Below are 68,817 nucleotides of genomic sequence, written 5' to 3' on the forward strand. Positions count from 1 at the left end.
GGATCCTGCCTGCAGTGGCTGTGGAGCCCGGCAGCTGCTTTCTCTGGGCAGGGAGGATGCCCATGTGCCTAGGACAGCCTCGGTGCCCCTTCAGCATCCAAGGGGGCCACCGTGGCCTCAGCCAGTGCATTACCTAAATACCTCAAAATGGATATTTTCCTGATCAGATTTAAAATATGTCTAACAGCTTGGGTGCAGTGGCTCACGCCTGTAATCCCAGCACTTTGGGAGGCCGAGGTGGGAGGATCGCTTGAGCCCAGGACAACATGCCAGCCTGGGCAACATAGAGACCCTGTCTCTACAAAACAATAAAACACATAGCCAGGCACGGTGGCATGAACCTGTGGTTCTAGCTACTCAAGAGGCTGAGATGGGAGAATCGCTTGAGCCCAGGAGTTCAGGGCTACAGTGAGCTGTGATCACGCCACTGCACTCCAGTCTGGGTGACAGAGGGAGACCCTTTCTCTAAAAAAAAAAAAAAAAAAAAAAAAAAAAAAAAAAAAAAAAAAAAAAAAAAAAAAAAAAGAGAGAGAGAGACAGATTAAAAAACAAATGAAAAACCATGTATTACAGACCCTGTTAACCTGAGTGAGGGAGCATGGAGGTTTGGGCTCAGATGCCTGTAAAAGAGGCCCAGCTGGCATTCCGTCTCTTGCCCCCTCTGTGCAAGTAAGTGGCTCCTGCTCTGTGAGCCTGAGTGTGGTGAGAATCAATGTGCTCAGGCCTCCCGCATGCCCTCCCTAGGTCTGGAGGGAGGCAGGGGCTGGTCTGGGAGGAGAGGGAGCCCCCTCCCTCTCCCTTGGGCTGTGGCCCCCTCGTTGCTGCCCTGGTTTTTGGGAGGAAACAGAAACCCCAAGAGAGTCCGGCAGCTGATGTCACGGACCTGTCACTTGGCCACTTTTCTGCGGACTCGTTTGTCACAAGGTTTATGGAAAAAAAATAAGACAGAAGACTCTGGTTTGACTTAATAGCTTGAGCCAGTGTACCTGGGACCCAGGGCCCTTCGCCCTCGCCTGCACCAGGCAGGACGGCGTCTCACCCCCCACTGGCCAGTACAGAGCCCTTTCACCCTGAATGACAAAGAAGGGCTCTGGTCAGACCCTGCGGTGCAGGAGGTATCGTCCAGCCAGACTGACAGGGTTCAAACCTGAGCACACTCCCTCGGGTGAGTCACTGAGCCTGTCTGAGAGCATCTGTCTGCTTCTCTGCAAAATGGGGAAATAATTCAGGCCCACAACCCAAGACACTCTGAAACCCAGGACCTCGGCATCAAAATTCATTTGTCAGCAAATGCAGCAGGCTGGGCATGGTGGCTCATGCTTGTAATCCCAGCACCTTGGAAGGCTGAGGTGGGAGGATTGCTTGAGCCCAGGAACTGGAAACCAGCCTGGGCAACATAGCAAAACCCCATATCTACAAAAAGTAGAAAAAGTAGCAGGGGGTGGTGGCGCATGCCTGTAGTCTTAGCTATTCAGGAGGCTGAGGCGGGAGGACTGCTTGAGCTTGGGAGGTGGAGGCTGCAGTGAGCTGTGATCTTGCCACTGCACTATAGCCTGGGCAACAGAGCAAGACCCTGTCTCAAAAAAAAAAAAAAAAAGGCCAGTGTCACGTAGGCTCACATATTATTTATGGCCTTCACTCCACTTAGTGGGACTCTTCGTACCTTTCATATAAAGTCAGGGGTGGGTGGTGCTGCCCCAGATGCCACGTGGAATGAAACATGGGCTGGGAGGGGGTCTCCCTAAAACCTGCAAAATTCTCCATTCCACATCACATCTGGCCCCAGGATTTTGGACAAGGAATTGTGGTTCTGTTGTACCCGGTCTGCAGGGTTGCTGTGGGAAGTAAGTGGAATGATGCCTGAGGGGTTTAGCACCCTGCCTGGGATGTTACATTTGAGGAAACTGAGGCCCAGAGTTATGGGTACAGGGGAGTCCCGGCTGGAAGTCACACAGCCAGCAGGTGCAGAAGCTGGGCCTGAAGATGGGTCTCTGGATTGCAAGGGCTTTTCCTGTGACAACTCTGCTGCATGGAGAAAACCAAATGTCAAGAAAGAGAACAAGGTGGCTCACTGTGTGACCTTAGGCAGGTCTCTTGCCCTCTCTGAGTCTTGGTCTCCCCATTCACAGCAAATAAGGTGACGGACTGTGTGATCTCCAAGGGTCCTCCTGACCCTGACACTTTTGGATTCTAATTACAAGCAACTGAAGCATCCACTGGGAGACCATTGCCCTTGTCTGTTTCAGTTTTGAGGACATGAGGTGTGATGTTCGGCCCAGTGCCAGGTTTTCCTTGGATGTGGGGAGGTGGGGGCTCCAGGCAGTGCTGCGAGACCACACATCATGTTCTTTGGCAGGTTGCTCCCTTTGCCTGTTTGTTGTGTAGGTGGGGGGTCTGAGGTGTTCACAGCCAGGGCCAAGCAGGCAGCAGGGGTGAGCTGGGCCAGCACCGCTGGGGCGGATGTGATAACTCAATTCTGTCAATTAGGTATGGCGGGGAGAGGGAGCTCAGGGAGGTCACTAGTCACCTCCCCAGGGAGAGTCTAGACACGGGCTAAGAGCAGGGCCCTGAAATCACACAGAACTGCGTGCGAATCCCACTCTGCCACGTGACCCTGGGCAAGTTATTTCCCTACTCTGGGCCTCAGTTTACTCACCAACAGAATGGGGATAAGCACGGTAATTAGCTCAATGGACTGAAATGATTCACAGGGATAAAGCACACAAAGCACTTAGCACCATGCTGGGCACATAGTAGGTGCTCAGTAAAGGGTTCAAGACCTCCCAAAGCCATGTGGAGGGGCTGGATTCTGAATGACCAGTGTAGAAGACACGGCATTCTGCAGAATGACCGGCTGGGTCTCTTGAGCAAGTCATATCATGGAGAAAAAAAAGTGTGAATATGTGTGTGTGTGTGTGTGTGTGTGTGTGTGCAGGGCTGCTGTGCTAGATTAAAAGAGAAGCCAGGGCTGTAACAGCCAGGTGTGTGGTATTAGACAGGGTGCCGGACACCTGGTCCCATTGGAGGAAATGTGACTATAGCCTGGGCATTAGAGATGAAACATATTGACAGAGAAAGGTGACTGGAAACCAAAACGGTAGGTAACAAAATAGCATGTACAGTATGATCTCACTTTATCGAACAGCATGAACACATACACACACACACACACACACACACACACACACACACACACAGGGAAAGGTGGCAGCTGTTAATGGGGGTAATCTCTGTATGGTAAAAACACAGTGCTTTGATGTGATTTTTGCTAATCTGTATTTTCTTTCTACAGTGTATATACACTGTTTTTGTAATAGTAAAAATATTATAATTTGAGAACTAAAGAGCTCAGACTCTGGAACCAGAGCGCCTGGCCTCAAATCTAGCTCTCTGCCCTTTCCTAGAAGACAGTAGGTGCTAAAAGACAGCCAAAGAACTTGTCCAAAATTAGCTGGAAACCAGGAGGGGCTGGGGAAGGAAGCACCTGCGAGGTATCGGCCCCTGAGCCAGGTGTCTTCCAAAGGGCGCTAGCTGAGGAAACAAGGAGGAAAACAGCCATGGAGGGGAAAGGAGCTGGCTGGGCCAAGCACAAGCGAAGGGCAGGGCCACGCCGCCCCCCCCCCCCCCCCCCCCCCCCCGCCTCCACCCTTGCTGACCTGGAGCCAGCCACCAACACGACTGGCTGCCAGCAGGCCACAGAAACCTTCTTGGTGAGGAAAGACTCCTCACGAGGCCGGGTGTGGTGGCTCACGCCTGTAATCCCACCACTTTGGGAGGCCGAGGTGGGCAGATGATTTGAGGTCAGAAGTTCGAGACCAGCCTGGCCAATGTGGCGGAAACCCTGTCTCTACTAAAAATACAAAAATTAGCCAGGCGTGGTGGCACACGCCTGTAATCCCAGCTACTCGGGAGGCTGAGGCGGGAGAATCACTTGAACCCGGGAGGCAGAGGTTGCAGCAAGCCAAGATGGCGCCACTGCACTCCAGCCTGGGCAACAGAGTGGGACTGTCTAAAAATAAGTAAAAGGACTCCTCACTGACAGAAATGACAGCAGTGCAACCAGAGCAGCTACTCTGTCTGAAAGGAACCACAATATTTCCTGCCTGCCTCCCAAAGTGAGATCCTTGCCAGAACCAGGGAAATTCTCTGAGAACTTCAGGCTGCAGAGGCTGGGAGTGGCTCCAGCTTATGACTTGAAAGGCACTGCTGTTCCCCTCGCAAAGAGGGCGTCGGTGCTACGTGACTGCCTCTGCAGAGGAAGCAGGGAGGTGGGAAAGCCGGTGGGCATTAGGTGTGTTTCTCCAACAGCGACCCAAGGGGTCTCAACCTAGGGGCTTTGGACCATCCGGGCAGGGGGCCTTGAGCCAGCTCTGTGCACCATTCTGAAGTTTTGGGGCTCTGGGAGACACCCTTATCTTTCAGCATAACACAGTTATAATAATGAGTATTTATTGAGCACTTACCATGTGCCACGCACTGTGTCAAGGGCCTTCTGTATATTTTCTCATTGATCCCCATGAAACCTCCATAAGGTGGGTATTAGTGAATCCCACTTTCCCGACGAAGAAGCTGTGGCCTCCAGAGGTAAGCTGTCTTGCCCAAAGTCACATGGCCAGGGGGTGGGCAGGGCTGCAGTGCTCAACCACCACAATGGCGTGCAGAGATGACCTTGGGGTCATCTTGTTCGGTATCTTCCGCCCTGGCTGGATTTTATCATTTTTTAAAAATATTAGTTTTGAGACGGGGTCTCACTCTGTCACCCAGGCTGGAGTGCAGTGGCACCATCATAGCTAACTGCAGCCTCCAACTCCTGCAGGCTCAGGCGATCCTCCTGCCTCAGCGTCCTGAGTAGCTGGGACTACAGGTGTGCAGCACCATGCGATGCTTGGTCACACTTTAGAATCAGCTGGGAGCTTTTAAAAGCTATCTTTTTAAAAAGATACCGCTGAGACAGATTAACTCAGAATATCTGGGGTGGGGTCAGGAATTCGTGGGTCTTTTAGAAGCTCCGCAGGTGATTCCGAGGTGCAGCTCTGAGAGCGAGAACCACTGCAATAGGCAATGAGAAGGGGTGACAGCCGCAAGTGCCAACTGTCTGCAAGGTAGCCAGGAGTGTGACACCAGGCCCACACGGTGGCCGCAGTGGTGGCTGGGTTGAAAGGCTGCTCTGGCCAACGCACACCGGCAGCCGCTTCACTGGAGCAAGAGTGTTGAGCTGGCCCCTGCCCCGGGAGTGACATCCTGTCCCCAGGGAATGAGAGAGAGAGGGCCTCAAGGAGCAGACAGGCTCTGGGGGGTCTCAGCCTCTGTCCCCTGCACCCATCTCACTGCTGCCGCGGACATCTATGGAAGCCTGGGGAGGCTCCCAGGTCCACCTCCTAAAGGCTGGAGGCTGTCAGCCAGCGCCATCACTGAGGGCATAGCAGCCTCTGGCCTGGTTGTTCATTCAAATCGCGTGGGGAGGAAAACATGCAGGCCCGAGCCCCACCCCGGTCAAGTACATGCGAATCCAGAAAAACGAGCCTGGGTACAGAAGGCTAAAAAATCGCAGTGAGCCTGCACACAGAGCCGCACCCAGCAGACACAGGAAGGGGCTAAGAGCAGGCTCTGGAGTCAATTTGAATCCGGCCTCAGATGCTGATGAGCTGTGTGGCCTTGTACCAGTTACTTGATCTCTCTGAACTTAGGTTTCCTGGTCTGTAACGCGGGGATGAGACTAGCAACGACACTGAGGTCGGGGCAGAGATGAGAAGGGGTGATGCATAAACACGCCTAGCCCACAGTGAGCATTCAGTATTAATATTACTGCTTTATGCGTTGTGTTTTGAAGGGAAGGGGCAGGGAACAGCCATCAGTGATCTGGGGCCATTTCTACAAGTTAAGCTGGGGTAGGCGTCCTCCCTTCACTCTCACGTTCCCAGCAGTGACCCCAGGCCGGGCCCAAGGCTGGCGTGGGGGTGGAGCTCGGCTCCTGCTCCTCTCACCCTCCCCATGAAGACAACAGCAGGGAAAGCCGCCAGCTGCCCCCTAGTGGCCAAGGGCAGACGCACACTGAATCGCTTTCACCTCATCCTGAAATCCCTGCGCCAGCCCCCACCTTTCCACTCGGCCTCTTTGCAGGTCCGTGGGTCCCAGAGGTTCTGGCTGGCAAGGCGCCAACTACAAGGGTTTCCTGATGGCTACTGGCATTTCGGAAAGCACCAAGCTGACTGCAATATAAAGTTCAAATAGGGCCAGTGGGGGGTGGGGGTGGGGAGTGCCAGGCACCCGGGCTAGAACGTTTGAGTCTGTTTTCTCTATCCAGCCAGTTCATTTCAGAAAGGAAGGCGCGCCCCAGGAGCGATGGCAGGTTCTGCTTTCCTGTCTTACACAGGTCTGTGCTCTCGTGGGTGCTTGTGATTCTGGAGCTAGGAAGCTCAACTTCTCCCTCCGCAGCAGCAGCCTGGAGTTGTGCTGATGGACTGAGAGCCGTGTCCCAGACCCTCTCCAGCAAGGGCCATCTGGAAAAGCCACCTCATCCCCAAGACACACAACAAAGTGACCCCAAACCCTTATTTCCCCCCATTGCTGAAGAGCTCCACGGAGGAAACAGCTGGAGAGGGGACAGGGACAGAGGAAGGTGCTGGTGGCCTGGAGTCTCTACTGTTGACACAAAATCTTTTTATTCCCATCTTTTCCACAAACCTCTCAGGTACAGATTGGAAGAAACTGCACATGGACCCGGCCTTATTTAACCAGGCCCACTGCCTCCGGGACAGCCCCTGGGGGAGCCCCATCCGCTAGGTAGAAGGGAAAGCCACACCAAGTGCTGAGTGAGCCACCCAGACAGCAGGTGCTCTGGGAGGGAGGGAGGACAAGGGGTAGGGGAAGGCTTCCTGGAGGAGGAGGGAGAGGCCTGGCCCTGAGAGACAGGGGGAGGTCCCTGAAGAGGGAGAGAGAAGGCACACTTCTCCGGGAACCAGGCCCTAGCATCTGAGCATCGGACCCAGGCGGCCAGGGAGAACACAGGCCAAGGCGGGGGCCCGAAGCAGATGGGGCTGTGGGAGCTTTGGGGAAGCAGCCCTTCTCGTCTCAGGTCTGGAGTCTCAGAGGACCCTCCTGGGCCTCCTGCTCGGCTGGCTCCAGAGGATGCAGAGCGCAGACCATGCCTCCCCAGGTCCCACCGCTGGGACTGCAGAGCTCGGCCGGCATCGCCAAGTGGCTGAGGCCTCTCCAGCAGTGTCAGGAGCTAGGTGCCCGCTGGCCAGCACAGAGTCGAACTGCAGCCCCCTGAATAATCCAGAAAGGGGCATCTGGGTGGGGCTGCAGTGTCGTGGGCTCCTCTCAGAGGCCACCCAGGGCTTGCTGGACTCGGCTGTCCAGGGAGGTGGCTGAGTGGATGGAGACGCCAGGGGCACCGATGCTGGTTTCCAAGCAGTCAAAGCCACAGCTGGTCAGGGCCTGCTTCGTGGCCTCCACTTCTGGCTGCTCCAGCCCTGCGGGGAGGGAAGGCAGGTCGCCCTTGACAACTCTCTGCTCCACAGGAGAAGCTCATCATATTCAAGGCAAAAGCCCGGGCCTTCCTGCTGTGCCTTCCTGGCTGTGACCCACCTGAGCCAACAGGCCTAGGGTTACCTGCAGCCCCTCCGTGCACTGGAATGCCCAGCGTTGCACCCCCAGGGGTTTAAGGAGCAAGAGTTAAAAACATGGGCTCTCAAGTCACAGGACTCGGCCTTGCCTTGTACTGGCCGTGTGGCCTCAGACAAGTGACTTCTCCTCTCAGTCTCAGTCTCCTCATCTGGGAATGGGGCTAATGATGCCTCCCCGTGCAGACCTCAGGGAGGCTTAAAGGAAATAATGCAGGTAAAGTGCCTGGCACAACACCTGGCACAGCGGGCACACTCCAGAAATATCAAGTCCCACCATCGTCACGGGCTCTGAACTAGGAACCAACAGTTGGGGTCGGCTGGAGTGAGGATGTGGCCACCTCCTGAGGCCTGGGAGCCATCACGGAGGGTGAGGGGATGCCTGGAGCTTTAAGGGGGCTTAGTGGAAAGCAGAGGGGAAAGGAAGGATGAAGAACAGAGAGGAGGAGATAAAGACGGAAAGAAAAAGAAGGAAGGAAGGAGGGGACAAGGAGCACAGAGGGAAATGGAGGCAGGTGGGAATGGTTAGTGCCTACTGTAGGCCAGGAGGGAGCCTGAGGGAGTTAGGTGTCAGGTGGTTAAACACTAGCGGAAGCCCCTTGCCAGGCCCCCAGGCACCAGCGCAGGGGGCTTCCTAGGCCAAGCCCATTACTCAGTCTTGCTCTTTCCCCAGACCAACGGGAAGGAAACCCTTTCGTTCTGTAGCAAGATCAACCCCATCCTGACCACGTCAAGGGGTACAAGTGCGGCAAAGTGAGGCAGACGTGGAGAGTGACAATGCCCTGGTTACTTCCCAAGCTTGTGGGGACAGCCCCGATGACAGGAGCCCCAGCCACAGCCCAGCCTTGCACCAGGCTCTCTAGGTGCACTTTCCTGCTTGCATCTGGGCAATGATCTTGCAAGCTAGATACTCTCACCCTTATTTTACCAATGAGGAAGCAAAGACCCAGAGAGGTTAATTAACTTGCCCAAGGCCACAGAGCAGAGCTGAGACCTGTTTCCAGGTCTCTTTTTCCTTTCAAGGGAATTCTCCAGGTGGACCCCTCTTAGGAGCCCAGGCTGGCAGCCTGGCCCACCTACCCCCGGGATACCTGGCTTGAGGAGTGTGATGCCACAGCCGCCACCGCCTGCGCCAGTCAGCTTGCTGTGAAGTCCGTGGGCCCTGGTCACCTGGCAGAGCTGGTCCAGAGAGGCGTGGCCCACGCCGAGGGCATTCAGATGGTGCTGGTTCATGTCAATGAGCTCCTAGGGGAGAAGGTTCCATCTGTTCCCACTTGGCCTGCCTGAGGCCAAGGTCCTATGCCCACCCCTGAGCCTGCCTTGTCCATCTGACAGTTGTTGGCAGGAGACAGCCAACGGCTTTGCCTACCTGGCACCCTGGCCCTCTCCACTTGTAAAAGAATCCTTCTGCTCTGCAGCGTTTCTCATAGAGCTTGGGTAGAGCTGAGCATACCTTCACCATAGCAGTGAGCACATATCCTAGGGCTGGTCACAGAAGCCTCTGGCACTGGTGACTGATCAGGGATGGGCATGTGGCCCAAGCTGGGTCAATCACGGCCCTCCCAGGGTTTCCTCTGCCCCTTCCCACTAGAGGTGCTAAAATAATTAACTTCAGACACAAGTCGCCAAGATGACCTATCTTGCCACATGGTCAGATATTACGTGGCAGATGGACAGATTCCCGACACATTGTTTCAGCCCCTGGATCGAGCTATACCTGAAGCCATTTACCTCTGGTCTTCTCAGTTGAGAGCCAATACATTCCCTTTCTACAAAAGTCTGGTTGAAATGGATTTCTGCCATTTGCAAGAGAAAAAGTTTCAAATAATATGCCTCCCTACAGCTGCCTTGGGGACTGGTTTCAGAATAAGAACTAGGTATAACTCCAGCAAGGCCATAAGCAGGGAAACAGCTGTTTGTCTAGGTTTCTTCAGTTATTAGGCAGGATAAACTTCCTGCTCTTTAAGGATCCAACAAGATGCACGTGGATGAAAAAATAAAACTCACAGCTTCCACTGCCCAGGCACCCAGTAGTTAGATTTCATTTACCAAACACCTACAACGTGCTGGGGCTCTAAGGATGCGCGCCCAGCCACGGTCCCAGCCATCAGGAAGTAAAAACCACGGGATTTGGAGTCAAGTAGGCCTGTGTTGCAGTCTCGGCTCTGCACCTTTTTAGTCGTGTGTCCTTGGGCAAGGTCTTCTGCACTGGGTCTGTCTCCTGCTTGTAAACCGGGGTCATAAGAGTATCTGCCTCAGCAGGGTGCGGTGGCTCACGCCTTTAATCCCAGCACTTTGGGAGGTCGAGGCGGGTGGATCACTTGAGGTCAGGAGTTTGAGACCAGCCTGGCCAACATGGCGAAACCCCGTCTCTATACAAAAATCAGCCATGTATGTTGGCGCACGCCTGTAATCCCAGCTACTCAGGAGGCTGCAGCACGAGGATCATTTGAACCTGGGAGGTGGAGGATGCAATGAGCCAAGATTGTGCCACTGCACTCCAGCCTGGATGACAGAGCAAGATGACTCTGTCTCAAAAAAAAAATAATAATAATAATCTGCTTCTTTGCCCTGAGATGAAACAAGCTGAGTTTTCTGTTCAATGCCTGGCATGAGATATGTGCCTTTAGTATTTTTATGGGTACGTTACCATCATCCCCACTTTACAAAAGGGGAAACGGAGGCTCAGAGAAGAAGTGACTTGCCCACGATCACTGAGCTAGTAGGTACCAAGCTGGCACTGGAAGGTGGGTCTGCCTGACATAAAGCTCCTGTCTACCCTGCCTCTGAGAGCACCCCTGGCATTCCTCACTTCTGTGTGAAGCTCTGTTCCGGGGCACCTGGATTGCCTGTATACCAGGAGTTGCCATCACTGAGGCGTCTCTGCGGAGGCTCACCTGGCTCTCCCGCATGGGGACGGCCGGTCCGGCAGGGTTGGGGTGGCCCTCCCCGACAGCCTGCCTCATACCTCGCTCTGCGCCAAGCTCACCATTTTTGACAAATGAGCAGACAGGCATGATGGCCTGGTGGCAGCTCCGGGTGCCTCTCACAAGCCTGATGGGCTGGATGTGAGAGAAGACTTTTGGGGGCTGCTCTCTGCGCCTAAGCACCAGGTGTCACGTTGCCGAGGCAGGTTCCAGACACCTGTCACATTCTGATCCAAAATCTGTCAAGGATCAGATGACAGGTTGTGACACAGGAGAACAGTTCGCTGGTTTGAGTGCAAAGCTGTCCAGGAGCCGAGTTGCACATTTCAGCGGCTGCCACAGCCAAAAATACACACAATGTAGAATCAACGTGCTGTTCTGTGGCATTCTCCAGGGGCTCGACAGGGTGTATTTTAGGCAGTATTCTATCATTATTAATTTCCTACTCGGGAGGACTGTGTTCCCTCCTTTCTACGTGGAAGGAATCGAGAGCTAGGAAGACAAAGACTGAGGGAATGAGGGCAGAAACACAGGAATTCAATGGAGGCTCTGCCCTGGCACACAGTAGGTGCTCATGACAGATCTGTTGAATAATGGGGCAGATCAGTCCATCGGCTGGACCCCTGGCTTGGCCACTCACTAGCTGGATAACCTTGGGGGAAGTCCCTCTTCAGGCCTCAGTTTTTACATCTGTAAAATAGGGATAAGACACCTACTTTACAGGGAGGTGGGTGTGAAGATCAAGTGAAAAGAATCATTTGTAAAAGGCTTGCTTTAGTGGCAGCTCCCACTCAGCACAGGGGCTACAGACTTGAATGCCCACAGGGGGACCGGGAGGCACCAGGCAATGACTACAGAGTGCAGGGCGGGGGGAGGGACTGTGGTGACATGCAGACCGCACACCCCTCGAAGGGGTCTTCTCCTGTACCTTCACTGATGGCTGCTGCACAGCCACGGCAGCTAGGGGCCACCCGATCCTCTCATTCTGCAAGGGCAGCCAGATGGCTAACAGCCCATATTCACCAGGCTAGGTGGACTGTGTCCAGGGGGAGCCTGGGCTCTTTGGTTCCCTAAGCTCATGGCACACCAGACATTGTGCTTGCATGTCACCCATGAGACTCCAAGCATTCTTTTTTTTGTGAGACAAGGTCTCACTCTGTTGCCCAGGCTACAAACTTGACCTCCTAGGCTCAAGTGATCCTGCTGCCTCAGCCTCTCGAGTGGCTGGGACTAATGGCACGTACCACCACGTCTGGCTAACTTTTGTTATTTTTTGTAGAGACAGAGTTTCACCACATTGCCCAGCCTGGTCTTGAACTCCTGGGCTCAAGCAATCCACCTGCCTTGGCCTCCCAAAGTGCTAATACTACAGGTGAACAACTGCACCCGTCTAATCTGAGCATTCTTAAGACACTCTAGCGAGGCCACACGTCCAGCAGAAGTGGAGCTGGGATTCACACACAGGCCTGATCACACCCAAAGTACGAGGTCACAACCTCTACACTAGAATTATGCAAATGGCAGTGGATGGGGTTACGATGATGAAAAAACAATGTTAGGATCTGTCTGACCCAAAGCAGGCAGTTGACAAGTAGTCGTTGAATGCACCCATGAACTTAGCAATAGCAGGAGAGGGACTAAGAAGTCACCCCTGCACCGACAGAGCACTCTGCATCAGCCAGATCCCCATCTACCTACGTGGGCTGGAGCTCCTTAGAAGTGACCCCAAACCTGTTCCATTGCACTTAGCACGAGCCAGGCCCTGGCCTCCCCTGCACTCTCCCAATTACTCAGAATCACCCGGGAAGAGGCCTGAAAATAAGATACGCTTATATGGCATACACAGACCTGGGCCCAGGCCAGGGGCTTCTGAGACAATAGGCCAGAGGCAGGTCCTGGCCTCTATGTGCTGGCTTCCGGGGGATTCTGAGCACAGCCAAATTGCAGAGCCACTGCCTTGGACAGTGGTGTGGACTCAGTAACCCCGGTTCCTGCAGACAGGCTCTTACTTCCAGCACGAGGTACTGCTCCGGGGCTGGGGCTTCCCCCATCTCTCCCAGCACGCGCTCACACTCCAGGGAGATGGCATCCATTGAGGTCAGGAGGGGAGCCACGATCTCTGGGAACTGGAGAAAAAAAGAAGGAATGGCTGGTGAGGCCTGGGGGCAGGCAGATGCAGGACAGCTGCCCCAGCAGTGGGGTGGAGGGAGGAGGTGTTCACACAGCCCGTGCCCATCCTCTGGGGAAACCGCCTCTCTTCTGAGCCTGTTTTTTTGCCTTCCCAGCTGCAAAGTCAGTGTGTCTAACGAGCCCAACCACTATCATTTTCCTGGCCAGGCTACGGGCACGGACGGTACCTTCTTTTCTGCCAAAAGCACCTCCCTAAGGGCCTCCAACACCCACCACACTCCCTATAACCCATCAGCCAGAGGGAGACCTCGAAAATCCAGATGTAATTGTGTCCTGGCCTTCCTGAAACCTGCCCAAGAAAGGAACAAGAGTCACCTTGAGCAGCCTGTTTCTGACGCCAGCCACGAGGGCCCTGGTATTGCGAGGGACTTTGGTGTTGGTCAGCAGGATCTGGAGAGCTGGCGGCCTGCAGGGTGAAGAGGAGGCAGGTCCACACTGAACTCAAGATGGAGGAGCTGGGTCAGGACTGGGAGCAGTCCAGGAAGCTGCCCCACCCTGATACGGAGGAAGAAGGGAGGCACAAGAGGTGACACTGGATTGGGGGAGCATGGGGCTCCTGCTGATGGCCACAGCTGCACCTCCATCCCAGGCCCCGGTTGGGTGGCCATTCTCCCTTGGCTTTTCACTCATTTATTCATTCAACTTCAACTGGGACCTACAACATGCTAGGCACAGCTTGGCCTTGGGGCTGGGGCCAGAGAGGGGATAGGGGAGAAGGTCTGAGAAGGTTTTCCTGGCATGACGTGGACACTGAGAACTGAGGAAGGGTAAGAAGCCACCAAGCAAAGCTAGAAGGGTGAGGATTTCTGGCAGTCGGAGCAGCCTGTGTGAGCCTGGAGGTGGCGGAACCCAGCACAGTCATCCAGTGAGAAATTCAAAGTGGCTATGGCAGAGTACAAGGGGGGGGCGAAGGTTCACTTGTGTGGGTCACCCCCACGAAGCTGGAGTTTTAGAAAGACCAAGCCAACAGGCCCTGAGATGGATCACACAGACGGAAGATGCCCAGACTAGCTGGTGCGGGCAGCGCCACGCACGGGCTCGGTAAATGCGGGGAGGGCAGGGTTGCAGAGAAGGATGGTCCCCAGCACGCTGAGCCCACTCTTGCCCTACCTTGATGGTGCCCAGACGAGCAGCCCTGGTCTAAAACCAGATGTGGTTAGAGTCAGTCATCCCCTTGGCTGCCCCCTGGCACACAGACGTGTCCCAGGCAGCCACGCTGAGCTGACTCTCTAGCATGACCCCGCGGTCCTCACCTGCCCCGGAGGAGCTGCATAAATCCCTCCTAAAGCCACAATCCCAACTGTCCTTGTAGTGGGCCATCTTCGCGGGCTCAAGCTGACATTTCTTGCCATCCAACCTGCCTTTCAGAGGGTGACAGGCCGGGATGGAGGGTGGGGGATTTGGATGAGCTCTGGCCCGAGACAGCTGGAGACAGGCAGAGCCCTTGATACCTTTATTCGCTCTCTTCACAGTTCAAGATTGTAAAATCCAATAGGGCTGGAAAGGGCTGCCAGAAACCTGCTTTATCTCACTGCCCATAAGCCCATGAAATTAATATCGATTCTCAGCCTTGGAAGCTGGCTTTTTTTTTTTTTTAAACTTTACAAAAGATGAACATTCTATTTGGTTTTTCTCTTCCCTTCTAAGACAAGCCATTCCTCAAAAGGGCAGCGTTCTGGGAGGCCGCATCTTGATCCACTTCACAAACAATGCATTTTTTCTTTACAGAGAGGCACCACGCATGGTTGGTGGGGAGAAGCTCCTTAAGCCATCCATGGGATTAACGTGGAGTCCGGCCCCCAGCTTCTCTGCGAAGCCGCCATCTGCTCCTGTGGCACCCCACAGCAGGCAGCAAAGGTTGGTTTGCTCCATGCTCCCATCCAGCCAGGTGGGAGGAGTTTTGGTGTTGTATCTTCATCTTTCTTAGATAAGTCCTCTGCCGACAGGCCTGTCACCAGCCTCACCAGATCCAGGGCTCATACCCATCCAGCGGCCACCACACAGGGGGTAAGCCTGGTAAGCGCTCCTGTGATCCAGGCTTGGCCACTGCCCCAGCCTCTTCTTCTCTCCTCCCTCCCCAGGCTGCTCACTCCACTCAGCCACCCTGACCTCCCAGCTACTGTGTGACACGCCAGGCAGTGTGCTCGTCTCAGGACCTTTGCACCGTGCTTCCTCTGCCAGGGACCAGCCCTGCCCCATAGCGGCGTGACTCATTCAGGTTTCTGCTCAATGTTCCTTCATCAGCAGCCCCCGACCCCCCATCCAATCGGCCCCCTCCTTCCCTTTGTAGCCTCTGACCCTGCCTTGTTTCCTAAAGGTGCTTAAGATTGCCTGATACGCTCTCACAGACAACTGATTTTTTTCTCCTCTCCCAACAAAGTATGAGTTTCACGGAGGCGGGGCTTTGTTTTGTTCCCTGCAGAGGCCCCAGTGCTCAGCACACAGTAGGTGCTTAATGATACTTGTGGAAAGGATGAATGAACTCGGCCAGCAAACAGGTAAGCACTTTAAAGCCACTGCTTCTGATTGTGTGTTCAAGATCCCCTTAAGTAAACGAGGAGCTGGAGGTCTGGGAGAAGTGACTCACCCGAGGGCACCAGCTGGCAGGTGGGAGAGCTGGACTCAAACCTAGGCCTGCGGACCCAGTGCCTCCACCCAGCACACCAGCAACGCCTGGCCATTCCCCTGGCCGTTCGCCTGCCCGCCCCCCTTGGAAAGCCTCCTCATTCACCTCCTGATGCCCCCAGTAGACTGTACTCTCAGTGCCTAGCCCAGATCTTCATCAGTTTTCTAGCTCCAGGGCCTAGTCCAGTGCTTAGGCCACGAGTGGCTCTCAGGAGACATTGAAGGAATGAAATGCCACCACTTCCATGAATGATTCCCCAGGCTCGCAGCCAGATCTATGACACCTGTCACTGTCACCCACAGCAGCTTCACAACCCTTCAGGTGTCCTCTCTCTGACGATTACAGTGACCGCCTTCCCCATCAGACCGTGGGCTCCTGAAGACAGGCTGGGGCCCAGGCATTTGAGACTCTTCCACATGATCTAGCTCTGGTTCCACATGGATCCAGGGCAGTGGCAGACCAGCTTCCACCTGGGCGCCCGAGGCTCTCCTGGCAACGACTGCTGGAGCAACCCAAGGAAGCTGTTCCACACTCCTACTGGCTTCTGCGGAGTGCAGAGGTCGGTGGCAAGAGTGATTCTGCCTTCCAGGGGACACAGCAATGTCTGGAGATGTTTTTGATTGCCACGCTGAGGGTGCTACTGGCATCTAGTGGGTTGGGGCTGGGGATGGCTACAATGCACAGGGCAGCCCCATCACAAAGAATAACCCAGCCCCAAATCTCAATAGTGCCAACGCTGACAACCCTGATGTACAGCCTTGGAAAGGGAGGCGTGGCTGAGCTGGGACAGAAAGATCCTAGAGAACTAGCCGGGGGCCCAGGTGTGGCGCTGTGGCAGGCTAGGTTATTGAGCCACTAATGGAGTGGCCCAGCTGGCGGGGGCTGTAGGCCAGGACCTGCCACTCATCCATGAAGACCGCCCTGAGTAAAGAAGAGAGAGCCCCAGGACCCTTACTGATGCGAAAAGGCCCATGGAGGTGGCAAAGTGCCCTGGGACAAACACCACCCCACAACTTGATCAAGGGCTTAGGGAACAGCCAAAAAGGCACCTGGCTCCCCTCTGCCATGTGTTTCATTCCAGGCACCCGACAATTCCGCCGTGGGTGCAAACAGAACAGAGGATGCTGAAATCGCACGTGCACGTTTGTGATTCCAATGATTCCAGTGGGAGGGACACAGAAACATAAAACAGGCTGAGAGTCTCCAAATGTCACTTCTGCTCCAAGCCCCTCCCAAGCCTCCCTCCGGCTTCCATCCTGCCTCTGCCCTGTGTGCCTCCATCATGGTAACTCTCACATTGTCCGGTGGCGGCTTTTGTGTGTGTGTCTGGTCCCACCCCTCCAAGCAGACTGAGAGCCCTTGGAAACTGTACCCAAGCTTCATCTCTCCATTCCTACGCCCCAGTGAAGCATCATCGGGAACACAGGAAGTAATGGATTCTTGTTTACTAAGCAAATACAGGAATGAATGAATGAGCAGCTAAGGGTCTACGGGCACAGCCATGCATGACTTTCCCTTTCTGATCTCTCTGCAATTTAAGAGCTGAAGGGGAGAAGGAAAGACCCGGTCTTCCCCACCACCCCTGCTTCCTTGCAGCTAGTGGACTGTGAGGGCCACACTGGGGGATGAAGAGCCAGGGACACCTGCCTCCTGTGGTACTTCCCAAAGGTGCAGAGCTCTGCCCCTTGCACACATCGATGCAGCCATGGCTGAATGTGCTGCTCCACCCCCAGGTTACCTCTTTAAGGATGAAATCTTCCCTTGATGGTATCGGAGGGCTCCTCCTAAAGAGAAAAACCAGCGGGTCAGAGCTGTGGGAAAAGCTAACACATCTGTGCACTTGGGAGAGAGGCTGAACCTTGGGTTGGGTTCATTTTGCCCCATTCAGGAAAGAGGCTAAGTAATGAGTCAGCCCAGCTTCAGTTACAAAAGGTGCAGGAGGGCAAAAGGTCCCCGAAGCCCCACCAGGAAGCTTTCGCCAGGCCTTGGATTCTTGGGTCCCCCTCCCTCCAGACTGTCCAGCTTCCCCCGGCAGGCCACATGGTGAAGGTGAGGCCCGGGACACAGCACCTGGGCCCTGTAAGCAAGAGTCCTTGCCAGAGGGGAGGCCACCTGGGTGGTGTGGTGTGCAAACTCCACGGCAACGGCTCTGCATCCTGAACCTACAGCTCCCTTGGGGAGCTCGTGGAAGCTGCAGCTTCCCAGGCCCCAGTCCCACCCCCAGAGATTCTGATTCAGGGGGTGTGAGGCAGGGCCCCAAGACTTCTCCCCATTCCCCCCAAAATAGGAAAATGCTATTTTTTCCAGAATCCGTTGATTTGATTCCTCCCAAACCAGCACAGACTCTTGGGCACCTAACCATTGTAATAAGAATTTTTAAAATAACAAAAATAAAATAAACCCGAGGCCACACCTACCCCAGGTGCTGACAGCATTGTCCACTCCGGAGGGGTTCCCGTGAATCATTCTCTCCCCTTGGAAGGCCCACTTGTTAATTAGCTCCAAATCCTCCTTGGTCCACCTGAAGACACAGATGTTCATCTTTACTGTGGCAGTGAGGAGTGGGGCTGGGGAGGGGTCGCCTGGGGCTGTGCTGGGGAGGCCAAGGGGCATAGGAGCTTGGGCCCTTGAGCTCAGAAAGAACAAGTCCACTCTGAACCTCTCCAGCTACGGAGTGTGCCAAGTGTGCGCCCTTCCCTCTGAAGCCCACCTGGTGCAGTCAAAACAGCCTGGGCTTTGGACTCCCGTGGTCCTACTTTGCCTCTTTTTTTTTTCTTTTTTTTTTTGAGACAGAGTCTCACTCTGTTGCCCAGGCTGGAGTGCAGTGGCGCAATCTCAGCTCACTGTCTCCTGGGTTCAAGTGATTCTCCTGCCTCAGCCTCCTGAGTAGCTGGGATTACAGGCACCTGCCACCACGCCTGGCTAATGTTTGTATTTTTAGTAGAGACGGGTTTTTGCTCTGTTGGCCAGGCTGGTCTCGAACTCCTGACCTGAAGCAATCTGCCCACCTCAGCCTCCCAAAGTGCTGGGATTACAGGTGTGAGCCACCATGCCCAGCCAGTGAGCCCTTTTTGGAGCCCATCCTACCACTGACTCACTGGGCATCTGTGAGCAACTGCTTCATCTCAAACCCTCAGTTTTCTCATCCATAAAACAGGGATAATAGTGTCTATCTCACTGAGGATATTGAGATGGAAAAAACACACAAGTGCTTTGTGTAATGCCCAGGAGATAGGATGTGCTCCCCTCAAAATAGGCTGTCTGGGGTCACAGTGCCTGGGGGCCTGGTTCAATCACTTACTTGCTGTGGAGCCCTGAGCAAGTCAATTACCTGCTTTAAGCCTCTTTCTTCATCTGCCAAATAAGGATTTTTACGGACTTGGCAACTCACATGGTAGCTGTGAGACTATGATTAATAATGAGTTAACATCAGTTAACATACTATTGATTAGCATGTGCCAAACATTGTGCTAAATGCTTTCTCAAATGGACCATTGAGAAATGGTCCATAATCCTCCCAATTGTGCCCTACAGGGAAGGTACAATAATTATCCTGTTTCTTATAGAAATGGAAACTGAGGCTTGGATGGGTCAAACAGCATCCTGGAGATCACAGTGCTACTCACTGGTGGGTCAGGACCACATCTGCTGAGTTGGAGCCCAAGCTCTTAGCTACTAACTTAATGGTGCCAACAAGATACACTCACTTATTCATTCACCATTTATTGAGCAACTGCTATGTGCCTGTGACTAAGCTCCTAGTAGGAAGCAAAACAGACAAGGTCCCTGACTTCTTGGAGCTTAGAGTCTAATGGAGAAAGTGAAGGTCAGTATTCAAATACAAACAAATCCATGACACTGCGATATGTGACTTCAAAGCAGGTGTTTCTGTAAGAGCACTATGGGCTGAATTGCTGGGCGCTGGTGGGGGTTGGTCGTGCTTGAAGGACAAGGGGAGCCAGCTAGGCAAGTGTGTGTGAGGGGTGCATTCCAGACACACCACCTGTGCAGCACTGGAACCACACCAGAGCTGGCTGGCCTTTCCCAGGGACCAAAAGGTGGCAGTGTGCCTGGGAAGAAGTGAGTGATGGAGGTGGGGGAAGGTAACTCAGGCAGCTGACCTGGCCCAGGGCCTGGCCCTCTCAACAAATGTGAGTCTTCTTCCTGCTCTACACAGTTTGTTTTTTAGGGGGCTCAGATTTGAGTCTTCAAAGTAGACTGGGCTCCAGTCCTTTCCGACTCAGAAACACATGATGGGTGGGGTGGGGTGGGGTGGGAGGTCTACTCTCCCTAAGGGTTCTGAGAAGGAATGACTGGCCTTCAGGGGAAGGTGGGAGAAATGGTTAGAAGCAGCATAAGAACACACACACATGCAGGCGCACACACACAGTCACCCTCCACCTTTTGAAAGACAGGGCCAGTCCGCTGGCCCGTGGAGAATCACTTGAACCTGGAGGCAGAGGTTGCAGTGAGCCAAGATCACACCACTGCACTCCAGCCTGGGTGACAGAGCGAGACTCCGTCTCAAAAAACAAACAAACAAACAAAAAAACTAAGCTGAGAAAACAAAACAAAACAAAACAAAACAAAAAACAAGCCCAGGAAGAGGACCCAGCTCTGCATTTGGGGGCCTCATCCACAACTCCTGGTCCTGGGACAAACTGCATAACCTCCGCGCACTGGGTGGTTTCTCAAGGAGCATTCTCCGCATGATAGAAATGGCCTGTGGTCAAGCCTATCTGGACAGGCCTCACTGACTCACGTGGTCAGTAGGAAGGCAGAGAGGTGACACGCCCTCCATGGAGACGGCCCTGTAGGAGGAGAGACGCCCTAGTCTAATGGGCACACCCCCTAATGTGGATTTCTCAGCGCACTGTACTTTCTTTCACAGCCGTGTGGTAAAACTGGACGATCACCCCTAGGGCACTGTCATTACCATACAGAGGAGGACACTGTCCTAGCCTGAGTCCATGCAGAGGTGGGAGGGTTCATCTAACCCGCTGCCCTCTAGATCTGGACTCCAGCTCTTTCTACCATACCATGGGCGCTTGAACCCAACAGAGCCAAGACGGGGGTGAGCAGAGGTGGTGGAGAGCAGGAGAGAAAAGCTCAGACTCTGAGTTCAAATCCCACTCTGCCAGCACTAGCCGTGTGGTCCTGGGCCAGCCATTTGACCTCTCGGGGCTCAGCTTCCTCATCTTAAATATGGCCACTGTGACACCTCTCACCTCACAGGGAGGTGGTGAGGTCTCAGTGAGAGAAGCCACGCCCCCATCCTGCCGTGCGGGAGGGACACTGGCCAGGTAAGGACCATGGTTACCTGTTGGCGCAATCCCCGTCCTTCAGCGGGTTTGGGATCTCCTCGCACACAGTCAGGAGGGCTGCTGCCAGACTCACCGAGTAGGCGGCGCTGGAGCCCAAGCCCGCCCCGGGGGGCAGCTCCGACCACACTACGATATCCAGGCTCGGCAGGGCCCTGAAACACACCAGGGCGCGAAACGTGACTCTCCCGCAGGGCAGTGGGGTGCCAGCACTGAACCAGGGGCCGGGCCCAGGCCTGACTCCAAGCATCTGGTCCAGTTTTCTCAATTGGGGGAGAATTCCCGACCCCAAATGTATCCCTATTGAACATCAGGAACTCATGCTGAATCGGACAACTAGAAAACAGGTACCAGGTTCATTTAAATCCCTGGGTCATCCAACCAGAGCCCTTCCCAGAAGCACCTGGCAAGCCGTCAACCCCTTTCTCCCACCTCCTTCCTGTGCCCACATGCTAGGCTTTTCTGTGGGCCTGCTCTGAGCACAGGCTGGCCCCTCTGCCTGCAATAGCCTTGTACCTCCTTATCCCCCAGAGAAATCCCTACCCATCTTTCAAGGCCTTATCAAATGTCGCTTCCACTGTGATACTTTCCGTAGCTACCCACAAAGACCCTCCTGGCTCCCTTTCTAGGACCCCCTGCCTGCCCTCCCTCCCTCCACCACTGCCTCACCACCGCACACTAGGATTGTGTGTTCACTGGGGCCTCTCCCACCAGATGGTGCTCCCCAACCATGTGTAACACGGGGTCTGCTTTTGATCACCAGAAAGGTCCGAATCGTTACATCTTACATGTATTTCCCCCAAGTGAGAACTGTCAAACTTCGTGTTTGGTAATTTCCATGAAGTGCTTTTCCCATTTCCCAAATATAAAAATTGTAATAATGTGCGTCTTCAAATTCCACATACCCACCCCATCCAGCCTGGAAGATTCTGGAATGCCCCTCACCCACTTAAGGGGACATGCCTCTCTTGTGTTGAAATTCTGCTTCGGACAGCAAGTATCAGGCCGTTTCCGAATGTGTCCTCAGCATAGAGCCTGACTGAACCAGCATCTGCTGCTCAAGGGAAGGGCTGCCCCTTGAGGTTTTCCCTTTGGGTTCTGGACAAAAACAAAAAAACAAAAAAAACAAAAAAAAAACAACAGAGAGGCTGGGGCTGGGTGCAGTCACTCATGCCTCTAATCCCAGCACTTTCAGAGGCCAAGGCAGTTGGATCACATGAGCCCAGGAGTTTGAGACCAGCCTGGACAACACAGTGAGACCCCATCTCTATAAAAATTTAAAAATTAGCCAGGCGTGGTGGTGCGCACCTGTAGTCCCAGCTACTTGGGAGGCTGAGGCAGAAGGATCACTTGAGCCTGGGAGGTCGAGGCTGGAGTCAGCTGAGATCGTACCACTGCGTTCCAGCCTGGGCGACAGAGAGACCCTGTCTCAAAAAACAGGCATGCCATATATACTGTGTCTGGCAGGGTGCCTGGCACATGGTGAGGACAAACAATGGCTGCCGCTCTAGAAGAGAGCATGTGCATTCTCCAGCAGCAATGACAGAAACCCTTCCTTTTTCTCCATGGGAGGCTGAATCTGGACTCCTTCCCCAGACCACGCACACACCTCTGCTTCCGGCAGATGGACAGGTATAAGTAAAGAAAGGCCAGCACAGCCAGGCGCTTGGTGACAGCACAGTCGTCAGGCAAGCCTGCAACCTCCTTTAGCTTCTCCACTTGCTCTGGGGTGGGTGTTGTGACATCACCTTGTTCTGTTCCACAGGCAAACAAGCAAACACAAGTGGGTGAGAGGGACTTTGGTGCTTTATAAACAACAGAATACAGAAAACCGACTAGTCACTGGAATCGGAACATGGATGGACATGAATTTATGGTCTGAACCCCACACTCAAGTCTGTTCATTGGCTTTAGGCAGACTTGGGTTTGAGTCCCAACTGTGCCATTTACTGGCCATGTGACTCAACCTCCCTGAACCTGTTTCCTATCTTGGTAAAACAGGGATAACAACAGTGCCTCTTCATATGGTTGTCATGAAAGTAAAGTTAAATAAGGGGCGTAAACTCTTTAGCACAGCACCTGGCATGTAGTAAGTGCTAATTAACAGTAGTTTTAAGGCTGGGTGCAGGCGCTTATGCCTGTAATCTCAGTACTTTGGGAGGCTGAGGTGGGCAGATCACTTGAGCCTAGGAGTTTGAGACCAGCCTAGGTAACATGGCGAAACCCCAACTCTACAGAAAGTACAAAAACTAGCCAGGCATGGTGGCGCACACCTGTGGTCCTAGCTACTCGGAAAGCTGAGGCAGGAGGATCGCCTGAGCCCAAGAGGTTGAGGAAACCGTGAGCTGTGCTCGCACCACTGCACTCCAGGCTGCATAACAGAGTGAGACTCTGTCTCAAAAAAAAAAAAAAATTGTAGTCTTAAAACAAACACACACAGACACACACAGAGAATGTTGGCTCAATCACACAAGGGCCTAGGTTTCACCTTCCATTGTATAAAACCAAAATCAAAAGAGTATTAAGTTAACCCCCCAAAATATTTCCCTCCTCCAAAAGATAATCGTGAGGAATAGGACAGTGTAAATGCGAGGCGGTACCTGGGCAGAAGGGGAGGGTGAGGCAGGTTGTTCCCAGGGATGTACAGGAACCTGGGCCACTTTCCTCTGAGACACTGAGAAGGCAGAGCCTTTCTGGCCAGCTCACCTTCACAAATCACTCGCTGAGCCTCGGGTCATTCTCAAGGGACTGGGAAATGGAATTGGGTGTGTGTGTGTTAGGAAACTTTGGGCACCGGTTAAGTACTGGGTAAATATATGTTGAATGGATTAATGATATACTCAAATGGCCAAGTCATGACATCATTGAGAACTCAGGTATTTCAGAGCTTTGTAATTGAGATGGAACAGCTGTTAAGAGCCTGGACTTTGGGGCTAGGAGAAACCTGGGTCTGAATCCTTTCAGTGTTACCAACAAGTGTAACCTGAGCCACTTGACCTCTGAACTTTAATTTTCAAATCTGTACAATGGGGATGAATACCACCACCTACTTCCAGGGAATGCTGGCGAATTCTAAGAGTGCTAACATATGTGAACACACTTAGTGCCTGGCACACATAAGTACCCAATAAGTGTTCACTGTAGTAGCAGGGTGCAGTGGTATGTGCCTATATTCCCAGCTACTCGGGAGGCTGAGGCACAAGAACACTTGAGCCCAGGAATTTGAGACCAGCCTGGGCGACATAGTAAGACCCTGCCTCTTAAAAAAAAAAAAAAAAGTTCAATGTTTATTACTATCAGGAGGGAGCAAAAGGACACTGAAAGATGGTAGATCTTTGCAACCTAGAAGATGGTATGTCTCCCAGCGCTCCAAAACTAACAAGCCCTTCCCTGCATAATGCACTCTGTGTCGCACCCCTAGTGCCTGCCTCCAGTGTCGTCAGATCCTCATGGCAGCCCTCAGTCAGGAAACATGTCTCTGCTCCGAGGCCCAGAGGATGAAGTGACCTGCCCCAGGTTCACCGAGGTAGTTGGAGTGGTCTGAGACATGTTCTCCCACACCTGGCTGCTTCCACCCCAAGCTACTGACATACACAAGTTGCAGCTGGTTCTCAGGAGACATTTCTGGTCTGGCTGGGCGGCCCTGTCCACCTTGGAAAGCAAGTTCCATGTGCTCTGGCTGGTTGTTTTCAGATGCACGCTCCAAAGGAGTAGCTTTTAACTGAGGTGTCCCCAGAATCACCCAAGGAACTCCTTTCAAAAACTCCTACCACCACTACCAACTCCCAATAAGAGAGGGGCAGAGCCAGGAGCCCATCCATCTGTATTGGTTAAAACAAAAACAACCACCACCTTCACAAAAAACTCCTGAGTGATTCCAAGATATGAGGAGGTTAAAAAGGGCTGCTCTAAAATGAGGATTTTGGCCGGGCACAGTGGATCTCACCTGAAACCCCAGCACTTTGGGAGCCCAAGGTGGGAAAGTGGAAAACTGCTTGAGGCCAGGAGTTCCAGACCAGACTGGGCAACACAGCGAGACCCCATCTCAACAAGTGAAATGAGAATTTTCAACTCTTCCTCCATCCCCATACGGCGTATGGGAGTGACTGTGGTTTCTCATGGGGAATGGGAAGCAGGTGTCAAGGGTTCAGGTGCAGTCTAAGGAAAAAACCCGAGAAGATTCTCATTTACCCCACTCTGGCTGAGAAACACTGTTCCAAAGAGCAAGACTTCAGCCCAGGGAGCAGACAGTAAACTGACAACAGAGAAAACACACGTCAGCTCTGGGGCAGGTGCAGGGGACTCCACTGATGGAAAAAGCTGGCCTGCTTATGAGTGGATGAAATCTTCACAGTGCTGTCAAAAATCAGCACACACACCTGACACGCAAAGAAAAAATCGGTACTTCTGAATGGTTTATATGGCCTGACCCAATTTTGGTTAAAAAACCAAGATATCTCCCTGTCTCTATCAATCTTTCTATCAATCTACAGAAAATCACCCAGAAGGATTAATGCCTAAATGCTTGGAGTCATTACTGGGGTCAGGGAAAGGAGAAGGGAAATAATAGGTGATTTTTAAAATTACAATGTCCCAGTATTGACTATATTTTCCAATAATAAGCATAGGTAACTTGTACTTATATTAAATTTTTTTTTTTTTTTTTTGAGATGGAGTCTTGCTCTGTCCCCCAGGCTGGAGTGCAATGGCACAATCTCGGCTCACTGCAACCTCTGCCTCCCAGGTTCAAGCGATTCTCCTACCTCAGCCTCCTGAGTAGCTGAGATTACAGGTGTGTGCCACCACACCCAGCTAATTTTTGTATTTTTAGTAGAGACAGGGTTTCGACATGTTGGCCAGGCTGGTCTCAAACTCCTGACCTCAGGTGATCCGCCCGCCTTGGCCTCCCAAAGTGCTGGAATTACAGGCATGAGCCACTGTGCCTGGCCTACTTTTATCAATTTTTAATTATACAGAATGCCAATATATTCTCCTCATTTAAAACATGTGTCACTTTGTCTACTCTCTGGTCCCAGGTCTCTCCCAGGAGAACTAATCACCACTGCCAATCTGATGTCTATGCCCCCGAGACCTTTTCTATCATTTATACACATATTTATACTTAAATACATGTTTGCTGTTTTGCATTTTTTTTACTCAACAACAGGCCTTGATGATCTGTCCACAACAGCCCCCAGAGATCCAATGCATTGTTTTACACTTATAAATTAAAAAAAAAAAAGATAAAATGAGTGAAGCTAATGTTATGAGGTCAGGGTAGAAAACACCCTGGAAATAGCTGGCCCCTGGCTCCCTTGGGGACAGCCCACAATACCTGGCCAGCTGCCCTCTCTGTAGGCTCTTACCACACCTGGTTTCTCCTCCTTGCCCTCACCCAGAAAGCTTGTGTCCAGTGACTGAAGCCTGGCCACATCCCAGGCCCGCTTGATACCAATGTTGGGTAAGCTGAGGTCCACTTTCCCATTGCTGTGGGGTTGAAGCCGGAGGAATGTTCTCAAGTTCAAGGCTACAGCCAGTGCTACCTATAGAATAAAAGACAAAAGCAATAAGCCTGAGGGTGGGTGGCAAAGGGGCCAGGACCCACGTGCTAAGAAGAGAGCAAACATAAGCACAGAGGCCACCCCTAGCCGTGCCCTTGCCAGACACTGCTAATCAACCTTGGCATGCTCTCCCACTAAGCCTGGGCACAGCCACCATCGATCAGCTAAGAATTAACATCCACTTTCCCTCTGCCTGCAAAATTTCAGAGGTTCTCAACACCAAGGAATCATTTCCCAATAATCACCATGTTTTCAATGAGAAATATAAGAACGTAAAGAATAGCAGTGAGAAGCCAGGTGTGGTGGCTCATATCTATAATCCCAGCACTTTGGGAGGCCAAGGCAAGAAGATCACTTGAGCCCAGGAGTTCGAGACCAGCATGGTGTCAGACCACGTCTCTACAGAAAAATAAAAGAAAAAAATTAGTGGGGCATGGTGGTGCACACCTGTGGTCTCAGCTACTTGAGAGGCTGACGTTGGAGGCTGCAGTGAGCCATGATTGCAAGACTGCACTCCAGTGACAGAGCAAGACTCTGTCTCAGGAAAAAAAAAAAAAAATAGCAGAGTTCAGCAGGGGTGGTTTCAGACAGACTTAGGTTCACACTAAGCTCTACCAAAGTATATAGGACTTGGATCAGGTTACCACTTCTCTCCTAAGCCTCAGTTTGCACATTTGTAAAATAGGATAATAAAAGGGTATGCCTTGGGGGTAGTTGTAAGGGTAAAATGAGATAATGGATGTTTCCAACTCCTTTGCTAGATCATCCTTCCAACTTCTAAATGTCTTAGTGCCCCGGAGCTCGAGCCTCTTTCCTTCTGCATCAAAGCTCACTCCTAGGTGAACTCATTCCACTCACAGGGCTTTATATATCATCTTTTTGCTATCATACCGAGCGAGGCCCAAGAATCCCTTCAGTGGGCATAAGAAATCTTTTTCTTGCCTGGCGGGGGAGAAACTGATCTCTCTGATCTGCTCCCAAGCTGTGCCTCAGGGTGTCCTTTTACCTTCTTATGAAATTAGCATCGGGGAGAAGGGGTACCCAATCCTTAAAGGCTCTAACCGCTTTGTACCTTGCCATGTACCACGGCATGTTCTCCATGAAGGATGACTTTCCCCGGAGCAGACACCAGTAGGACTTCTGACAACATGGCTCCTGGGAATCCTAAAAGGGAAAGCCAGTGAGAAGAGCAAAGATCTCTAGGTGTCAGAACCAGCAGAAAGAGATCTTAGAACACCTAGTTCAAGCCCATCATAATAACAAAAAAGGTAACCGTCCAGCACTTGCTATGTGCCAGAAAGGCAATGCAGGATCAACTGGACACATCCAACAGATCTGGGTTCAAATGCCAGCTCCTCCACTCCCCAGTGATGTCATCTTGGTTAACTCACTTAAACGGCTATGAACCTCGGTTTCCCCACACGTTACATGGAGAGAAAACAACCGTACCTACCTCAGTGGATGTTAGGAAGGTTAAATTAACGCAAGGGAAACACTTAGCAGTGTCTGGCACCTACTAATCATTCAATTACTGAGAGCTACTTATTACTGGCTCTGTTCTTCGTTTCAGCTTTTACAACTACTACTATTAAAGGTAGAAATTTACATGAAATCATGGAGCAGAAAGAACTCTTTGCTGGACATTTAGGCTGTTTCCAATGTGTCACAATTTTATAAAGAAGGCTGCAGAAAACACCCAGTACGCCTCGTTGTGCACACTTAAATGAGTATTTCTGCAGGACAGAGTCCTAGAAAGGAGCTTGCAGGGTCTATAGGTGTGTGCAATTTACACTTTTATAAATAACGCAAAATTGCCCTCCGCTTAAGGCTTTACGTAGATTACCTTACGCTAAGATTCAAGTGTATTATGAGCTAAGTACTATCGTGATCCCCATTTCTTAGAAAAACTGAGGCTCAGAGCAGGGAATCCCCTTGCTTGTCAAGCTCAAAATCACGACTGTCGAATTGAGGTCGCCAACCCCTCGGGGCAAGACTCTCAGAGCTGGGGAAACTGAGACACAGAAGCTGGACGCCTGGCTCAGGGTCGTCCTGGGTCTAGGACCTCGCGCCACCCGGCCCCGCGACCCCGGCCTCTCACCTGCCGCCGCCGCCTCCCCGGCCGCCGCCCCTCCGCGCCGGAGCCGGAACAGCTCCCCAACTCCGGCAGCCCAGAGCGCCCGTGCCTCAAGGGGAGGAGGCGCTGCCCTTCAGGCCAGCCAATCAGAGCGCGCGAGCCCGGAGTGCCTTTACCAATAGGCTTGAACATTGGTCAATAGGTGTTGCAGCCAAGCCGACAGGGGTTTTCCCGTCCCGCTTCTTCCGTTAAACCAATGGCAAACAAGTCCCTGGGAGTGTCCCGCCCTGTGGCGAGAACCGCGAACCAATAAAAATTGACAGCTGAGCGGTGGCGCGACCAGCTGTGGGTGGAGTCACCCCGGGGACTGGACGGGAACCTGGCGGGGTCAGCTCCCGTCAAGCAGCCGGGCTCATGGCTGTGTGGGGTCTGGGGAGCCGTCTTGGCCTGCGCGGGTGCTTCGGCGCCGCCAGGGTCCTGTATCCCCGTTTCCAGAGCCGCGGCCCGCAGGGCGTGGAAGACGGGGACAGGTGAGTGGCCGGCGGGAAGGATAACTCGAACACCTGCCGTGAATCGTGGTGTTATCGCCATGGGTATGTCACACCGCCGTGAGGTTACCGCGGCAACCGTCGGGTGACGTCTCCGCGCTGGTCTGACGTCACCATGGCAACGTGGGCCACGTGGGCGCCAGAGACCAGGTAGTCTTTGCCTAAGTCCCAGTGAACCCCGCTATCATCGGGCAGGGAAGGGCATATCCCATGTGGGCCAAGAGGGCTCTCAACTCAGATTGTGACCAATCTCCAAAGCAGTTCATCCCCCAGGTCCCAGATACACCAGCACCTTCTAAAGATGGCTTTCCTCATATTCCTTGAAACTTGCACCCCAACCCAGACCTCAGAACCTCTAGAGTACCGTGGATTAATAATGGATTAATTTAGTTCACAGATCCAGGAAATTAACCTTCGAATGGGCTTGTAATGTCACATTTTAATTTTGAGCTATGTCCTTGAGTTGTTTACATTGTTATTTGAAAATGCCACTTTTTTTTTTGCTGTATTTTGGCAATTCTTCATCTCTGAGTACACTCATAGTATGGAAGTGGCTCAGGTTTCTTTTCCTGCAAGAGGCCCTGAGTTGGTGGAGTATAAGATAGGAATTTGGGTAGGATAGAGTTAAGAGTCCTAGCTACTTGGGAGGCTGAGGCAGAGGGTCACTTGAGCCCAGGAGTTCAAGGCTGCAGTGAGCTATGATCATGCCACTGCACTGCATTCCAGCTTAGGCAACAGAGCAAGACCCTGTCTGTGAACAAAATAATCATAGGCCAGGTACGGTGGCTCACGTCTGTAATCACAACACTTTGGGAGTTTGAGGCAGGCGTATTGCTTGAGCTCGGGAGTTGAAAACCAGCCTGAGCAACATGATGAAACCGGTCTCTACCAAAAACAAAAACAAAAAAAATTAGCCGGGTGTGGTGATATACACCTGTGCTCCCAGCTGCTGGGGAGGCTGAGGTGGGAGGATTGCTTGAGCCCGGGAGGCAGAGGTTGCAGTGAGCCTAGATCGTGCAACTGCATTCCAGCCTGGGCGACAGAGTGAGACCCCATCTCAAAATAATAATAATAATAATAAATAAAGCATTTCGATAGGATAGAAGTTACAGTTTGTGCTCTGGTCTAGGACAGTTTTGGGCATCCCCCTCCTGCCTCTTCTTAGATGACCTAGGAAGGTGAGTCTCATCTGAGCCATAGTTTCCTCCCCAGTAAAATGAAGAGAATAGGTGGTGGCTGCCTCTGGGGTTGTGGAAAGATTCCAGGATAATTCCAGAAGATAATGCCTGTAAACTACTTGGCACAGTACAGGGACAATGGCAAAGGATCAATCAAGTCCTTCAGCAAATATTTATTGAGCATGTATGTTGAGCAAGGCATTACTTCAGCTACTCTACACATCCTGTCATCAAGTTCTGGTCTTGCCCACAAAATGTTTGCTGTTAGAAGGGATCTAGGGGAAAGAAATGAACAAGAGATGACCATCTAAGCACTAAGGGGTAAGTGCTGCCTCTGAGGTTACAAGCAGCAAGCTGGGACCCTCTGAAGGAGCTGATCCTCTGTGTAAGCCATCCCCACTCACCAGATACTGATGTTTATTTCTCATTAGGCCACAGCCTTCCTCGAAGACACCCAGGATCCCCAAGATTTACACCAAAACGGGAGACAAAGGTAGGGTGGGGACAGGTGAAAAATGCAAAGAAATACTCATGGCATACACCATTTTAAAGTTCTTCCAAATTCTTTGCAGCCACTTTAAAGTATAATATGTGACCAGGAGCGGTGGCTCATGCTTGTAATCCCAGCACTTTGGGAGGCCCTGTTGGGCTAATCACCCGAGGCCGGGAATTTGAGACTAGCCTGGCCAACGTAGTGAAACCCCATCTCTACTAAAAATACAAAAATTAACATGGTGAAAACCCATCTCTACTAAAAATACAAAAATTAGCCGGGCATGGTGGTACACGCTTGTAATCCCAGCTACTTGGGAGACTGAGGCACAAGAATCACTTGAACCTGGGAGGCGGAGGTTGCAGTGAGCCAAGGTCACGCCGCTATACTCCAGCCTGGATGACAGAGCGACTGTTCAAAAAAGAGAGAGAAAGTTCTTTAAAATCTTTGAAAGTTAAAAAAAAAAAAAAAACAGCATATCAGGAAAACAGAATCTTAATTTGGGTGGCTAAACATTTTTTTCCACAGGGTTTTCTAGTACCTTCACAGGAGAAAGGAGACCCAAAGACGATCAAGTGTTTGAAGCCGTGGGAACTACAGATGAATTAAGTTCAGCTATTGGGTAAGGGGGACAGGATTGGCCTTGAGGTTGTGTTTGAGTCGAGTATGAGTAAATGTAATGAATATGAAGCTTTCATGCATGCTGGGCAGCAACCTCAGAGGTTGTCAGCCCTTATTGAACTTTCCTGAGCCCCGAAGCACAGGCTGGTCAGCTCCACAAGGCTGCGGGGCTGCAGACTCCTTTCCCTTCTGGCCCTGCCTGTGCCTGCGCTGGCCTCTGGCCAATGCCATGTGAAGCTGCCTCCCTCTCATCCCTCACTTTTCAGGTGAGCCTGTGTGTGCCACTGAGGTTAGTATATTGAGTGAAAGAGGTGAGTTAGTATAATGCGCAGTACATCCAATGTGATCCCTTTTGTGAACGTTGTTTTTTACATAAGTCAAAGTTTAGAAGGTGGACTCAAGGATGGACCAGGTCAGGATGGGCCAGGTCATGCTATGATCACAGACAATCCCAAAATCTCCTGACTTATGACACCAAAGATGGACTTGCTGCTCCCACTTCATGCCCATCACAGGGTGGATATTCTTTGGCTCCATGTGGCCTTCATTCTGAGACACAGGCTGCTAGGACAGCCGCTGCCTGGGGCGATTATCACTCATTGTGGCAGAGGGAAAAGAGGTCATGGTGAAACTCACAGTGGCTCCTGACGCTGCCAGGGGATTGTGCAGTGGCAGTATTGTCACCAATGAGGTTTACCCAAGATGTGTTTATTGCTTATTGAAAACTTTTCCCACTACCCCACCATGATGACTTGAAATATAGTCGACATTGGCAGTTTTTGACAGCCTTTATGAAGACTAAACTTTGTTGGTAAATAAAAGTTGAAAAAAAAATGACTAGGTGCAGCGGCTCACATGTCTAATCCCAGCGCTTTGGGAGGCCGAGGTGGGAGAATCACTTGAGCTCAGGAGTTTGAGACCAGCCTGAGCAACATAGCAAGACTTCATCTCTACTAACAAGAAAAATTTAAAAATTAGCCAGGCGTGGTGGTGTACACCTGTAGTCCCAGCTACTCAGAAAGCTGAGGCAGGAGGATCACTTGAGTCTGGGAGGTTGAGGCTGCAGTGAGCCATGATCGTGCCACTGCACTCCAGTCTGGGCGACGGAGTACGACTCTGCCTCCAAAAGACAAACCTTTCTTGGGAGTGATGCCTTCCATTTATTCACATTTCAGTGGCCAGAGCCTGTCACGTGCACGTGCCTGACTTCAGTAGGGTGGGAGGGGCAGCAAATATTTGCAAGCAGGAGCACAGTCTGCCCAGCATGCCCTACAAGCTGGCGACGGGGGTAGCAGCAACAGTCTCAAGTGCTGGATTCTGAGATCTGACCCCAGGGCCCTGGGGTTATAGGTGCGTGGGAGCCAGACAGACCCAGCTGCAAATTCAGCACCGCTGCTGAGTGTCTCTGGGATGTCAGGTAAATCACGTGGCCTCTGTGAGCCTCAGTTTACTGTTCTGTCAAGTAGTCATCATGATAATTCCCATCTCACTGTGTTCTTGTGGGGCTTAAATGAGATGATTCCATGCATGTTTCACCCTGAGGACAGTGCCTAGCACAAGTAAAAATAATGTTAGCTATTATCATTCTTCTTCTTCTTCTTTTTTTTTTGAGGCAGAGTTTCACTCTTGTTGCCCGGACTGGAGTGCAATGGTGCGATCTCGGCTCACTGCAACCTCTGCCTCCTGGGTTCAAGCGAGTCTCCTCATTATTACTATTCTTAACACTTACCTGTTCCTGGCTACCATTTCTCCATGGCAGGCCTGACTACGTGAGATTTTTGGGAAAGATAATGGGAGGTATAGATAGCCAGCTGGGTAGAGAAGGCAAACAAACCCCTTGGTGTGTGTGGGAGGGGGTCCAGAAGAGGACAGACACAAGACCAAGTGGGCAAAGGGAGAAAAGGCCAGTTCTCGCTTCAGCTATTCTAATGAGCTCTAAATCACGAGCCATCGTCTCTCAGTTGAGGAGGAGCGGGAGGTCGGGGAAACCTCAGTTGTGGATTCTTCCTTGGTCAGATATTGACCAAGCATCTGCAGTGCCAGGCGCTGCTCAACAGAGAACCTCAGCCCCGCCTTCCTGAGCTGCAGAGTGCAGGGAGCAGGCAGCACTCACTGGGCAGCTACGAGGGTGGGAGCAGGCTTGGGGCAAGCGCCCAGGGTGGGGCCTGCCACTGGCCTGGTCACGGGGCATCCCTTGGCAAGCAGATACTTCTGCACGCCTCCTGTGAGGCAGGCATGGGGCATCCGCTATGATGGAGACAGACTGTGTCCCAGCCTGCACAGCCCTCCCTTTGGTCCAGAGGGAAAGACACACCAGGCGGGAATCACATACTGGTGTGTTTCGTTCTAACTGTAAGATGTGCCAGGAAGATGTGCTGGATATTCTCCATTGGCCCTTTCAAATCCCTTCTCTTTATGCGTGGGAGGCTGACCTTCTCACCTGGTGGCTGTGCCACCTCCATTCCTTGGTCTTCTGGCATTCAGGTGGGTCCAGCCAGTGGGATGCACCAGCAGGTGATGGGAGAGTGAGTGCAGAGAGCTCAGGAGTGTGTGTGACCCTGTTCCCCAGTGGTGCATGGCTCTGGTGGCAGCTGGGCTCCCTACCTAACTCCCTCCCTGCTGAGTGACTCCAGAATCCAGCTCCCTCCAGGGTGAGTGGTACCTTCCCCGACCCTTGCCCTTCAGGCTCCTGCATTTCCCTGAAACTCTGCTCACACCTCTGTGAATTGTCCCTTCCCAAAGCCCTCCTCCAGGAATCCCTGCAGCACGCCACTGTCTCCTGCTGGGGCACTGACTGGTGCAGGAGGGAAGTGCAGGGTTCTGAGGGAGGCAGAGCCAGAGTCCTGACCTGTGTCGGGGGCAGTTTGCTTTCCCTGCCTTATGAGGGAAGTCCTCCCCAGCCTTCAAAGTCTCCCCTCCAGCATCACCTCCTCCAGGAAGCCCTCCCTGGCTCTCTAGCCAAGGTCAGATTAGGCTTCTGTTGCTCTTTCCCTCAGAGCACTGATCTCAGTTTGCACCTTCACATTCAGGAGTATGTCTAATCTGATTACCTATCACACTCCTGAATATCACGCTCCTGAACATGAAGGTGTAAGCTTTGCCTGAAGTCCCAGAGACACTCAGCAGCAGTGCACAATTTGCACCTGGGTCTGTCTGGTTCCCACTCACCTATCACCACAGAGCTGCGGGTCAGAGCTCAGGATCCAGCACTTGAGACTGTCGCTGCTCACCCTGTCACCAACTTGCTGGACAGAGCCTGGGTCAGCTTCTGTTCACCACTGACTCTCCTGGGCCTGGCCAGAGTAGCTGTTCAAAAGGAATTCTTGACTGGAAATAATGAGTATCTGAAAAGGCATTTCAAGAAACAAATACCACCGCCCCACCCCAAATGGAAGGCTATAATGTTCTTATTGTTAGCAAGAAAAATAACATGGCTATTATAGCTAAATTAACTAAATGGCCTGCCACCTGAGAATCTATTGTTTACGGCAAGACAGGGCCTAGGGACATTACATTACAGGCAAATTCTTTTTCCTTTTTCTTCATAGGTTTGCTCTGGAATTAGTCACAGAAAAGGGCCACACATTTGCCGAAGAGCTTCAGAAGGTGAGTAACACCATCTCACCCCAAGCTGGGAATCTTCATCCCTGGTGGCCATCACGGGACTCAGCATCCAGCCATCAGTTCCTCTTTGTATCACCTGGGGCTAGTCACTCTCCCTCTGTGAGCTCCATTTCTTCATCTGTAAAATGGGGACAGGCCAGGTATAGTGGCTCACACCTGCAATCTCAGCTACTTGGGAGACTGAGGCAGGAAGATCACTTGAGGCCAGGAGCCTGGGTAACATAATAAGACCCCGACTCTACAGAATATTTGAAAATTAGCCAGGCATGGTGGTGAACGCCTGTAGCCTCAGCTACTCAGGAAACTGAGGTAGGAGGCTCTCTTGAGCCCAGGAGGTCAAGGCTGCAGTGAGCTGTGATCATGCCACTGCACTCCTGCCTGGGCAAGAGATTGAGACCCTGTCTCAGGCCGAGCACCATGGTTCAATCAAGCCTGTAATCCCAGCACTTTAGGAGGCCAAGGTGGGAGCATCACTTCAAGCCAGGAGTTCAAGACCAGCCTAGGCAACTTAGGGAGACCTTGTCTCTACAAAAAAAAATTTTAAAAATTAGCCAAGTATGGTGGCATGCACCCATAGTCCCAGCAACTTACAAGGCTGAGGTAGGAGAATCGCTTGAGTCTTAGAGGTTGAGGCTGCAGTGAGCTGTGATTACACCACTGCACTCTAGCCTGGGCAACAGAGTGGGATCCTGTCTTTAAAAAAAAACAACAACAACTCTGTCTCCAAAACAAACAATTGGAGACATATAATCTTCCTTCACAGGCCAGTGGTGAGGATTGTACTAAATGTGGGAATTTAAAATGCAACGGTTCTCAACCCAGGGCCATTCTGCCCCTCAGGGCCCACTGAGCAATATCTAGAGACATTTTTGGTTGCCACATCTGGGTGTGGGGGGTGTTGCTGGCATGTAAATATCCTGCAATGCAGGGGACAGCCCCTGTCAACAAAGAATGACCCAGCCGTGAATGGCAGTAGCACCGAGGCTGAGAAAGCTGGTGTGAAGTGCCTCGCTCGTGCCCGATGCAGAGGGAACCTGGGAAGCCTAGCTGCAGTGAGCCCTCAGCTGGTGGGACTCACGCGTCACAGTGTCACTGTTCTGTTCCCTAAGAAGGAGGGGGCCTCTGACCCACACAGAGAACTTCAAGCACGGAGACAGGGTCACCACCCCAGAACGCCCAGGGTGCCGCACTTTCCACCTCCACACGGACCCAGGTCCCCAGAAACTGCTCCCTGCAGGGTCAGCCCTTCCCACTTCCGTTCTGAAGCCCAGGCTGGAGCCCACTCAGGCCCCTGGGAGCAGATGGAGGGGAGTAGGTAGGGCTGCCACAGGCTGTGACTGCAGGAGGATGGAAGCCTCAGCTGCCAGAACATTCTGTGTGGTGGAGGAAGGCTTTCAACCTCCTGAGGAGCTGCGGTAGCAGCGGTCATTTCTGTCTGCTGTACGCGTTGGGTCACAGCTGTCACGTCACCTCCTCCAGGGCCCTCCCTGGCTACCTAATCTCCAGCTGGGTTAGGCACCGCTCCTGGATTTCCACATCCTCTAACCACAGGCATCACAAGGGGTGTTAACCTGTTCATCCATCCGCCTCCCACCCAGCCTTGGCAATGTGAGGGCAGGGACAGTGTCTGGTTCACCTGGGAGCCCCGCCTGGCCTGGTAGCTGCTTGCAGGGCCTGTGGATGAAGCCGGGCAGCAATGCCACTGCTCTCCTCATATCACCCATTTCACCCTCACAGACACCCGTGAGGTGGAAGTTAATGTCCACAGTTTATAGGGAGCCAAACTGAGCCTCAGAAAGGCTGACTTGCCCAGCCCCCACAGCCAGGCATCAGTAGAGCTGGAATCTGATGCCCAAACTGGTGCCAGTTTTCCCCAGCCCCGGGGATACACGCTGCACATGGCCAACCAAGTGGGTAGTATTATCACTCCCGCTTTGACTGTGAAAGTGCAGAGACCCCAAGCAAGGAAGCAGCTTGCCCAAGGTCTGCTGGTCAGAAGCCCTAGGAAGGTTCCAGCCCAGTGCTGGATGGGCAGCCTCTGCTCTCACACACCATGGCCTGCTTCTTGAATGCTGTCACAGTGGCCATCTTAGGAGAGGTCAGAAGTCGCAGACCTTCACCCTCCTGGTAGCCCACCATCCAGTTTGAGTGGACCCTGGCTGGGCACAAAGTCAGAGGTGGTACTTGTGGTCTTCACATGCATGGGAGCTGTTGGACATTCGTCATGCAGGGGCCTGGAGTCCTTGCAGCAGACCTTAACAGACCACTTCTGTTCCAAGCAAACCCACTCCCCACCTGGACAGAGCACAGGCCTCACCCAGCCAGGCTGCCTGCTCCCAGAATCCCCACACGCCTTGGCTGACTACATTCTCCAAGCTCCTTGTCCTTTAGAGTTTAGAAAGCACTGTCACATTTGACCTCTTGGCCCAACTGTTACAGGTTAGAAAACCAAAGCTTTCAAATGTTGAGAAAAGAAGAAAACCTCACAGGGCCTAGGCGCACGGGAGACGTGGACAGAGCCCAGACGGTTCCTCTTGACTGTCCCTGGGTGTATGATGCGTGTCATCTGCTTAACCCAGCTGCTGCCCCATGGGAGTCTTTTCCTCCCTCAGACTGCAAAAGAGCCACACCAGGTCCCCCTCAGCAGGGCTGGGTGTCCAACGAAGATGTTGTGCTGAAAGTTCGGAGTTTGCCTTCAAATGTCAGCCAATTCAAGGTCTGACAGCCTGTATTAGTCCGTTCTCACACTGCTATAAAGAACTACCTGAGACCAGATAATTTATAAAGAAAAGAAGTTTCATCTGCACATGGTTTTGCGGGCTGTACAGGCTTCTGCTTCTGGGGAGGCCTCAGGAAACTACAGTCATGGCGGAAGGCAAAGGGGAATCAGGTACATCCTCATATGGCTGATAGGAGAGAGAGAGTGTGAAGAGGGAGGTGCTACACACTTTCAAACAACCACATCTCATGAGAACTCTATCACAAGACAGCACTAGGGGGCTGGTGCTACACCATTCAAAACCACCCCAATGATCTAATCACCTCCCACCAGGCCCCACCTCCAACTCTGGGGATCACAATTTGACATGAGATTTGGATGGGGACACATTGCCAAACCATATCACAGCCCTTCATGAGCTAGCTGGCACAGGCTTTGCCAGCGTGTTAGGTGGTGCCTCTGCACATTGTCTCTGTCCAGCCCATCTCAAATAGATCTTGACTGTCACTTTCTGTTGCCCCCCAGATCCAGTGTACATTGCAGGACGTCGGCTCGGCCCTGGCGACACCACGCTCCTCGGCCCGGGAGGCTCACTTAAGTAATTCTCAACCTCCTGTGGGTGTTCAGAGGGCCCTAGGGTCAGGGGACTCTCCTAGGGGTTACCATCTGGGAGCCCAGGCCCCCAGGGACCCACAGGTGGGCCAGTCAGCCTTGCTCGTAGCTCCTGGGAGGGAAGGTACCTTCTGAGCCAGTGGAAGCAGTCTGCGGGACACCCAGGTGGAAGGGCGGCGGGGGTGGTTCCTGCCATAGTCTGGTAGGTGATGGCCTCATGGCAGTTCCCTCTGCTCCTTGGCTTCTCAGAGTATACCACGTTCGAGGCGGGGCCCGTCCTGGAGCTGGAGCAGTGGATCGACAAGTACACCAGCCAGCTCCCACCACTCACGGCCTTCATCCTGCCTGTAGGTACTGGGCAGGCTTAACCAGGGACAGCTGCAGGCAGGTTCAGTGACAGACACACATGGGCTCTGAATAAATCCCTCTTTTCACAGTGACAGACGCTGTCCTCCAGTTCCCCCAAGTCCCTCCAGGTCCTCACCCGTCCCTCCCAGCCCTGCCCACTCTGGAGCAGTGTGCCCGGTGGGTGTGCCGTGGCAGGGCTCCTGGAGGCAGAACGTTGCCTGGTTTGGGGGGCAGGGCTGGACTTGAGAGGAGCTCCTGTCTGCAATGGGCACACCTTTCCCACCCTGCTCAGGCAATGGCCCTTTCTCCTTTCAGTCGGGAGGCAAGATCAGCTCGGCGCTGCATTTCTGCCGGGCCGTGTGCCGCCGGGCCGAGAGACGGTAAGAGGGCTGGAGAGAGGGAGAGGGCCCAAGGGAGAGGGAGAGGAACAAGGGGGAGGGGGGAGGGAGAGGGAGAGGAGGACCGGGATGGGGAGAGGGAGAGGGGCCTCTGCACAGCGGGCAGGAGGCAGGCACAGCAGGGCCATCTCTGAGCCATCCAGCCACACATCAACAGACCTTGTCTGGGCCCCTCCACTGTGCCATACGGGGACCAGGACAGACCAAGTCCCTGTCCTCAGAGCACCATGTTGTGGAGTGGAGACAGTGACATGTGACCAAATAGACTATCAGACAACACAATTGCACCTTGCTTGTGAGCCCTGTTTTCTGAGAACAGCGGGCAGTTATTGCTGGGTTCTCAGCCTCAGGCATCTTGGGGACAGGGGTAGACATGAAAGGACCCTGCTGGCTGCTGGGTGCATAAGGCTCCTGAAAGGCCTGCATGGCTGTGGGGAACCCAGGTAGACGCTGTCAGCAGACTAGCCACCACCCCCTCCAAAGCTACTGACAGCCTTTTCAAGGAATCTTTAGAAGAAAATGAGCAAAGTCTCTATCTACACCACTCAGAGACCAGGCTGCCAGCCAGCTTTACAGAGAAGAGAAAGCAAGCCCTACTTTGATCCAATGGACCGGCACTTTACGTTCATAATTTCATTTACTCCTTGTTGATAGCCCTGGGAGAGAGAGGGTGGTGGCCTCTGCTTTACAGGAGTCAGGAAGCTGTGGCTCAGAGAAATGACACCATAGCCACGGTCCCCCACATGGTTGATAGCAGAATCCAGATTGGAGTCCACAACTGTCTGGGCCAAGCCTGAGCTCTTTCACAGTCCCACACCACTAAGGTTTTGTTCTTTATGAAAGGCTCTCGGGCCCAGATAGCTCCTAAGAGATCCCAGGTAACAGAAAAAGCTTTGGCTTCGAAAGAAAAAACTGTCACTTGTACAAAGCCATCCATCAGCAGTGCTCATAATAGCAGGAAACTGGAAACAACCCAAAGGCCCAACAAACAGGCATGGCGGAGCAGCTGATAGGTCCTCAATGCAGCAGAGAGTTACGCAGCCATGGCAGTGGCAAGGTGCAGATTGTCCTGAGGTGGGGACACACACCTGGGGCACCTCAGGTGAGGAAGCTCCTCACTGAGCATGCGGTGCCCACTAGAGACAGCCTGGAGCTCTGTGACAGGCCTGGGCGCACACCCTGCTGGGCCGCTAGCCAGGTGCATGGCTTTGGGTGGGGATGAGAACCCTGAGGCTGGGCTTTGGGTAGCTGGCTTGCCAACAAGGGGTGTGCCACAGGGCGATACCTGGGAAAGGCTCGGCAAGGGCCCGCCACCACACTGGTGCCCAGCAGATGGCCGTCCAGTGTCTAACGTATCTACAAATAGACTGGCATGGACCCCAGGAATCCAGAATCCTGCGGAATCAGGAGCTTGGTCTGCCTGGGTCTTTTTCTCCCCTGTGAAGTTGTTCTAAGTCATGATGTACAAGGGGCTTAGAGTTTAGCCCATTGGGAATTAAGGGTCAGGCCCCCACCTCCTTTGAAGGCTAGAGGCCGACCACCCCAACTTCACCCCACCCAGACCCAGGTCCAGTGGTACCAAAGCTGGCTGGCTGGGGTGTGGTGTAGGCCAGGCGGCTCCCTCAACTCACCGGCCATCCTCGATCCCTCCTTGGCCAGGCCCTCCTGCGATGTGCCCGTGGAAAGGGGGCCGATGGCCTGTTTAAACCCACCTGTGATGGATTTGTCATCTCCAGTGCCGGCCGAGCTTGTGCGGGTTCAGGTTGAGCGGTGGCAGGATGTGAAATGCTGCTCAAGGTTTAGGCCCCAGGTCAGAGCCTGTTGAGCCCCATAATGTCACGTGACTGTCTCCTCCCTTTCTAGTGTGGTGCCTCTTGTCCAGATGGGAGAGACTGATGCGAACGTGGCCAAGTTCTTAAACAGGTACTCGCATGGAACCTGGGGGTGCCTCTTTGAAAGCCGAGGCTCATCTGTGGGAAGTAGCAGCGGTGCAGTGGTCCGGGAAGCAGCATGGGGCAGCGTTCCCGCACCCCCTCCTTAATTCCCTTAGTGTTTATGAACGTCTGCTCTGTGCCAGGCACCACGCCGGGCACAGGGGAGGCAGTGGTGAACCAGGTGGGCCCTGTGCCTGTCCCGATAAGATTTAGATCTTATCGGGAGAGGCTACTGTAAAAACCAGGAAGAAAAACCTAAGTGCAAAGTGGCATTGCGGGGGCAAAGGGCGTTCTTAGAGGCTGGGTGCTCAGGGAAGGCCTCTTGGTGGTGACTGACCAGGGAGCCAGGCTTCAGGCCCCCTCTCAGCCGGTTTCCTGTCCCCGAGAGGGCCTGGGGCAGCATGAACCAACAAGAGAGCCAGGCCACGCTGCGCTCAGGGGACCCCATGCAGGCCCCGGTGAGCCAGGCTAGCCCAGGGAGGGCTTCCTCTGCCTCGCGGCCAGCCCATGAGGCTGGAGCCACACCTGGCCCAAAGCCTGCTCTGCTGGCTCCTGCCCCAGCCCTGGCTCCTGTGGCATCAGTGTGGGCAAGGCCAGAGCCTGGGGGCAGGTAAAGAGCTGGGGGAGCGGGTCTGCACCCCAGCAGCTGTCCTGGGTGTCTAGAAAGTGACCTCAGGCCTTGACTGTGGCCACTCCTCCCACAGACATGGCGCTTTGACGGGTCCTGAGCAGCTCCTTTCCTTCTGGGAGGGGGGTTTCGCCGGGAGTGAGGAGCGGGTCTATTTCACCTTCAAAGCAGCAACCCTGCTGTCCCATAGCATTGCATGGGACAGGCCATTTCATCTCCTCAGTGAGGCTTCAACAGAGCCAACAAGCAACAGGCACGCCACTGCCCTCCAGGAGCATGCAGCCCAGGGGTAAAATACCCTGAACAACCTCCCCTTCGCTCTTCCTGAGAGCCAGCCGTGGGGCCCAGGGGGCCTGAGTCAGGGGAGGACTCAGGAGGATGTGGTGTGGAGCTGGCCTCTGAGGGCAAGACTGGGGCAGAGAGAGAGGGAGGAACGTGGTGCCTCATGCTGGGAGTGAAACAGCAAAAGGTGCGGACAGCAGAAGGCAGAAGAGCTGTCAGCGTAAGCGCCTTGTGGGGCCCGTGGCGTTGTCTTCTAGTTCCCTCCACTGCTGCCTCTGCAGAAGGCCTCATGCACAGATGAACATTGCTGTTGGTTCAAAGGAGGAGGCGCGAAAGGGACTGGGCTCTGGTCTCCAGAGTGCTCCAGCCTGTGCTTCTCACCCGGTACCTTTGGCGATGTTTGGAGGCATTACTAGTCGTCACACTGGGTGCAGGGGTGCCACTGGCACCTGGTGGGTGGATACCAAAGGTGCTGTCAGCATCCTACACTGCACAGGATGCACAGGACAGGCCCGAACACAGAATGATCCAGAATGTCAGTAGGGCCTAGTCCAGCAGTGTCAGCATCAGCCAGGGCAGGAACTAGACCTGAGAGCCCCGGGCCTAGCCCAGCCCTCCTGAGTCAGAATCTGCACGTCGCTGAGATCCCCTGGTGATGCCTGTGCACACTCTAGTTTGGGAAACACTCAAACTGATCACACACTTGAGCCCTGATCACTCAAAGGTGCAGAAACCAGCTCAGAAAGGAGTCCAAAGTCATCTGCCCCATGGGGTAGGGCCGGGGCAATGGCCTCATCCTGCAGGAATGGCCCCAGCCTTGACACTGGAGTAGAGTCCTTGGCATTCACAGCAGCTGGCCTCGTGTGCCATCCATCAAGTGCAAGATGGCTGGGCCCCCGCCCTCCCTCCACAATGTGCCCAGAGCGCGTCATTTATATCTCCTCCTTGTAGGCGGATATGGGAAGACCCAGTTAGCGTTGGTCTCTCATTTCAAACCATTCTGTTTGCTTCTCTCTCTCTGTCCCTCCAGACTCAGTGACTATCTCTTCACGCTAGCCAGATATGCAGCCATGAAGGAGGGGAATCAAGAGAAAATATACAAGAAAAATGACCCATTGGCCGAATCTGAGGCACTCTGAAATCACAGAAATGGGAGCTTGGAGGATCCCTCCATGGTGATGGCCGTGGAGAGAGGAGCTTGCCTTTCTGGGGTCCTGGTTCCTAAAGAGCTCACCCAGAGAGGCTTAAAGCAGCCTTTTGTCCCAGCTCAGCTTTGCTGTACACCTCCTGCCACCTTCCTCAAGGGACTGTGACCGTTTGGTGATTCTTTCCCCGACCCTGCTTCCTCAAGCTCTCCTGGGTCTTGGAGGGATGTGGGAATGAATTGGCATTGCAGGAAAGACAGGTAAAGTGATTGCTGCAATAAGAAGGAGCTGTGCGGAAAAAGAATAAAAGTGGGAAAGGCTGGAGCCGCGTGTGTGTGTGTGTGTGTGAGAGAGAGAGAGAGCCCTCCCACTGCCAGCTCAGGTTGTTCACAGATTTGGAATGGGACCAGAGGCCCTTGAAAATGTAATTGTGATTTACCTGTGTCAAAGGGGCTTTAAATGTCACATTTGTAAAGGGGAAGGCGGACAGGATTTGGAAGTTTAGTCACCTCTGAGCCACCCATCACCGCCAAAGTGTGGGGGAAGGATAGCTGCAGATTGACAGGCGAGGCTCAGAAACTCCTGGCTTAGATTGAAGGTGTGTGATGGGGGTGCAGCTTAGAGGACCCACTCTGAAAGGGATGGAGACCCTGGTGAGAACAACACTACCACTTGAAGGTGAACATTCCCTATCTGATTGGACTGAGTCGAGGGTCTGCGGTGCAGCATCTTCAGCTTGAGAAAATGAGGTTGTCAGTTTCCAGCGAGGCTGACGTCCACCAGACTGATTTCTCCGATGTTGCACTTGGCTGGCTTATGCCTCTGAGATCTATGCCACGGCTGTATTTATTTCAGTTGTCACTGCTGCTCCCTCCTGCTATGAAACGACACTGCCAGTGCCAGCAGTGTCCTTGGGAAAGGCGATATTTATGAAGGGCAGAAGAGGCAGCCCCAAGAACCTAAAGACTGCAGGCTGCTAATTGCAGGAAATGACTTTGGAAGGGCAGGCTCTTGTCGAGTGTCAGGGCTGAAATGCCTGGCGAACTCCATTCAGCCGTCACGTATTGACTGAGTGGCTGCTTAGCATGGGCCACCGCGCGAGGCTCGGGACAGCTGGTCTTTCCCGCCATCTTTCTTGCTGGCAAGTCAGCAAACATTACATTCTCAGTCACATGCATATCTTTGCTTTCATTCTTACCACCTTGCCTGCAAAGTTTGCAGGAGGGCCAGGTATATTCATTTGTGTCTTCTGGGTCCTTTCATTGCTGACAGGCTGTGATGGCCTTCTTGAGCCTTGGGCAGGGTGGGTGAGGTGCAGATGAGCAGGAGAGTGTGAATGCCTTCCAGGAGGTGGCTTTGTTCTGTGCCTCCCTGCCCCCATAGTCACTACCAGGTCTGGTATGGAGTCAGTGCTCAGTGTTTGCAAAACAGAGCTGAAAACGGACTTTGGGAGGCTGAGGCAGGCAGATCACCTGAGGTCAGGAGTTTGAGACCAGCCTGGTCAACATGGCAAAACCCCATTTCTGCTAAAAAAAAAAAAAAAATTAGCTGGGCATGGTGGCAGGTGCCTGTAATCCCAGCTATTCAGGAGGCTGAGGCAGGAGAATCACTTGAACCCAGGAGGCAGAGGCTGCAGTGAGCCAAGATCGTGACACGACACTCCACCCTGGGTGATAGAGCGAGACTCCGTCTCAAAAAAACAACAACAACAACAACAACAACAACAAAAACCCTGAAAACGCAATCACTAAGGCTTGGTCAGGGAGTATGTTCAAAGAGCTTTGCAGCCAATCACTCAGTTCTGTCTACACCTCAAAATCTTCCTGCAATATATATATACATATATAAAATAACACAGCAGCCCTGCATGCCTAGCCATGGGAAAGCACAGCCTCCAAGGGATAAGGAAAGCTCTCTGAGTACATACAACACCCTAAAGTGACAATCTTTGAAACAAGGCTGTTCGCCTGTTGCCAAGTCCTGTCCTTCCAGGACCAGGTGTCACAGGCTGGATGTTAACAGTCGTGTTCTCAGACCCCTGCCTCTGTATCTGTGTCCCGGTTCACCAGCAAACACTTCTCTGAGAAACCACCCGGGTGCAGGGCAGATGCCACCACTCAGCAGGTGTTTCTCTCCTGTGCTACCAACCTGGGAAAAATGGAGAAGGCTTGCTTTGGGGGCTGGAAGGATGGAGTGTTTAAAACATTTGCTCTTTTGCAGTGCCTTTCAAAAGCTCTATCAAGAGCCCGAGGCAAAAGAAAAGATGCGCACTCCTCTGTACACTGAGCAAATGTCCTCCCATATTTTGAACCAGTTGGGAAAAGTTAATAAAAGCCCTACAAATCAGGAAACATGACTGCGAAGCCCCCGCTGCCCCAGTGTTTGCCACACCACTGGCAACTCTCAGAAACAATCAGTCCCATTGCATGGAAACACAGGGTTTTGAAACAAACAGCAGCCTGTTTTTATTTAAAAGTCGTGATCCCTTGCTTATCGTAGATTTTTTTCATAATTTGATTTTGGAAAATATTGCACACAAATATTACTCGATCACGGAGTTTGTGGGCACTTCCTTACATTTTGCACCCATGAAAATGCCTCCCTCTCCTCCAGGTCAGGCTCCCTGGAATAGGGTGTTTAGTGTCATTTCCAGAGACTAGCTGGCAGTTGGCTCTTCTGTCAGAGAGAAGCCCACAGTCACAGTGACACCAACCTGCACCATGGAAGGGCTTGCTATGTGCAGTGCCCTGAGCCAAGTGTTCCACAGACATTATCTCATTTGAACCCCATAGCAGCCCTGGAAGGAGGCATTAGGTGGGGAAATGAGTTATCCTGGGGAGTCAGTGCCAAGATGTGGGCCCTGGACGTGGCCTCGTCACTCACGGCCCGGTGTTCCTCAGCTCCCACCCACTGCCGCTTGACAGTCATTTTAATCACTACCTGGGCTGTGGCGAACAATGCCAGGCTCTGATAGATCCTGCTGTCTCATTTCTCAACCTAGTTTCCCTTAACTGATATCTCATGGCTATTGTTAATGTGCGTTTTTCACCGAGTAATTTCCATAGCCCGAACTTGTAACACATCCCAATGACAAACGTCCCAGGTTCGGAAGCCCCCGTCAGCGGCAATGTCACCCTCGCTGCTGCCTCGACACCTTCCGACAGCCCATTCAGTTTTATGATCGCCCTGTCCCAGTGATCACTACTGAACCTTTAAGAATCCAGATGCATTTCAAGTTTAATTGAATAAAATTCTTTGTATAATAAATTCCGCATGAATGCTACATAAATCAGTGCCTGGAAGGATTTGTGGCTCATCCCTCCCCTCTGGCGGGGCCTGGGAATCTTCTGGCAATACTGACACAAGCTGGAATAAATGCATCTTTGCAGTCAGTCCAGCTAGGGGAAGGCAGCACAGTTTTAACTTGCCTTGGTCTGTTGCTTTTCTTCTCTGAGAGTCCTCCTGGAAGATAGTGCTAAAGTCCAACAGAGGCAGGGACAGGCAGGTTGCGGAGACCCAGAAACTCTGGGGACATCCCTTGTGTTCTCCCATTCCACAGAATCAGAAACTTCTCAAGCTGTGGTTTGTCACCTTTGGAATGCACACACACATATTCACAAGTTTGCATCCAGTCAGAGGAAGTCCATGGAACCTCCCGGTAAGAATCCCTTTTCTAAGAGAACCCATGCGACCCTCTTTGGGAGCTAAGTCAGGATTCCCCAGGCTGTCTTCAGCAGCCTGTTTCAGGGTCAGATAGCCCCAGCCTGGAAGGGTGACAAGGTGCACTTGGGGCTGGCTGGGAGAGGCTGCTGGGTGACCTTTGATGCTTGTAGGGTTGTGGGGTGCAGGGAAGGACTGTCAAACAGCTGGCCTGGGCATTGGCCCCATGCAGGCTCAGGTTCAAGGCCAGCTCTGTCACCTCCTACCTTGGTGACTGGGCAAGTCATTCCATCTCTCTTGGTCTTGCTCCTCCAACTATAGAATGGGAATCATAACATCCACCCCATGGGTCACTGGGATTGTTTAACGAGGTAATACTGAAAAGAGTAATATTGCCCCCTGGCAAATGTTAGCTCCTGTTATTACAGTTGTTTGCTATTACTACTATTTGAATTCAGATTCCATCTTTGTCACTTCCAGCATCTCCTTAAGCAAATGGTTTAACCACTCAAAGCCTCTTTATCTTTTATAATGGGATAATAATACCAATTTCCAAGAGTTCAGAAATAAGTCCACAGGCCCCAGACATGATAGCAGCTCCAAAAAATAGCTATTGTTGTTCAATCATATTTGACTCTTTTCAAAGCACGTTCTAAAAGCTCATCCCCAGGTGATGCTGAGGACAGCCGGGCAGCACCTCTGGTCCCTCAGGCTTGCCGAGTGGGCTGGGGAGACAGGTAGCCTCCAGAGGTGGCCAGACACAATCAGATGAGAAGGTGGGGATGAGGCTCCAGCAACACAGGGCCAAAGTGAAAGGGAGAGTGACTTGCAGGACAATGAGAGCTGAACACGGTCTCAGACAGCATTGCTCCCATTTTATAAATGAAACTGAGGCCTGGAGAGAACTTTTTTTTTTTTTTTTGAGATGGAGTCTCACCCTGTCACCCAGGCTGGAGTGCAATGGCATGATCTTGGCTCACTGCAACCTCCACCTCCCGGGTTCAAGTGATTCTCCTGCCTCAGCCTCCTGAGTAGCTGGGATTACAGGCCCATGCTACCACGCCCAGCTAACTTTTTGTATCTTTAGTAGAGATGGGGTTTCACCATGTTAGCCAGGCTGGCCTCAAACTCCTGACCTCAGGTGATCTGCCCGCCTCGGCCTCCCAAAGTGCTGGGATTACAGGTGTGAGCCACAGCGCCCGAGCTTTTTTTTTTTTTTTGAGACCGAGTCTCGCTCTGTCACCCAGGCTGGAGTGCGGTGGCGTGATCACTGCTCAACTGCAACCTCCACCTCCTGGGTTCAAGTGATTCTCCTGCCTCAGCCTCCTGAGTAGCTGGGATTATAGGCATGCATCACGATGCCTGGCTAATTTTTTTTTTTTGTATTTTTAGTAGAGACGGGGTTTCACCATGTTGGCCAGGCTGGTCTCGAACTCCTGACCTCAAGTGATCCACCTGCCTTGGCCTCCCAAAGTGCTGAGATTATAGGCGTGAGCCACCTTGCCCAGCAGAGAGAACTTAATAAGTAAATCTTAATAAGGACCACACATAGAGCACTGATTATGTCCAGGCATCTTGCTAAGAACCTTACATTCAATTATCTCAAGAGCTCATGAAGGTGGAAGTATTAATATTATCACCCCCAACTTACAGATGAGGAAACTGAGGCCCAGAGAGGAGACAGGAGTTTCTCAAGGTCAGACAGCTCTAGGAGGCAGAACCAGGCTTTAAATCAGGGCTCTGTGCCTCCAAGCACCATGACAGGCATTTCCTCAACACCTAGCTCTATGCTCAATTGTACCACAATGCCAGGGTGTTCATGTCTTTCTAGTTCTCAGAACCCTACAAGGTACATACAATTATCCTCCCCCTTTCACAGGTGAGGAAACGGGCTCAAAGGGTGAAGTCACTTGCTCAAAGTCACACAGTGTCCACGGGGGTGACGCTGATTATAATGATATTGTCGACAGCTGACACTGAGCTCTCCTTACCACCAGAGCTTTTTAAACCATCTCAGCATAGCTAACCTTGGAGAGCACCTTCCTTGCATGCTTGGCATGTATTCCCCATAACAACCCCACCAAGTGGATGTTAGTACCTTTGCGTCATAGACTCAGAAACCGAGGCACAGGGAGACGGCACCTTGGCTGGTGTCACGCAGAGAGGAAGAGGTCCAACTTGGATTTGAACTCGGATCTGCCTGTCTCCAGCATGCTCCCTGTGGGCAGCGGCAAAGCCAAGACAAGGACCCTGCTCTTCAGGTCCCCCTGGGGTGGCCACCCTGGCACAGTTGGCAGTGACAGCATGTCTGGCAATCAAGTGGGGCAGGGCTTCTTCTCTGGGGAAGTGAAGGGACTACCAAAAACCTGGAAGGGGCTGGGTGCGGTGGCTCTTGCCTGTAATCCTGACACATCGGGAGGCCTAAGCGGGAGGATCACTTGAGGCCAGGAGTTTGAGATCAGCCTGGGCAACATAGTGAGACCCTGTTTCTTTCTTTCTTTTTTTTTTTTTAAAGCCCAGGATTGATGTGTGCACCTGTAGTCCCAGCTACTCGAGACTGAGGTGAAAAGACTGCTTGAGCCTAGGAGCTTGAAGCCGAGTGAGCTATGATCGTGCCACTGCACTCCAGACCGGGCAACAAAGCGAGACCCTGTCTCAAAAACAAACCCCCAGGAGGAACTTAGTTGCCACAGCTACAAGTGTCCTCTCTGAAGAAGGGTTAAGAAGCAAGTGCCAATTCAAGGCAGCCTGGGGCAAAGGCACCCTGGAGAACAGAGTGCATAAGTGGCATGAAGGTGTCTTACTCAGGACCAGAGCGGGGGGCAAGGTGACCTCTTCCTTCCTCCCCTCACTGCTGAAATGCCTCCCAGTGCAAGCTCCCAAGGCACCGGTCCTTCGGCCCTCATCACTGGCCATCTGCAGTGCCCATGGCCCTCACTGGTCAGCAGGTGCCTTTATTTACAATCACCTTGGAAGGGTCGAGCAGACATATGTTGCTCAGGGTCGTTTATTCTTGTTTATAAAATTTATGGCTTCACCTCGATTACACACTGTCAAAACAGAAAGGATTGGGCCCAAAGTCTCTTGCCGCATGACTGCCTCAGACGTGCGTACATCTGTTAACTCCATGGGAGCTGTAGAGGGAAATAAGGTTCACTATAACTCAAAAGCTTGCTACCCTGCCACGAGGTGTGAGCATCAGGCCTTGAGAAAAGACATCCAGGCTTGCACAGGGAGAGGGAGGAGGTAAGGTCTGTGAGTGGGCATGCCAGGTGGCCTCAGGACCCTGCCCCCGCCTGGCCAGGGACTCTCTCAAGGTGCTTTGACTGGGGAGTGGAAGAGAGAGAACTGTATTTCTATGGCCCTCGGGGGTCCAGCTGCAGGATCCCAGCAGCTGGAAAGAGTTCTGAGCCTATGGCTTTCCACCTGCCAACTTCAGCGGGGAGAGAGAAATGTTGACTCTCTCTCACGGTTGCGGGGAGTGGAGATCAGTATGAACTTTCAGGAGGGCAATTTGGCAATGTGCATCAAAGTCCTAGAGATGTGTGTACCTTATGGTCCTGCAACTCTGTGTCTGAGAATTTTTGTGAAGGAAATAGACACGTTGGTGGAGCTGCAAGAGTTTTTTTTTTTTTTTGGCTTTTTTATTTTTTCAGTGCAGGAAATAGACACACTGGTGAAACTGCAAGGGTTTTTTGTTTTGTTTTTGTTTTTGTTTTTTCCAGTGCAGAAAAGTGCTGCTCATTACAGTGAAAAATTGGAAGCCAATGTCCAACAATAGGGAGCTGGGTAATTAAATAAGTAAAATATTAACAATAAGGGACTGTAAGAAATACCATAAAACCACTGAAAATGATGGTGTCTACATATTTACTACTATGAAAGAGCGTTCACTATTATTAAGTGAAAAAAGAAACCCAAATTACAAAATGTTACATATAGAATGACCCAAATCCTAAAAAGAAACATACATGTGTTTATATACCATAGAAAAATGCATGTGTTACTAATGCGTATCTCTCAGCGGTGGGAAGATGGGTGGTTTTAATGCTCATTTTCATTTTGTCTGGATTTTCTAATTTTTCTACAATGAATTTGGGCTGGATTTGACAAAAGGCTTACTGTGTAATACACATGAATGAAAATAAACTGACAAGTGGTTTCTCTGCCTGTAAATAAATCATCTACCTCCCATGGGGTGGCTGGAGACAAGAGAGAAGCTTCTTGGAGGGTGATACTCCCTGCCACATTCCAGCCCCCTCACGTGGGGAGGGTGCCCTCCAGTAGCCAAAGCCATCAGGGCCCCCAGAATTCTGGAAGCCTGGAGAATGTGCACCATGTTCCCTGTCGGAGGCAGCTGGCTGTGCAGAGTCCAGCCTGCATGTAGAAGCCTGGCTTCCATTCTAGGGCAACAGAGGTGGGAAGAAAAATGAACCTGCCCCCACTGAGCTGCCCCTCGGGGATCACTGTGCTAGCTTTTCCCCACTCTGTTGAGACGATGGCATCTCTCTTCCTCCTCTGTTGGTTGCTGCATCTTTATCTTGTACAGGGGTTGAGAATAGACAACTTTCATGTTTGTGATCTCATAGAGATTTTCATTCTGGATTATCACCGTAACTTTTCCTGGATAAATGGCACCCCAATAGGTAGTGTGATGAGCCCAGTGTGCCAGTCAGCAAGTGGCAAAACCCTCCTCAATCCCAGCCTCTGGTGTCAAAATCCAGTTTCCTTTCTCTTCTGTTCTGCTGAGAGCAGGGAAGAACTTATCCCAGGGGTAGGAAAGAGACGCCAATTCCAAGTGATTGCCTGGCAGGCTTTGCTGGGTCCGGATTCAACAGGGAGGGGTTTGGGAATCCATTACTAATGTCTGCGATGGCCTCTGGGAGAGGTAGCGGGGCGAGTGGCCTCTATTTGACATTTCTGATTCCTAGGGCAGAGCCCTCACAGATTTCAAAGATTTGGGGACTTCAGAGGCAGCTATGGTCTCCAGGCTGCTTGAGAGTGGTCAGGTTGTCCCTCTGAACCAGCCCCCAAAGCAAAAGCAGCTCTCCCAACCCCACCGCTCCCCAAGAGAACTAGCTAGCAGGAAGGGGATTTCTCAGAGCTTTCAGGCGACCCATCAGGGTCATTGATCTCTGAGAACCAAATACTTATAAGTCTGACTAACTAATTAGCCCTGACGAGCTCACCACCATAATTCTGAATCTGTAATTACATTTCACATTAAAGCACGAAAAGTTAAGACTAAAGCCAGTGAGAAATGGTGTGACATCCCGCACCCCCACTCCATCCCCAGTCTAGGGACTGCAGCTCTGGAAACAACTTCCTTTTGATTGCATTGTTCCCTGGGGTGCTGTTCCCAGCTGTGTGACAAACCAGTTCCAGCTCCCCTCCCCTGAGGTGGCTGCAAACATTTTGTACAGGGGACATTTTTTGGATTTAGAGTTTAAAGTGCCCTGCAGCCAAAGATCACCAAGAACACACCTGTAGTCAAACCAAGTCAGATTTATTGTCTTGTTGCAACAAGGAAGCACACGCACCGTGGGGAACCTGGGGTGCCTCAGGAAGAGGGTCTGTGCAAGGACTTATTATAGGGTTTTGGCGTGTGTCGGGGTTTGGAGGAGGGTTCAAGGAAGTGTGGCTTCGCTGTGGGTTGGCTGCTGTCAGGGAGCAGGGCTATTTCTGTGATTGGGTATTTTAATAAATCTTACCTAGAAGGAGGGAGGAATGAATGTGGCTAAAACTATAACTGAATACACCAGAGGGTCAGGCAGGCATAGCCCCCAGCCTCGAAGAGCGGGCATCGGCTTGGATGCCCCACCGTGCATGCATGCATGCATGTGCGTGTGTACGTGTGTGTGTGCGCACATGCACCCAGGACGTGATCGAGTTCTCAGGATGGAATTTGATGATCCCTGCATGTATGACCTCGTTTGATCTCAGCAACCAGGGAAGAGTGATCATCCCCATTTTGCAGGCTTGGAGAGATGAAGTGACTTGCTCCAGGTCGTGATGAGAAAGTGGCTGAGGCTAGATTCGAATTCTAGTCTAGTTCTGGAATCTGAATCCTGATCACTGCCCTGGGGCCAGTATGGGCAAGACGCCTCTTATGGATATTTGCTGTTTGGGGACCCACCATCCAATTGCTTCAATTTCTTTTTGAGGATTTACTTCTTCCCATGGGATACAATCTCCATGGGGCTCTTTATTTGTCTCATTTTCAACACACCAGAAATTATCTTATTGGTTTCTCCTTTGGTGTCTGTCTCTCTCAAAATACACTGAATCCGGCTGGGTGCGGTGGCTCACACCTATAATCCCAGCAGTTTGGGAGGCTGAGGCAGGAGGATCGCTTGAGCCCAGGAGTTCAACACCAGCCTGAGCAACATTACAAAACTCTGTCTTTACAAAAAATACAAAAATTAGCCAGGCGTGGTGGCACGCACCTGTAGTCCCAGCCACTCGGGAGGCTGAGGTGGGAGGATCACCTGAGCCCAGGAGGCAGAAGCTGCAGTGAGCCGAGATCATGCCACGTTGCCAGCTTGGGCAACAGAATGAGACTCAGTCTCAAAAACAACAAAATGAGATTGAATCCCAGTGCCTAGAACAGGCTGTGCACACAGCAGGTGCCCAAAAATATTGAAATGAGTATGAAAGAATGAATGACATCAGTGACTTGCCCAGTCTACTTCAATCCCTGAATTTTCTCTGAATTTCCCTAAAGACCCCTGTGTGAGAGGATTCTATGTGAGGGGCAGTCCTGGAAGGGCCAGAATGACTTCACAATAGCTTCTCTTTCACATGCCCATGGCCTGAAGGCCAAGGACACTGGGTTTCCAGAACACTGAGTTTTTTAAACAACCATGTGCCATTCGGACAAGTGTCTTCCTTTACTCAGTGGCCACTGCCATGGCCCCATAAAAGCCAGATTCAGAGGCATTTGGAGAAGGCAGCCTGACTGGTAACCCCGCACATAGGGGGCCCAGTGTAGTGAGTGGCTCATGCCTGTAATCCCAGAACTTTGGGAGACCAAGGCAGGTGGATTGCTTGAGCCCAGGAGTTCGAGACCAGCCTGGGCAATATGGCAAAACCCTGTTTCTACAAAAAATACAAAATAAACTAACTGGTTGTGGTGATGCACACTTGTGGTCCCAGCTACCTGGGAGGCTGAGGTGGGAGGATTGCTTGAGCCTCGCAGGCGGAGGTTGTAGTGAGCCAAGATTGAGCCACTGCACTCCAGCCTGGGCAACACAGCAAGACCCTATCTCTAAAAAACAAACAAAAACCAAAAATTCCCCACTCAAACCCTGCACATACATCTAGGCAGACTCAGGGCCCGGGGCAGCCAAGGAGCAGAAGCCTTCGGCAGCAGAGTGAACGCCTTCAGCTTCCTCTGCAGGCTCCCAGAGAGGTTTCTCTGTCGTTGCTGGTGGGCTCCAGCAGGCTGGCTCTCTTGGTGGAAGGTCTATAAGCTGACACAGACCCCATCCCAGTAAGCCCAAGCCTTTGAGTCTCCCTACAGCTCAGAAAACACTTGGACTGTCACGGTAAGAAAAGCGTGACAGAACTGCAACTGCTGGTCTCCGGGTGGAGGAGCTGCTGCCCCCCAGTGCGTAATGGAAGCTCGGGAATAGCTGGGGCGTGGGCACACAGGGAGCCTGCACACCAGGGGCTGAGCGAAGCCCAGCAGAGGCTCCTCGGGATGTCCTGTTAATGTCAGCCAAAGCGTCTTGCAAGGAGTTTCAAAAACAAACTCCAGAAGGAATGTCAATTCGATCCCTGGAACAAAATAATGACAGCTATCACAGCCACGAGTCATTGATGGCTCATAGACGGCACAGACTGGGGCTTTTCAGCCCATTTCTCTGTGGTTCACGGCAAGACTGCATGGTGGGTGCTGCTATCCCCGTTTCATGGAAGAGGAAACTGCAGGTCTGAGGGGCCAGGAAACTTTCCACCGGCCTCCCAGCTAGTGGGCGGCAGAGCTGGGGTTTGCACCCAGTGGCAGGATGCTCTGAGGCTCTTGCTCTCTCTAATGCCCTCGTGAGATCTGCACTCAGCTGGGGCTCTGGAGCACCTGCCCTCAACAAGTGTAACAGTTAGGATGACTGCCGTGAAGCAAAGGATGCCATTCTGACCCCACGCTCCAGAGGGTGGTGAGAACTAGGAATGCCGCCTAGGCTGCTGTGCAGTTTTGTTTTTGTGTGTGTTTTTGTTTTTGTTTTGTTTTGTTTTGAGACGGAGTCTCATTCTCTCGCCCAAGCTGGAGCACAGTGGTGTGATCTTGGCTCATTGCAACCTCCGCCTCCTGGGTTCAAGCAATTCTCCAGCTTCAGCCTCCTGAGTAGCTGGGACTACAGGTGTGCGCCACCACACCCAGGTAATTTTTGTATTTTTAGTAGAGACAGGGTTTCGCCGTATTGGCCAGGATGGTCTGGAACTCCTGACCTCAGGGGATCTGCCCACCTCGGCCTCCCAAAGTGTTCGGATTACAGGCATGAGCTACCGAGCCTGGCCATGCAGCTTCTTCTGAATCACAGTCCAAGTGATTGTGTGTGCAGTGTAGGGGGCACAGTGAGGTGCCCTGGGGCCACACGGGCCTGGAAATGCCTTGGCTGGATCCTTCTGGCTGAAAGGCACTTTGCTTCTGTTCTGTGCCACTCGGACGATTCCTCAGAGGCAGCAGTGTGGATGAGGGAATGTGACTTTCCTCCGATCGTGCCTGAGTGCAACAGAAAACTGCTCTCCATCCAGCATCTCCTCACCCTGCTAGGATGTCAGCAGCAGCAGGAGCCACTCTGGAAGCTTAATCCGAGCCTGATCTCCAGGGTCATGAGCAGCCCTGTTTTCTTAAAGTGAAAGGTGAGGAAATGTAGGAAGAGGACTAACGGATGCGTATTTGGTGCCAGGTGCTGTGCTGGGTGCGTTATATGTAACTGCATTTAATCCTCACGTGCTCTGGAGGGGACATCAAGATTCCTGTGTTCCAGATAAGGAACACACAGGGAGGCTGCCCTCCACATGGGGCAGGAAGTGGAGGGTTGGGGTTTGCGCACACGTCTCTGCAATTCCAGAGCCCATGCTCTGCTTCTTGGAAAACAGCACTGAAGGAACCACTTCCACAGTTCTCCGGCCACCCTGGCCAATTTGATAAATTTCCAGGAGATAAGCCTGAGGCCTAAGGGGGTCCTGGATTTACTCGTCAGCCAAGCTTGGTGAGAACCCAGCTGTCCAGACCCTGTGGCTTTCAGCAGTGCCTTGTCTGCTAACAGGCTCTGCTGCTGTCAGAACAGTGGAGGCCAGCACTTCTCAAACTCTGTTCCAGCTAATTATTCTTAGGCACTTGCAAGTTCTGTCAGCATATTACAATTATATTTTCATTTAAATGATTTTAAAAACGCACTTATTTTTCCTGGTTATAAAGACATCCTTTCTCTTTGTAGTGATAACTTGTAAGTAAAAGCCAGAATGTCAGAATAAAGCTTTAGTTTTAGGTGGGTGTGCCTCACACTGGAGGCTGGCGATGTGTGTTTTGGGGAGGTGGGTGGTTACACTGTTTTTTCTTTTAGCTGCATGAATGCTCCTTGTGAGGACGCCTGCGTGCATGAATTCTTCTTAGGTGTTGAGACATCTGACTTCCAGAGAGGCCACAAGCCTCTCGAGGGTTCTTTCCTGACTGGATCCTAACAAGTAAGTTTGTGCTCTGATCCTCAGGGGCTTCCCGGGCCAGGGGAGCAGCGAGAAGCCACTGGGACATCAGAGCTGCCGAGGGTCAGGGCAGAGGCACCAAGGCAGGGCAAACACCTGGCAGGTCTGACCCGGGCTCCCGGTGCAGGGCTTTCCGCCGAGGAGACCTGGCTGGGGAATGCAGTGAGAAGGGCTGCATGTCCTGTGGGGAGACAGCAAGTGCAATCCTCACTAAGGGAACAATGCCCGGCACACCCAGAGGTAGCTGTAAAATTTCACTCCAGACACTTATCTGGGTTTGTTCAACATCTGTTTATCACTTTCGAAAGTTACTACTGGCTGGGCATGGTGGCTCATGCCTATAATCCTAGCACTTTGGGAGGCCAAGGTGGGCGGATCACTTGAGCCCATGAGTTCGAGACTGGTCTGGATGACATGGCAAAACCCCATCTCAAAAAAAAAAAAAAAAAAAAAGAATATTACTGTGTAAAACATGGACTGCAAAGATATACGCCCAACCTATGGTGACAGCTGCCTCTGGGAAGTGGGTGAGAGGGACGGGCCCACAGAGGGTGCTCAACTGAAATGTGTTACTTCTTGAAACACAATTGGAAGCAAATAGGACAGACTGCCAACAACCCTGAACTCTGGCCAGGGAGGCGAGGACATGTGCTCTGCGCCCCTCTGCATCTTCCCTCCATTGTGGAAGCCTACATGCTCCCTAAGCCCAGATACCCAAGCGTGAACGGTCCAAGCATATGGCGGAATGAAATGCAGAACGCAGCCATCATATGCTGAAGTACAAATTTAATAAAGCCTTTGATCACATCTCAATCCATAAGTTAGCTACAAAAACAAAAAATCCTACAACTTTTTAGAGCCATCAAGAGCCATCAAGGTGTCAGTGAACACCAGTTACAAAAGGAGATTCAGTGTTTCAGATAGTGCAATATTTCCAGCTGCTGAAAAGAATTTAAATGAAATTACAAACTACCTCTCCTTGTCAAAAATCCACATGAAGTTGATATTGGTGCTTATAAATCACTCTCTCCCAGTTCCTCACTGGCTTCAACCTTCAGGTTATAAAAATCAGGATGGGATCCATCTTCCCTGTGCAGGCTGACAGTCTGGGGTCCCCACATGCATGCACAAACCCGCCCAGCATGCGCACACACGTTCAGAAGAAATCTTCAAAGGAATCGAGCGTTTGGAGAAGTGGCAAGTCCACAGAATCAGAGGTTACGAACACACCTTCAATAATATTCATACACTCCTGTCTTTAAATTCCTTGCCACGTTTCCATCAAAGTAGAGCACACACTGTTTTCCAGAAGCCCGGGGGCTCGACCTGGGTGGGACACCAGGATGCAGCTGAAACTCTCTGAAGGACTGTGGAGATGGGTGGCCCCTGCTTTGCTGCCACCATGACAGCTCTTGTTGGAAAATGTTTTGCGTCTTTGAGGAGAGCAGAGGAGGGACTGGGCCTTCCTGGCTTTGAATCTGGCATCAATCTTGGTGGTGCAGGTGCAGGAGCATGAGGTGGGAGAGGGTGGGTGGCTGTCAACACAGACCACAAACAGGGCCTCTGCCTCAGTTCCCTGGAGCTAAAGTTCTTACAACAAAGGTAAAGAATGACGGCAGAGGAACATAATGGGTTGGAAGAGAAATGAAGTTTAAAAAAAAAAAAAACAAACAAAACCCAGAGGGTGTGAGCCTCTGTCAGTGCAACGGGCTTCTGGGTTCCCTGTGCTGAGGAAGGATGGGCAGCAAGACCCAAGTTTCCTGGGATTTTGCAGTCTCTGGAGTGAAGTCACTGCCCAGACGGGATGTGTACCTTAGGTTAGTGTTTGTTCCTCATTAGATAACCAGTGAGGCAAACAAGCAGGGTCAAAGGCAGCTGTCCTCCGTGGGACAAGCAGGCTTTGGGTAACAGCCAGCACATTCTGGAAACGGGGCTGCTGCTAAGGGCCAGTGTTTTTCTTCTCCCAAACCAGGATGCCAGTGTGAATGCATAGGACGGGAACAGGTCCGGGAAGGCTCCCTGGCAGCTCAGCCCGCTGAGGACGCAGGAAGCAGAAGGGCTGCGGAGTGGAGCGCGTGGCTTCAAGGCAGGAGCAGCGCCTTGGACTTATGGTGCTCCATAGCGTCCCTAGCAGGCGCCTGCGCTTCCCTGGGCAGCAGATGGGCCTGGCTGTCTGGGAAGAGGCGCGGTGGACAGCATGGAGGCAGAAACTTTGTGGGGTACATAGAGGCTTGGCGAGGCCTTACCTGAGTAAGAGATTTCAGAAACGGAAGGAGAGGATCTCACGCACAGTAGGCTTTGTACACTCAGACCCATGCTGCAAAAGCCACTCTAGACTCTTGGAATTCCTGGGACTTGTTCATACACAGCTCACTCAGAGGGCTAAGGAAAGACAGACTCCCAAAAGATCAAACTAGCTAAAAGAAGCCCCTCTGCCATCACCAGGAAGAATGGACCTGTGTTGATGGAATCTGGAGGTTTATTTTCTGCAGCCCTGTGCCTTGGGCATCATCTGGAGATGCTGTGTAGTGCTGTCGTGGGCGTCTAAAGTTCTTGAGGCCACAAGGAGTCTCATGGCTATAGAGAGGGTCTAGGGGCCAACGTCACCTGGAATGTTGGTCACATTCCCAGGGACCACACTGCCTCTGGGAGCTGAAGGTCCCTGGCAGCCCAGGAACCCTGGAGGCAGGGCCGGGACAGGAGCTAGGAGAGTTCGAAGCCCGTGTTCATGCTGATGGCGTAGCGCAGCTTCTCGCGGAGGACGCTCTTCTTGCTGTAGTTGGGCAGCTTGAGCAGGTTGAAGCAGGTGGAGGAGGTGGGCAGGCGGCCGCCTGGCTCCCGCTTGCGGATGGTGAAGAAGCCCCGAAGGACGCTGCCCAGAGTGTCCCCGGTGTCCTGAAGGCACACATCATGGCCTTGGATTGGGAAGGGCCCAGTTTGGGAGCCCAGGCAGATGCCAAGGCCAGGGAGCCCCGGGAGGGGTTCTGGCCAGCGCCTGGATGCTGGGCAGAGTGCAGGGCGCTGCCCTGGCACCACTACCCGAGATCAAGCCCCAGACACAAGACGACTGGCTTCCAGAGAAGGAACCCCTTCTCCTTAGGGCCTGCACAGAGAATTCCTGCACTAAGTAAGCTTTTGGAAATGGGGCCTTCCGGTTCACAGCGAATTATTGGTTAACCAACTGTCAAAAAGTAGAATGCTGTAAAAACTCTGTTAGGTGCCCAAACATTTCTGAGTGCACTCCTCCCTCCTCACCGGTGCTGTGGCCGGTGGCAGACCATGACTTGGGCCAATTTTCCCTTAAGCATGGAGGCCGAGGACTGTGTAGCTCCCTGTACAAGGCGGCCTCAGGGGCTCAAACTGCATCAAGAGAGGCAGCTACACCCAGAGACGGCCACTGGGTTTTTATGGGGAGTAGGACTCTCATTTGAGCACCCACAGTGGGCCATGCTTGGGACACACAGAGCTCGGTAACCCTGAAGGCATTCCTTCTCCTTTGGCCAATGAGGAAATGAAGCAGCGAGCCTGGACGTGCACAGCCTGCTGGGGTGGGAGTAGCATTCGAGTCTGCGCCTGTCCGCCTCCTGAGCCCACTCTCTCACCTTCTCCCATGCTGCCTCAGATCTGGAGCCCCGGTGAGGCCAGACGCCACTAAAAACAGCACGTACCCATCCTCATTCCAGGTACCCTTCCCTGGGGAAGGAAAGAGAAAGGGGCTGCCGAGAGAGGGCTGAGTCCGTGGGCAGTCTCTCTGGGGCTGGCTGGTTCTCCTGCCGTGAGAACTGTGGGGCCCTCCTCACTTGGCTCTGAGGGGTCCGGCTGCCTGCCTTGCTGAGATGTGGACTAGGTAAGGGCCCTACACAGTGGGCACAGCAGACAACCACCAAGAGGGAAGTCAAGGAACACTGCCCAAGGCCGGCTCTTCCCCACCCACCCCGTGGGGGTACCTGATCGTCCGACACCTCCACGCAGCGGATGGAGAAGGGAGGCTTGAGGTAGGCGAATCCCAGGAGCGGGGGTCTGGAGCAGCTGGTCACGAACTGCAACACAAAGCAGGGTCAGCGGGGACGGGGCAGGCTCCTGCTCTTCCAGGACGGGCCCTTGCAGCTGTGTAGCACGTGTTTGCTCTGTCTGTTACTGTGTTGTAACTGCTGTCTAGCCAGCCGTATGGGGTGGCGGGGTGGATCTGGCCCAAAAACTGGCACACGCCGTATATCTCTCTCAAGGGTGCTGCTCTCGGGGGCTAAGACACATGAAACCCATACCCAACAGGTGCGACTGGCCACTTGTGAGAGCACGTGTGACTGCATAGTAGGAACAGCACAAATGCCCAGCCAGGGCACTGGCGAGGCGTCCCCAGGAGGCAGGTCTCCTGTAGGATTGTTAGAGGAACAGAGCAGTGGCTGACACCTTCCCACAGAGAGACTATGTGACGAGAACATGGGAGACGGTGAGGGCGAGGCGGAGACTGGTGGCACCCACTGCACGTGGCGCGAAGAGGGAGCCCGGGAGACCCGCACTCACTGGCCTTGCACTTGGCATCCTGCCGGCCCCTTACTCATGCAGAGGGGATTGCACAGGTGCAGTTACCTGAGCCCTGGGCTTGCTGATTTAGAGTGGTCTATGTGCTGGGGCCCAGGGGGACCCTCTGCAAGAGACTAATAACCTCTCAGCACACTGACAAAAATGAGGCCCCAGAGCCAGTGAGGCTGCAGAGCAGGCCGAGGTGCTGGCAGCCCAAGTGGGGCCTGTGGGCAGCCAGCCACACTTCCCTGCTACCCCCCGGAACTCCCGGCGTTCTCCAAGCAGAGAATAATGCATTATTCCCGCAAATGTGCTAGCTCGTGCCTGGAGAGAGGCATCTGACCAGCCCGGAAATCTAAGTGATAAACTTGCACAGGAGTGTCCCAAGAAACCATTCACTTTAACTCAACAGTAGCCAAGAATGTTCTCCCTTCTCTAGGGGATACAGGGGCTTGTCACTTACATCATCAAGCTGTCCTCCAAAACTCAGGGGCAAGTTGAGGGTTTGGGTCTGTTATAAATGTTTGTGAGATTCCTGAGACCATCCAAAGACAGTTTATGTGTGTCAGGCATCAAAAAAAGTTTTCAAAAGAGTATTAACAAGATCTATTCCTATTCTAATATGTTTTATTTATAAAAACCATAGCAGCATCAATGCAGGAAGCATTTTTGTGTTTCCACACTGTGACGAGCGTTCCCTGAATGCAACCTCATCCAATCACTCTACGGATGCTGTATGTCGGGGCTGTGGTTAGTCCTGTTTTAAGAATAAGGGGACAGACACAGAAGTATCTGTACATCTCAATTTAGGCTGGCTCAGGTCTGCCCGCTGCAAATTCAGGTGGGTGAAAGGAGGGAGGGAAGCTTTCCCGCTCCTGGGAGCGGGGCGGGGCGGAGGACACAGGAAACCCCTGGATGCTCTGCTTGCTTTACATTTAAGAGAAGCGTGGTCGTGTTCACATCCATTCCTGGGCAAGGGTTACATTTCTTCTGCTTGGCTCTAGGGCCTGTCTGCAGCTGCACAAAAGGGCAGGCACATGGTAGGGAACTGTAGGTTTGGTGACAGGTTATCCAAAGACACAAACACACCTGTTTTGTGGGGCGGCACCTGCACAATGATGAGACACTGGTATTCCTCTCTGTAGGAGGGGCCAGCGTGAGCCGTTTTATAGCTTGGCAGAAACTGCTTTGCCCATGAGGCACTTCTGGGAAAACTGAACTGATTCTCCCAGAATCAACTGGGAGGATGATTCTGTCTGCCTGCCCATCCTAAATCCCCGGAGACCTGTGGGGATGTGGGGCATTTGTGTTATCTGCTGGACTGAGTGAGGGCCTCTTCAACAGGAATAAACTCTCCTCAGAATGACTACCCAGGAGAGAGGAAACCAGCTGTCATTTTAATTGCCAGTGACACTGTCCAGGTTGCCTCAACAGATGAGGCCACGTGAGATTGTTCAAGCCCAAACCTCCAAAAGAAAACATTTCAAGGCACTAAATTTACCCCCAGAACATGGCAAAATGTTCATTGATACTCTGTCAAGTAGGAAGGCTGGTGGGAAATGACATTTTTAGAGAAATATACACATATATAACACATACACAGAGAAGTGTGTGTGCCATCCAGCGTCCTAGAAAATACTTACACACTGCTGATGTCAGTAACAAAAAACAATGCAATGGCATTAGGGGAATATTTTGAACATTTACAACTTTTACAGACACCATAACAGGGGAACCAGTTAACGTGAGCCACTTTATTTGCAAAAATACATCTTGATATCAGCCTAAGCAATTGTGTGTGTTTTATTGGGACACTGTGGGTGTGTATGTGTGTCTTACGCTATTGAGAAAATGGGTATAGAGAGATAGTCCCTGGTGAGTAGGAGTGTAGAGAGTTGACAATTCCATACTGGAGGAACAGCAATTGTTTAAAATTTTGCTTATCTGTATTTTCCTAAGGTAAGGTTCCAAGCAGAGGGTCACTTACTTCTATAATGAAAGGAAATAAAGAAAAAAGATGTTATCAAGGCCAGCATAGGCGAAGGGGTGGACGGAGTGCCGAGCACAACAGGTATGCAGGGGGCCTGTCCTTGCAGCCAGGGACACATAGCAGGCTCGGCTGTGCCCCTCGAGCCCCTCTCTGGTTACTGCTTGGCCTACCGGGAGGCCTGCCTGTGGGAGAGGATGTGCTGACTATCTGAGGTCCTCCTGATAATTTCATTTTCTTCAGCGTAAATTATTACATCAACTGGCCTTCCAGGTTTATGAGAATACATGCATGCATGCATAGGTAATAAATAAAATACCTTCAGAAACATAGCTCTCTCATCCGGCGTGAAGTCGGAGGCCAGAATATCCCAGAGCCAGATGATGACTCTGTGACTTCCGTGGAAACCACCGTAGTAGACTGTGTGCTTCCTGAAAGCAATACAGACCTGGGCTCAGCAACGTGCTAGGGTGGGCACTTATGAACAGGCAGGCAGGTCATGCAGACAGCTGGCACAGTCCACTCTGGCAGGCCTGGGGAACACTACTAATTTCTCTTAAAGCCAGAAGTTCATGCCTCAGTAACTCCATCTCCCTGGGAAGCTAAAAGGGTGGGGGAATTTGAGAGCTGGCCCTGCTGTTCCCAAGCAGAGGCCAACCCCAGATCCTCTGACCCCATCTTCTAGAGCTTCAGAGAACCCCCAGTCCTCAGGCTGGCTTCCACTTCTTATCTCTAGGCAGATAAGTGGTCAAGCTTTTAATCCAAAGCAGTCCAGCCAGTCCAGGGAGGAGAAGGAGATCTGGAGACAGGCTCCTAAAACAACTCTCCAAAAGGAACCCAGCGAGGGAGCAGCTGGCTTTCTGGGAGGCCTAGGAATTTCACCCTTCCCCCCACCCGCCTCTTACTTTAAATCTTCCAGATCAATCTCAGCATTGTCGCCGGAGATGAGACGCTGCAGTTCAGGAGTTGAGAACATTCGGATCCACTCGGGTTTGATAATGGAACGGAATCCGCTAATGAGGGCAGCTGTCTGGTTTTTTATTTGAGTGTGCATTCGAAAATGTGCCATCAGATGGATGTAGCTAATTCTGTTGCCAACAAGGAAGAGAAAACAATGACAATTAACAGGACGGGGAAGGCTGTCACCAATGGGCTGAAAGATGAGTCTAGTCATTTCTGAAAAAAACACAAATAGTACCAGAGTGTTTCATCAGAACAATGACAATGGCGACAATCATGACAGCACTCACGAACTGCACACCATACGCCACTGTGAACACATCAAGCCTTCGAGGGCACTGCATCATTCACTCCTCCCCAAAACCCACAGGTCACACCTCAGGGTAAGCCCCCACTATGTCAGGAATCACAAGGAGACATTCCTCAGGCAGGAAGAGGGCCCTTCTTAGTACAAAGGGTGCTTTTTGGACTTTCATTTAATCTCATTCTTCTGGATATAAATCAATTAAGATACCATTCAGTCCTCCAGTAAGTTTTAAAATAGAAAAAAATTGTTTCATGTCAAAACTTTAATCAAAACCTTGCTGTTCTGGATCAACAGTCTAATGCTATGGCAAGGCGGACCTGCAGATGCTTTAAACGCGCAGCTGGGCTAGGAGTGGACTCAACTGGGAAGTCAGAGCAACTTACAATGTTTCCAAGCAGAGGGTCTCTGGGTCTGCTTTGATGAACACAGTGCCCTCAACTACAACTGCATAAAGCATATAATCCTCTCAACAGGTTACATACATTCCAACAGGCTTGCTAGCATCGCTAATTTCTTTTTTCTTTTTATTTATTTATTTTTTGAGACAGAGTCTCACTCCGTCACCCAGGCTGGAGTGCAGTGGTGCGATCTCGGCTCACTGCAACCTCTGCCTCCTGGGTTCAAGCGATTCTCCTGCCTCAGCCTCCCAAGTAGCTGGGACTATAGGCATGCACCACCACACTCAGTTAATTTTTTTGTATTTCTAGTAGAGATGGGGTTCATCATGTTGGACCAGTCTGGTCTCAAACTCCTGACCTCAGGTGATCTGCCCACCTTGGCCTCCCAAAGTGCTGGGATTACAGACGTGAGCCACCACGCCTGGCCTTTTCTTTTTCTTCTCTTTTATTTTTTTTTTGAGATGGAATTTCATTCTTGTCGCCCAGGCTGGAGTGCAATGGCGCGATTCCGCTCACTGCAACCTCTGCCTCCCGGGTTCAAGTGATTTTCCTGCCTCAGTCTCCTGAGCTGACATTACAGTGCCTGCCACCATGCCCAGCTAATTTTTGTATTTTTAGTAGGGATGGGGTTTCACCATGTTGGCTAGGCTGGTCTTGAACTCCTGATCTCAGGTGATCCACCTGCCTTGGCCTCCCAAAGTGCTGGGATTACAGGTGTGAGCCAATGCACCCAGCCTTGCATCACTGATTTCTTAGCAAAGAACTTGAGCCCGGCCCAGGTACGACTCTCACTAATTCCAACTTAGTAGAGTCCAAATAAATGTTTTACAATGCTAAAGCTTTAGTGATCTCGAAAATATCCCTATTTAAAAAAATTTTCCAGCAGCAAACCTGTACATTAATACATACAAATATGATTTTCCTATCATTGCTCCTCCTTCCAGGTATACTTTGAAGCAGGTGACGAGTACTGCTCCACTTTACTGAGAAAGGGGGAGAGGAAGGGAGGAGGTGAGAGGGAGGGAAGGAAAGAGGGAGATACGAGAGAAGAGAGGATGGGAAACATCCAACACTCATAAAGTGCAAGATCAAGTATCACCCCTAAAGAGGGAGAAACTGGCACTGCCAGGCCTTTTGAGTTAGTATGCAGAACTGAGTGTCCTTACCCTGACCTGAGGCTTTATGCTATAAATGCTAAGAATCTGTGAAACAAGTTTCCACATAGGAGGTTTCCCAGCAGGACAGGACTCTCCCTCCAGCACAGCCTGCCCCCACCTACCTCCTCTGGGTGCTCTACTTAGCAGCCAGTGTCTGTGGGGATAGTGAGTGACTACCTACCGTCACCCCCAAGCTGCAACACCTGGCAATGTGTGTCCTCTCAGGGGGTGGCAGGATCCATGTGACATGTCACCCATCTAAGGATGGTAAACATCACTGCTGTCATTTAAGCCCTCCTCTGAGCCTGACACCCAGGAAGGTATTTTATACACATTGCCCTACAAGCACCCCCCTAAAGGAATGGCTACAGGTTACATGGCAGGCAGGGGCAGGACTCACCATGCTCTCTCTCTGGCCCTGGCTGGGCCCTCTCTACTCTCCCAGGCAGTCCCTCCCAATCTGCACTTTTTTCCTTCTAAGTTTTCCAACTAATGCCCTGTGGCCAAGGAGCAAGGCTGGTGTATTTCAATCATTATGAAAACAGGGTCTGTTCTCCTGACGTTTCTGACAGTCTAAATAAAAAAGTCCCAAGCTTGCAGACTGACCGAACCACCTGATCCGAGAGGAACATGATGCTTGGGAACACTGGACTGTGACGTGCATCTGATTCAAATGACTCACCAGGTGGGACTGAGCCCTCACTTGTCACTAAAGAGACTGATGCTCCAATTAACAGTTCAAATGCTCAACTGAGCCTGGCGGTGGGAGACTGATAAACTGACAAAGGGGCCAATGTCTGCTTCTCATGCCAGGCTCCACTGTTTTAATTAGGTGACAATAGGGCCGAGTGGAGACCATGCACTGAGAGGTTTTGCTTCTAGGGACCAAAAAGGCTGACATTTTTGATAGATTCTGCAGAGCCCTTTATCTGTGACAATAGTTGCTGGGCCTCAGAGTCTCTCCAATTCCCACGTCTAAGGACCTCCGTCTGTGGCATCTGAATTCATCACAGTGTCTCCTCAAGAACACTGTTTTGTACAACTGCCATGTGCTATCATACAAAATGATCTGCCCCTCCCCGCCAAGGTGTCTTTCCACCTCTGTGCCCTCTGGGTTCAGGACAGTGTGCTGAATGGCTCAGAATCCATCTGTCTGCATCTAGAGCCGTTATTAAACTCCTAAGAACACTGTGGCCTGGGTGCCTCTGACCTTAGAAGTGCTACTGCAAAAAATAAATGGTCAATTCTTATTTTGCGAATCAATTTTTTTTTTTTTTTGAGATGGAGTCTCACTCTGTCGCCCAGGCTGGAGTGCGCTGGTGCGATCTTGGCTCACTGCAACCTCCACCTCCCGGGTTCAAGCGATTCTCCTGCCTCAGCCTCCCGAGTAGCTGGGATTACAGGCACGCACCACCACGCCCAGCTAATTTTTGTATTTTCAGTAGAGATGGGGTTTCACCATATTGATCAGGCTGGTCTCGAACTCCTGACCTCGTGATCCGCCCGCCTCGGCCTACCAAAGTGCTGGGATTATAGGCATGAGCCACTGCGCCCGGCCGCAAATTGAATTTAATACAATTCTGGCCTATGAACTGTAACCAGTAAATTCCATTATGATATTTATGGCCTCTTTCTACTTCAATCCATCTTAATAAATTCTCAACATAAGCCCAGAGAGCCAGAATGAAGTCTTTTCAAGTGGTGACCTTAAAAACCTAATTGCTATACTCACTTATTTTCATTTGTAACAGGAATGGTCTTCCCTCCAGGAATCAGTTCATGGCAAACAAGCTGGGGGAGAAGATGGGAATAATTACTAGGGAGGACTCTAATGGGGAAATAAAGCTTCCCGGAGATGAGAGGGCCCGGCAGAAACATCCATGATAATGATGGAATTAAGACGGCACATGCTTGGGAACCATACTTTCTCAATAAAGTCAAGGCTGAAATATCAACAAGTAGACCCTGCATGATCGATATGAAAGGTTTTTTTCTCACCCAATCCTTGTTCAAACATTTGTATTACGACTTCGGGATGTCATGGAGGGGAATGTGTTGGCATTTCGGAGCAGAGTAGGATGGTTAAATAAACACTGGTACATCCATACCCTGGTATACTGTGCAGGTACTAAACAATATGATGAAAATGTGCGTTTACTAAAAAGGTGAAAAAAGGCCACTGATGTAACAACATGCACAGAATGGCATCATTTCTGGAAAGGGAAAGACTCTGGAAAGAGTCTCAAAGGACACAGGTAACACACTATCATGGGCACCCTGTGGGCACTGGCATTACAGGCAACTTGCATTTTCATCTTTTGCTCATATTAGAGCTAATTTTTTTTTGTTAGAAGTTTCATTATCTTTATAGTCGGGAGAAAAATTATGTCAAGAGGAAGCCTCAACATCTGATTATAGATTTATTTTAAACTCTGTAAAATCAACTGCTTCTTTCAACTTCGAGAACACTTCTGTGGATCACCTAAAAATCAAAGGACCTATCATTTGAAGCCAATTTTAATAGAAATTCTGTGAAGATTCTATAACTCTACAGATCTAGAAAGGAACACAGTGATCCCACTCCCGCTGCTGTCAGCATCTCAGGTGGCACCAGTGGGTTTTAAAGCTGAAAGGGCCCTTAAGAATCAGCTAGCCTGAGGTTTCCCCGATTCCAGGAACACCCTGCCCGTGAGCTATTCTGTAGAGAACGATCCTGCGAGACAGCATTCTTTCCTTCCTTCAAAGAAGAGTTCTGTGTCCGAGGAGTCAGGGAAGCTTGAGATTAACTCAGCTCTACTTTGGTTTCCTCCTCACAGGCTGCTCAAAGCCTTCACATGCCAGCCTGCCCAGGGCCTTTCAGGAGGACAGGCCACGCAGGGCTCCCAGCGGTGCTTACAGACTGGGCCCATCCAGGACTCGCATCTGGCAAATGGATATGGAAAGTGTGGCTCAGGGAGACTGGGGGTTCTCTCTGAGGTGCCCAAGCGTGAGTCTAAGAAGTCGGCTCTGCATTAAGAAGCTCATGGTGCAGTTTCTCCCAAGCAGCCCTTGGACCTGCACTCCCAGAGCCTCATGCAGGGACCTCCACCAGGACACAATCAGAGGGGGCGGAGGCCACTACAGAGAAAAGCCAGAAGGAACCGTGGGAGGAGACGTGCTGCGGCCCTGAGACCAGGGTCTCTGCTCCCTGCTCTGCTCTGCATGCCGAGCATGAACAAGGACAGGCTTCTGCTTGAGGCGCTTCTCGGGTGGCATCTTCCCC

At 52.0% G+C, this 68,817-nt stretch overlaps 3 protein-coding genes and 1 non-coding gene across 15 annotated transcripts in view; 2 read left to right on the plus strand and 2 right to left on the minus strand.

The window, feature by feature from the left end:
- Positions 1-5,783: 5,783 nt before the first annotated feature.
- Positions 5,784-28,425, minus strand: MVK (mevalonate kinase). Of its 6 annotated transcripts, XM_058425268.1 has the most exons (12): positions 28,349-28,422; positions 27,323-27,414; positions 26,085-26,232; positions 22,299-22,443; positions 20,689-20,844; positions 17,786-17,889; positions 17,107-17,152; positions 16,741-16,815; positions 13,058-13,148; positions 12,562-12,678; positions 8,717-8,870; positions 6,586-7,475 (listed from the first exon to the last, which is right to left on the minus strand). In XM_058425268.1, exons 2-12 carry the CDS (start codon positions 27,398-27,400, stop codon positions 7,324-7,326), a joined length of 1,266 nt encoding a protein of 421 aa, XP_058281251.1. In that variant the 5' UTR covers positions 27,401-27,414; positions 28,349-28,422; the 3' UTR covers positions 6,586-7,323. The 6 variants fall into 6 exon arrangements, with proteins under 6 accessions (XP_032024633.1, XP_058281249.1, XP_058281251.1 ...); XM_032168742.2 differs by lacking the exon at positions 16,741-16,815 and having other exon boundaries at positions 5,784-7,475; positions 28,349-28,425; XM_032168741.2 differs by lacking the exon at positions 16,741-16,815 and having other exon boundaries at positions 6,588-7,475; positions 26,061-26,232.
- A 253-nt stretch (positions 28,426-28,678) lies between these two features.
- MMAB (metabolism of cobalamin associated B) lies at positions 28,679-50,708 on the plus strand. 3 transcript variants are annotated; one of them, XR_009208967.1, is made up of 10 exons: positions 28,679-28,854; positions 30,482-30,543; positions 31,072-31,165; positions 34,713-34,770; positions 38,033-38,105; positions 38,369-38,466; positions 38,783-38,847; positions 40,729-40,788; positions 42,740-46,512; positions 49,030-50,708. XR_009208967.1 is itself a non-coding variant. In XM_032168745.2 (9 exons), the coding sequence occupies exons 1-9, from the start codon at positions 28,739-28,741 to the stop codon at positions 42,846-42,848; spliced, it is 735 nt and encodes a 244-aa protein (XP_032024636.1). In that variant the 5' UTR covers positions 28,679-28,738; the 3' UTR covers positions 42,849-46,993. The 3 variants fall into 3 exon arrangements, 2 of the variants coding, with proteins under 2 accessions (XP_032024636.1, XP_058281252.1); XM_032168745.2 differs by lacking the exon at positions 49,030-50,708 and having other exon boundaries at positions 42,740-46,993; XM_058425269.1 differs by lacking the exon at positions 49,030-50,708 and having other exon boundaries at positions 38,369-38,470; positions 42,740-42,872.
- On the plus strand, positions 31,822-31,962 carry LOC116479844 (U4 spliceosomal RNA). Its single transcript, XR_004251132.1, has one exon. It is a non-coding gene; the product is annotated as a U4 spliceosomal RNA (small nuclear RNA).
- A 6,285-nt stretch (positions 50,709-56,993) lies between the features above and the next one.
- UBE3B (ubiquitin protein ligase E3B) overlaps positions 56,994-68,817 on the minus strand; it is a 60,651-nt gene continuing 48,827 nt past the window's right edge. For 4 of the 5 annotated variants that reach the window (XM_032168748.2, XM_032168747.2, XM_058425301.1 and 1 more), the window contains 5 exons: positions 67,288-67,346; positions 63,639-63,821; positions 63,053-63,164; positions 60,170-60,262; positions 56,994-59,117 (listed from right to left, as the gene is read on the minus strand). In XM_032168748.2, the coding sequence (XP_032024639.1) occupies positions 58,926-59,117; positions 60,170-60,262; positions 63,053-63,164; positions 63,639-63,821; positions 67,288-67,346 (639 nt within the window). In that variant the 3' untranslated portion in view covers positions 56,994-58,925. Of the gene's footprint in view, positions 59,118-59,170; positions 59,916-60,169; positions 60,263-63,052; positions 63,165-63,638; positions 63,822-67,287; positions 67,347-68,817 lie in introns of those variants that run through there. The other variant, XM_058425302.1, reaches the window with a different exon arrangement.

Source organism: Hylobates moloch, unplaced genomic scaffold (assembly GCF_009828535.3).
Source record: "Hylobates moloch isolate HMO894 unplaced genomic scaffold, HMol_V3 SCAFFOLD_12, whole genome shotgun sequence".
In the NCBI taxonomy this organism is placed as follows: domain Eukaryota; kingdom Metazoa; phylum Chordata; class Mammalia; order Primates; family Hylobatidae; genus Hylobates; species Hylobates moloch.

Excerpts from the sequence above, each read along its gene's own strand:
- MVK (XM_058425268.1), bottom strand. The coding sequence starts at position 27,400 with ATGTTGTCAGAAGTCCTACTGGTGTCTGCTCCGGGGAAAGTCATCCTT. Across the intron at positions 26,233-27,322 it reads ATGCCGTGGTACATGGCAAG|GTAGCACTGGCTGTAGCCTT; the intron begins GTACAAAGCGGT and ends TTTATTCTATAG. Across the intron at positions 13,149-16,740 it reads AATGGAGAGATGAAGCTTGG|GCCGCCAGCTCTCCAGATCC; the intron begins GTACAGTTTCCA and ends TTCACCCTGCAG.
- MMAB (XM_032168745.2), top strand. The coding sequence starts at position 28,739 with ATGGCTGTGTGGGGTCTGGGGAGCCGTCTTGGCCTGCGCGGGTGCTTC. Across the intron at positions 30,544-31,071 it reads CACCAAAACGGGAGACAAAG|GGTTTTCTAGTACCTTCACA; the intron begins GTAGGGTGGGGA and ends TTTTTTCCACAG. Across the intron at positions 34,771-38,032 it reads TTGCCGAAGAGCTTCAGAAG|ATCCAGTGTACATTGCAGGA; the intron begins GTGAGTAACACC and ends GTTGCCCCCCAG.